Here is a 72,089-nt window from a genome sequence, read left to right on the forward strand (position 1 = left end):
TATTTTTTTCTGTCTAAGGAAGAGAGAGAAAGAAAGGTTCTAGGAAAGGGAGTTAGATGATCAGGGGGTAAAAAAAAAAAGCACTAGGGTATTAATTTGAGAAATATATGTTATAAATGTAGCAGAGGATAGAAAAAGTAATTTTTTCCAAAGCATTCATGATATGTGGTGAATATATATTTTTTGACCCTGGGTGGCATGTCTCTCTTTCCTCAATGGCAGTAGTAACTTTTTCTTATTACCAGGTCAGCTTATTTGGGGATCTCTTGCCTGAGGAGGATACAATATCTATCCTCTGCTACATTTATAACATATATTTCTCATCTTTCTTCCAATGGCTTTAGAGCAGTGCATCAAAATATATTAAGTCATTTCAGAAAATGTTCTAGCCTTGAATCTAACAATTCATTTTTCCTTTTTTATGTTCCTGAGGTTAGGCTGCCCACATCTTATTGTTTAATAATTCTTACTATATTGGTTGTACATATTTAGCTCTTTAGTGAAATAAATTCTTTTTATTTATGCATGTACACTTGCAGAACAAGATAAATCATGAATTATAATGGGAACTCTGTTTTCCATCTAGCAGAACATTACAAACACGAATCATGAGCTATTGCTGCTTAATTAGATATAAATAGCGCCATACACTCTACCAAAGTCATCTTGCAACACCCAATACAGTTTTGCAGGCATTTTTAGAACTGTATCTCCCAACAGAAAATATATTATTTTTCCATTTACTAAATTTGGAATGTCAACTGCACTTGGACATTACTTTTAATTCAATGCCATTTTTGTTTGACCAATTACTCCTTTGAAGAGCTAAGATCCTAATAATAATTTTGGATATGCTGGAAGTCATTTCTTATAACTTGTAGGAGAAAGAGGTAGCACAGCCTGAGGGTAGAGTCAAAAGATGGATGAACCTAGAGTCACTACAGAGTCACAAACAGACTAAGTCTAACCCCTCTTGAGTTCAATTGACCCTTATCCAGCACCAAAATAGTGCTAACCATTAGTTGAGTTGATTCCTGTGTATAGGCATGAGAAATAATAAATCAGTTTAATTGAAACTTTACATGTGATCCTGGTCTTTTGCGCCTGACAAATCTAGCTTTAACTGTGAACTATCTATATTGGAAAAGCGAAAAGTTAAATTGTTTGATTTTTGCAATGTTGCTTTCTAAGCACTGAGCAATGTCCAATGTAGCTATAGAGAGACCTCTGCTGGTTTATTTTTTATCACACTTTTAACAACAATCAGTATTTATTTATTTATTTATTTATTTGATTTGTCAATTGCTTACAAGATAACAGGTATAAGTATATACATAGTTATGAATACATGAAATGGGTACATATAAGAAAAATAAAAGAAACAATAGGACAGGGACATTGGTACGCTTATGCATGCCCCCTACAGACCTCTTAGGAAAGGAGTGAGGTCAATAGTAGACTGTCTAAGGTTGACATTTTTGGTGTTTGGGGAAGAAACTACAGAGTCAGGTAGAGTATGGTAGAAGTATGGCCAATTTTATAGGTGTGTTCTTAAAATTCAAATTCCAGCAGTCCTGTTCAAGGAGAGAAAATACGGAGGGGATAATTAGATAATTGCCAGGCAATAGTGAGGAAGACAGGACACTTTAAATACATGTGCCAATATTATATTTTGTATTTAAATCTCACATTTCTTATGAGTGGTCAAGGTAGGATACATGGTAGTCTCTCTGATATTATTTCTCTAATAACCCTATGAGATAGAGATGGAAGAGAATAATTGATCCAAACTCATCCAATGACCTGTGTGGTTAAGTCAGTACTTTGAGCTGAATCTCACTAGTCAAAGTCTACTATTCTAACTATATTATATTATTAAGAAGAGAAATAGACATAAGAAATCCAGTTTGCATATTTGGAGGTCCTTTATTAATTCCATGGGGGCGGGGGAGTGAATTACCACAAGTTTGGCTTAAATATACAACCACAATCGAGCCCCTAATTTCTATGGAGACATTTGTTAAGCGAGTTTTGCCCCATTTTACAACATTTCTTGCACAGTTGTTAAGTGAATCACTGCAGTGAAACAACTAACACAGTTGCATCTGGCTTCCCCATTGAATTTTGCTTCTCAGGTCACAAAAAGTGATCATATGACCCTGGGACATTGCTACTGTCCTGAGTCAGTTGCCAAGCATTTGAATTTTGATCATGTGACCATGGGGACATCGCAATGGTCATAAGTATGAAAAATGGTCATAAGTCATTTCAGTGCCATTGTAACTTTGGTCACTACATGAACTGTTGTAAAGTTGAGGACTACCTGTATGTAAGAATATAACTAGTACCCTGCTGGATCAGATCTCTGACCCATCGAGTCCAGCAATTTGTTCACACAGTGGCCAACCAACTTCACAGCTGCTCACAGCTCTCCCAGCATATGGCTCTCAGAGGCAGACACACTGACCTCAGAAGGCTAAAAGTCATTGATTCCCATGTTTTCCATGAAAGGGTCCAACACTTTTTCGAAGCCAACCCAATGGGTAGCCAGCACTACATCTCACAGTAGTGAATAGTAAAGTATTATTAGCAGGTTGATTCTTCCAGGATTCAATTTCATTGGGTGATCTCTGGTTCTGATCCTTTAGGAAAACGGTTCTCCTACTTCCATTTATGCCATTGGGTGTCCTAGCTTTTAACCTATGGACATATTTGCTTCTCGAGAGATTATCGTTAAAATATGATTTAATTTAGGCTCCTGCTGACTTATCTCTCCGCGGTTCAAAGCAAGGCAAAATTAGAGCTATCACGGATCACTGACACGGCATATGAAATATATGTTTCATATGCCGTGTCAGTTATTTTATAATGCATTTATTTTATAATTCATCTCTTCGTCTCGTAGATATCGAAAAAGGAGTCATTCTGCCGCAAGCAGCAACACGATGATATGCTGCGCCCTCCCACCTCCCGACTTAGTACGGCTTTCTCGTCTCACCAGGTATCGTTAGTTATAGCACGCATACCCACCCGTCACAAACCAACGGCTAAGAAGCTTTCTCTACCCACCAAACGGCCAATTCACCCTTTCCACCCTCAACTTTCCCTTCCCATCTCCGCCCTCTGGGAGACGATGACGATCGCCTAACTCCGCCCTCTTTCCCCTCTCTCTCTCTCTCTCTCTCTCTCTCCCCCGAACAGAGAATTGAGCCTCCTCGCGCCCCGTATCGCGCTTACTTCCGCTCCGGCTCCTCTAGGAAGCCGTCCGGTTTCCGGGGTTGGACTCTGAGGGAGCAGGATGGTGAGGAAAAAAGCGGGGTTGGGGATGGGGGTGGGGGGGCTGCGGGTGGTCTTCTTAAGGCCCGTTTGGAGCCTCTTCCAAGTGTCCGTTGGCTGAGACCGATTCCCTTAAGCCAGGGTATCCTTTTCTCCCGGCCTGGGTCCTTTCGGCGCTGTTATGCGATGTCATGATCGCATCGTTTCCATGGCTGAGAAGTGCGGGGAAATGGCATTTGGAGCGGGGAGGGCGGTTAAAGCCAAAGTAGCCTTGGGTACCGATTTTCTTACCGTCTTCGGGTGGCAGTCAGTAAAGAAAATCAGGCACTCTTCCCGTCACCACCATTTAAACTACTATTTTTCTTTCAACGGCTGGGCGGTTGTCCAGTGTGCAGGTCTTGTGTATATAGCCCTCTGTGTGGATATAGGTACTTTTCCCTATATATACACATACAGAGATAAACACGATATGCATTATATTTACAGATATCCTTGTGTGGCGTGGGAATGTTTACAGTTTCTCTTTCTACACCAGGGTTGCATGAGACACCAAAACAGAAAATTTTTGCTTATTACTCCTTGGGCCAGTCAACTTCAAGCTATATATATAGCAATTCAGTGATTCCAAAGAGTGTTTTTGCTATTTATTCCGTTAATTATGTCCAGTGTTATTTAGTGACCTTAAATGCACAGATATTCTTGACTGATTTTTTAACCAAAATAAACATAGTATTTGTAGAAATATAGTTGTTTAAATAAATTGCCATGAGGAAATCAGTGTTGTCTGTATGGGTTTTTCCTTGCACATCAAAAGCATTTTCTTATCTTTGTTGTGTAGCATTTGCCTGTTCTGGAGAGTTTTCTGGATTTTTTTTTTTAATAGTGTCAGAAGAATGAAGGGGAAATTACTTCTATCTTCATTCTTTTGACAGTTGTTTCAGAAGGAAAAACTGAATTTGAGTTTGTACATAGTTTATAGTTAAGTTGCCTCCCCCCTTTTCTGAGTTTCATTGATGTTTTGTCTCTTTGAATGTAGGGTCAGAGTCAGAGTGGTGGACATGGTCCTGGAGGTGGCAAGAAGGATGACAAAGTAAGAAAAAATAACTTTTACCTGGTGTGCTTTCTTAAGAGAATATTTGTAGAATACATCTTCCATGCTAACTAAGAAGCTAAAATATATATTTACCCTCAGTTATCCTTATTATATAAAAACTCAGAAAATCAAATATTGTGTTTTTTATATATTATGAACCGATATTACATTTTCATTGCAATGATCTCATTTTCAGAATTATGTAGTTGCTTTTATTGTAGTGTATATGGATAAGTAGTCAATTTAAATATGCCATGATTTATGTGCTTTTCTCTTTTATTTTTATTTATTATCGTTTGTTATTTAATCTGGACCCTATGATTTAATAGAAACTATGGGCCTGCTCAACATTTGAAACTGTCTTGTTTCTAATAACCATAGTTAAGTTAACTCATAGTTCATAATTCAATGTTGAAACCTTCCCTGTAGGCACACTGATAATAATTATAATTGATTATGCTGTATGCTGCCAGACTCCCAGTAACTCTGGCCACTTACAACTATAAAATTATTAAATAAAAATGGAATGTGGGGGAGACCACAAGGAATGAAACAAGTCCCAAAGAGATAGGTCTTCACACCTCTTCTAAACAGCAACAGATTGGAGGCCATCCTAATTTCAGAGGTCAGGCACTGCTACAAAGAAGATGTGTTTCTGTGGTCCCAATAGATGACATTTCAATCTGGAACATGCCAAGGTCGAATTGGCGTGAGCAGACACTATGGGAGAAGGACAATCCCTCAAGTAATCAGGCTCTACGCCGTGGAGAATTATGGAAGTGAAATCCCAAGTTATCTAGAAAGCAATATAATGACTTTATAATTTGGTTTAGATGATTTACAAAATATTGGGCAATTTAGAACTTTTGAAATATTTGACAAAACCTTTTGGAACTTGTGTTGGAATCTTAGATGCACAGTACTTTCTATAAATTACTTTTTAACTTGGTTTTTAAAATAAAAAGGACAAAAAGAAGAAATATGAACCCCCAGTTCCAACCCGAGTGGGGAAAAAGAAGAAGAAAACAAAGGGACCAGATGCTGCCAGCAAACTTCCGCTGGGTAAGCATGGTTTGTGCCATTTCCCTGAGTAGCTATAGTTAATATATAGGATAGTTTTTTCAGCATGCAAAAAGCCCCCATTTCATACTTGAGCAACTTAGTTTTTAAAGCTCTCAGCTTGAAACATTGAAGGGCTAAAGAATTACTGGGACTGAATTAGGTTACACAGTGGATTGTTCCAAAATAGAGCAAACACTTAGATATTTTCATCTTTAGGCTACTATATCATATGATCCAGAACATTATTTAATCATAGAGTTGGAAGAAACCACATTTTTAATTGATTTCAGGAATTGATTATAAACATAAAAACATGATTTATTGTTCCTTGGAATAAGAGGCAGCCCTCTCAAGAATTTATTTAAATCATGTCCTTGGATTTTGTTTAGACTCACATATTGCTACATCAGTTCCATGCAAAAAAGACAATTCTTCCATCAAAAAGCAGTGCCCAAAATAATAGGAACAAGAAGCATCCCAGACAAAAGATAGAAATTTCAAAATCATTTTAGTTCGTTGTCCCTTTTTTCAATTCACCTAAACAAGTTGAATGCATTATTCCAAACCCTACATTTAGAAACTCTTTTATTTAATTGTAGTCACTCCTCATACTCAGTGCAGACTCAAATTATTGAAGCTGGAAAGAATTAAGGATTATCTTCTGATGGAGGAAGAGTTCATTAGAAACCAGGAACAGATGAAACCTTTGGAAGAAAAGCAAGAGGTATGTATGCTTTGAATAGGAAGAAGAAACTGCTTAAATTTGTCAGGTTGTGGGATTTTTTGTTTGTTTGTTTGTTATCAACTTACTTATCCTCTATTTTGTATCTTCTAACTTCGCCCATATGAAAAAAAGACTATACGAAAAAGAATAAATGTTAAATCTCTAAAATGGCATGGTACTCTTTCATTCCAATTGATCTGAATTTTAAATAAAGGTAGACTGTAACTTGCAAGCACAATTGGGACAATAATTTCATTGCTAAGCAAGGTAGTTTTTGAGTTGTACCCAATTTTACAAAAGATTTAATAACCTTTTTGCCATGGTTGTTAATCAAATCACTGCAGTTAAGTGAGTCAAATAATTGTTAAGTGAACCAGCTGCTCCTATTGACTTTGCTTGTGAGAACTGGGAAGATTGTAAATGGTGACACATGACTCACTTTTTTTCAATGCTGTTGTATCTTTGAACAGTCATTGGATGGTTGTAAATTGAGGACTATTTGTACACTTTGATCTATTTGTTAAACTTTCTATTTAGCTAATGTATATAAACTAATTTTAGTAAGACAAAATATAGTTGTTTTTTAAAAAAATAGTGTTCAAAAACAAATTAAGATATATAGTCTTGGTGGTATTCAAAATTGCTAATAAACTCTCAGGATTTTGCAATGTTTTTGAACAGCTTTGCTTTATTATAAAATGAACAAATATTGCTTCTATGTTTTTAAAATAGAATGCTTGGTTTTTTTTTAGTTTACTCCATTAGCGGGAGCTACACATGTATAAATTTTAGGATTTTCCAGAGTAAGAGACTTGCTAATCTGCTATAAGTGAAGATAAATGGCATTTGTGTGGGGTCTTAATATTGAGATATTAGATGCTGAATACTTAGGTGTTAATAGTGAAATAGTTAATACTGAGAATACTAGGACAATTCTTCTTTTTGGGGATTGTTGAGGTTGCATAAAATTGTCATTTCTTAATTGTGTAATAGATATAGAAATTGTTGGGATGCCTGGCAGTATGTAATACATAATCATAGCCTCTTTTTGTGTACTTTGTTTGCAGGAAGAGAGGTCAAAGGTGGACGATCTGAGAGGGACTCCAATGTCTGTAGGGACCTTGGAGGAGATAATTGATGATAATCATGCTATTGTGTCCACATCCGTGGGATCAGAACACTATGTCAGTATTCTTTCTTTTGTAGACAAGGATTTGCTAGAGCCAGGATGTTCAGTTCTACTTAATCATAAGGTAATTCTAGCTTTTCCACTGTAATTGAAAGCACTAAAAGATAAATGTTATGAATATCTTAATATTCATTATCTAGATTAAAGCTGTTAAGATATAGAGTTTTACCTTAATGAAGACAGTGTGGTCTCTCTGTTCTGATTGTATATGACCAGTAACAATAGGAGATTCCCTTCTACAGAGATAAAAGAGAAAAAGAAACCACTCAGGCCTATAGCATTCTTACAGTATTCAGATTAAAAGGAAAAAATTAATGAAATTTGGTGGCCTGTTGGTTTATTGCCTCCCCTCCAAGCTGTATGCTGGGTTTACAGCTTACAAGGAGGGTGTTTTTTTTCTTTTGGTTATGATTTTTTTTTTAAAAGCTACAGACTTAGCAAAATTTAAACAACCTCAGTAACAGAGATGATAATGCCCTTCATCGAAAATGAAATGAAGCAAGTTAAGATGAAATTCTGATGTTTTGTTTATCAGAACCAACCAACCTGTCATTATATAGAGAATATAAGGCGTGATCTGGCTTATCCATGGTACTTGCTCATCCCTTCCCAAAAAGGTTGAGGTGTGTCCCCATAACCTTCAGATTTACCAGGAGGCCTTCTCTTTTTCTGGTGGTTTGGGAAAGAAACTGTCATCAACTGAACTACATTTAACCAGAAGCTACAGGGTGCCATTCTCTAAGAAGTAGATTTTAGGAGCTGAATTTGACCTTGTGAAATGTCCTATCAGTCTGCAATTTCTATTTTATGCTAAACCTGTAATAGGGCAACAACTTAAATGCTTTCCTATTATTGGATGCTTCTGCCCATTTCTTTTAACAGGTCCATGCTGTGATTGGTGTCTTGATGGATGACACGGATCCTTTAGTTACAGTGATGAAAGTGGAAAAAGCCCCACAGGAGACATATGCAGATATTGGAGGCCTGGATAACCAAATTCAAGAAATCAAGGTATTAATATTTCCTGCATTGTCCAATAGGGGGAAAATGCCAGAACATTTTATTACTAGATGATGCCTTAGAATTGCAATACTTCTATTTCTGTTCCATGTGACTTTTATTTAAATAGCTTTGGTATTTTGCTTATTTCAATAACTGGTTATTTGAAATAATAGTTTGATAATTGCCACTGCCACCATCTCTTCTTCAGGGAGATGCTTTTCTGTCCAAGGAATATATGCATATATTTTCCATTCATACAAGTCTTTGTAGATCCCATGCTGAGATATGTTCACTGACCCAGTACCTCAGAACTTTCCTAAAGGCTTCCCAGTTTAAGACCCTAAATACTTAGACCAGCTCTAATCTCTAGGTATGTCAATCAAAAGGGTACAGAGAAATATTTTTAAAGAATTTTCTGAGATGGAGTAACATGCAGTATGTAGCATAAAGATATATGATTAGATGAGTCAGTCCTTCTTTCCCTTCTTTGATAATGGATCAATCTCACCAAAAATAAATTTTATTGATTCCATCATTTGTAGCTCTGTAATTTCTTTTTTGAACACTATTTGCATTTTGAATTATCTTTTGTTTTCAAACATTTTGTGACTGAAATATGATACATGTATGGTGAAAGCCAGGCACAGCTTTTGAAGGAGTTGTGTTAAAAAAAAGGCAATGTAATTATTTGAAGTGCACCTAATTCAAATGAACAGTAGATTTGAGGAAGGAAACAGTTACTCCAGAATAGAGGAATTCAGGTTGAAAATTATTCATCTCCATGAATGGCAAGCACATTTATTTAGTAAATGTTAATATTGGCCATTAGAGCGGTGCCTTCATCTGTGATTTTCTAACCAGGAGAAGCCTTAGATTGATAAAAGGCTTGATCAACCTTTGAAGATATATGTAATTTCTTCCTTCTAGGAATCTGTGGAATTACCTTTGACTCATCCTGAGTATTATGAAGAAATGGGAATAAAGCCACCCAAAGGGGTCATTCTGTATGGGCCTCCTGGAACAGGTAATTTTTTCTTGTATTTTTATATCAGCATGTGGCAATACATTTATTACATAATATTATATTGAAGTGTTTATATCAATAAAGCCAATCATTCTGCCTTAGTACATGTCTCATTGTATTGGCTGAAAGCTATAATGAATGTATTGTTGCTGTTTTTGAAATTGGTCTTTATGATCTGATGGTCTTCAAACATGCTTGAAGAAGAGCTAAAGTGTAACATATTTACATCTAGCTTTTTTACCCCCATCAGAAAGAAATCAGATAGTTGCAAACAAAACATATGGTGTCTTCAGGATATGTGATGCAGAAACTAACAGATACTGGTATTTCTCAAACAGTGATATGAGTCACTAGTGACAGAAATGAAGAAAGTTTCCATGAGGGAAAAAGTATAGCAGGCAGGATCCAGTAGAGCATCCTGAGGTAAAGGGAAGAGAGCATTGTGGCAGAAATTCCTAAATTTGAGTTTAGGAGCCAAAGTCAGATCTCTTCCATTATTCGGATGTATTGTTTAGCTTAGACTTAGGACAAGACCAGTTCCTCAGTAAGTAATGCTACTTCAATGCAAATGACCGGCTATCTGCCAGCAGTATAAATCCTTCCATTCCCCACTATCCAGTCAGAGCTGAAGAAGCTTCTTGGATGAGAAGTGAAACATCTTCAAAGAAAAGCAAGAAATCCAGTTGCCTCTTGAAAAAACATCTTTGGGACAACCATGACCTGGATCATTGAGAATCTCCATAGACATAATGCTACATCAGTTCCTATAAACTTTTACTATCTTACAATTAAAAGAAAAAAATTATCAAAAATTATCAACTATTTATAGTAATTTTAATGACCTTAAAAATTATCATAACTAATAATACCAGAATAGCTATAAGAAAGCTTTTGATTTCTACCTTGATTTTTTGATGAAACAGTTGGTTAACTTAAAACATGGACGTTTAGAATCACTGGTAAATTTGGAATCTTAAGTGAATTGATATTGTTTAGTAAATCTATATGATGGTTTATTTTCATTTTGGCTTTCTGTCCAGTTTATACAAAGTGGTAATCAATTTGTGATTAACATCCGGGTACTTGTTTAGATCCATTCCACAGAGTTCTGAAAGCCAATCAGGCTTCATTCTTCAACTTTGGGGGAAAAGGGGGTGGGGGGTTGGTTTGGGGGCAAATTTTATCTAGCGAAACATGGTGTATCCATGGGGAACCAGAGGTCAGTTACCTTATCAAGCCAAATCAGATGTTATCTGTTTGGAAAAGGATAATGCTAGAGATGTGTATGCACATGCGCACTCATGCACATACACACATGGAGAAAGTAGATAGAAATATATGAACCAAAACGCTTCCCTTCATATTAAGTATGGAAAATTACAAGAAATGTTTTTGAAAATTAGGACATTATGGATGATTCTGCACCCCAAGTGAAACTATACTTCTCATATTAACTTGCATAGACATAGTGTGTGAGATCTGTTAGTTCTTTGATGCTGAAACTGCTGTCTTTTAAGGAAATATGGTTGATTTGATTAGTTCATTCTATTACTTTCTTTGCATGGATTCACCATGTAAGAATAAAATAATTTCCTACTCCAAATTTGAAAGCGACAAAGAGCACTTTCTGAGCATCTTGTTAAATTGACAGGAAATCAGTTTATCTGTTTTTACTTCTCCTTCTGCACTTCAGACAGTGAATTCAAATAGGAAAAATCTGTTTATGTGTCTCAAGCATGTAAACACTACTAGGGTATAATTCCATTGCTTATTGACTTAAAATGCCAAACTTGATCTATAGTAGATAACTTGCGGACTTTTGTCAATATTCAATTTGAGTGGTTGCCTTCATGCATGTATGTGTAACACAAGTTGGAGAATGTGCTAACTTTCTGGCATTTTATAATTAAACAGGTAAAACATTATTAGCCAAAGCAGTGGCAAATCAGACTTCTGCCACCTTCCTGAGAGTGGTTGGCTCTGAACTTATCCAGAAATATTTGGGAGATGGACCAAAGCTTGTTCGAGAACTTTTTCGAGTAGCTGAGGAGCATGCCCCGTCAATTGTCTTCATTGATGAAATTGATGCCATAGGTACCAAAAGGTAGGATGTCATAGTCATTCCCATGCTGAGCAACACATGCATATCTTTTAACACTCTTTCCTTTTTGTTAATTGGTTTTCAGAAGTAATAGTTTGGGTCACTAGAAGTGGCTTGTATGCTGCCATCTTCAGTTGTAAGACAATGGTCAACCCTTATACTTGTAGGGGCACATTAATGCTAGCATGCTTCAGACTAATATGTCTGAGCTATATTATTTCTTTAATTTATAAAATATTTTACTAAAACCTGACATTTTTTAAAAAACAAATGGAGCAGGGCTAATGTGGAATGGGTAGTGAGAAAGCATTTTTTCTTTTTAATGAATTCAGACTCAATAATTATTTGTCAAGTATTATACAGTTATTACTGTGTTTCATTCCTGTATATTTTGGGGGGGAGATTCAAAACTGGGAGCATTCCTTTGCTATTATCCTCACCATACCCTTACAAATTCGGGGGGGTGGGGAGGTGAATTTGGGTATTTTGCATCCTGTCCAACATGTTGATCACTTGGTGCACTGAAGGGGTGGAACATTATTTTATGTTTGCCACGAATAAAGTACTAGAGGCAAGAGATAGGCCTGAAAAGCAGATGGGTGAGAAATACTTTATTGGATATATTTCCTTAAAAGAAATAGTTGGAATGGAGGCGTCAGGAGAAAGGGAAATACCATTGTGATTATCTTTGTCAGTCAATTGAGTTAATGAGAGTATCACTCTGTCCTCCCCTTTGAATGTAGAAAGACTCTGGCTGGATTTCATAACATTTCTGGAAGATTAGAAATCCAAAACACCTTCCTAGGAGTACAGTACCAACCATTCACTTCAATAACGTTTACTACAGATTAAGTCTGCATAAGTTTTCATCTGCCATTTTTCTTCTCTTTCTTCCCATAGCCCATGTTCATTCTGTGTCCTCTCTCTCTCTCTTTTTTTTCTGCTGCTACAAGGAGGCAGAGTATGTGTGTATTTGCAGATGGAGGAATAGATTTAAGAACAAGCCTTTATTTTACAGTCAGTTAACTTTAATTTGTTATTGATTCATTTAATATTGACTTAATTTTTACAGCTTCATCCTTTTTTGGAGTGGCAAATATGTGCATAAATAAAAATACATCATGTATGTATGTTTGTTGAAGAAAGATAATCTTTAATATTGACTGAGTAAACATGGAGAGGAAAGGAGGTGATGAATTCTGTATGTGCTTATAATAATTTCTTATCTAATATTTAATTTTTGAAGGTTCATCCTTTAATAAGAATCACTTGGAACAGGCAAATAGCTACAAATACAAAACTGCTATAATGGATTAGTGTTATCTTAACTTGGAAATTAAAAAGTGCTGCTCATAGCATTCTTTCAGCTGCTGAACCTGTTGTACTCTAATCCAAGAGTTTTTAATTGACCTTCAGAAATGATGTCTTATCCTAGGCGAACACTGTTCTGTATATTCCTTGCTTCTACCAGAATGGTAGAATTGGATTACTATAGGTAAAGAAAAATATTGTTTTCTGTGGGTATTCTAAATTCAATGTAGGTATCTTTTGTCCTATGCCAAAGGTATGATTCTAACTCAGGGGGAGAAAGAGAAATCCAGAGAACAATGTTGGAGTTGCTGAACCAATTAGATGGGTTTGATTCACGTGGAGATGTAAAAGTGATAATGGCTACTAACAGAATAGAAACATTGGATCCAGCTTTAATCAGACCAGGTAAAACGTATGATGGTTATATTTAACTACTTAAAATCTTACTGCTTCTGATTATTAGTTTCATGTAGAACAATGTGGTCTGTCATGGTGTTTCCTAGAGCATTCTGTGTTTCTCATTAGAATGGCCAGTCTGAAAATAAGTTGAAAAAACTTGAGAATCAGATCACATTCAAAGCTTGAAATGTTTTGCTCTTTCAAAAGATTCACTTTTCACTCAATTTAGCCTGCTCAGGGAGAAACCAGTGTTGTAGAGAATGAAATTATAAGATACTTCATTTTCTATAAGTTTGATAGCTTTCTTCCTGAAGCTTTTATATATATATATATATATATATTATATACATATACATATACATATACATATACATATACATATACATATTATATATATATATATATATATGGATCTTTGGTTATTTGGGTTTCCTCCCGCGTAAAATTGGAAGTGTCTAGGCGACGTTTCGATGAAGTCTCATTCATCATCTTCAGGCTTGTGTCTTCAGCTCTGTGCTTCTCAGAGTAATGTGAGCTTGAAGCTGCTTCTTCCTTTTAACTGCTAGTGGGGGTGTGACTTGATTGGGTGGGGGTTTGGCTGTGTTCTGATTGAGTGGGGGGGTGTTCTCATTGGTTGGTGGTTTGGCTGTGTTCTGATTGGTTGGGGGGTTGGCTGTGTTCTGATTGGCTGGGGGTGTGTTCTGTTCAAGTGGGGGCTTAGTTGTGCTCAGGTTAGTCTTAGTTGCTGGGGGATTTGAGCTGGTGAGCTGTGATCCTGCTGTTTGGCTTCACGTTCGTGGTCATGCCGCATCTTCATGGTGGGCGTCAGTTCGCTTCATGTATGGGTCGGAGGGGTTTGAAGCGGGTAGTGATGCAGCTGCGATGCAGCTTCTGGTCTGTTAAAAGGAAGAAGCAGCTGCAAGCTCACATTACTCTGAGGAGCACAGAACCGAAGACAAGCCTGAAGATGAGACTTCATCGAAACGTCACCTAGATACTTCAAATTTTACGCGGGAGAAAACCCAATAACCAAAGATCCACATACAAATACCCGCAAGAACCTCAGAAAACAAATATATATATATATATATATATATATATATATATATATATATATATATATATATATATATATATATATATATATATATATTAGTGTGTGTGTGTGTTGGTTATCAATCACAAATATATGTGATTGGGTTTAAATTAGAAAGTTTCTGGAGTGCCTATTCATGTAACTTGATATTGAACAGTACGTGAAATAATGTAAAATATAAATATTTGAATGGCTTATGAAATTTGAGGGAAGAAGAAATGTTTTGATCCAACAATAAGGTGAAATAATTGTATGTGTGAAGTGGGGGGGAAATAAAAAAGAAATTCTACGCATCTAACAACTGTCCAAAGATGCACGAGTATTTTCTGAGATAGTATCAAGGCTAAATAATGGTATTATTTTCCAAGGAAAGCTTTCTATTTTTGATTCCACAGGCAAAAATCTGAAGCAGCTAATTGTTTTTTCTAAATCCTAGGACGTATTGACAGGAAGATAGAATTTCCTCTGCCAGATGAAAAAACAAAGAAACGCATCTTTCAGATTCACACCAGCAGAATGACTTTGGCAGATGATGTTACTCTAGATGAGTTGATAATGGCTAAAGATGATTTGTCTGGGGCAGATATAAAGGTAAAATCCTTGATAACAAATGATTTCCCCCACCCCACCCAATTGAATATGTGTGTCATGCAGTATCTTGCACCCCTTTCCAATGAAGGCTTTCCTACAAATATCCTTTGTTTCAGAAAGCCCCAGTCACTGCCTTTGTTTTCTCTTTTTCACCCATTTTGAAAAAGCACTGGATTCTCTACTTCCTGGTATAGGCAGTCCTCGACTTACAACAGTTAGTTTTCTAACCATTTGTTTATTGACTGTAAAAAGAGTGACTTATCCCTTTCATGCTGTCACATGATCAGAATTCAGATGCATGACAACTGGTTTATATTTATGATGGTTGCCATGTCCCTGGGTCCTGTGAACACCTTTTGCGACCTCCTAACAAGCAAAGTCAATGGGAAACCACTCAACAACCTTATTAGTAACTTAATAACAGCAATGATTCTATGGCAAGAAAAGTCGTTAAAGTGGGGCAAAATCTTCCTGAACAGCTGTCTTGCTCAGCAATAAAAAATTTGGGCTCAATTCTGGTCGTAAGTTGAGGACTACCTCAAATAGTAAATATTTCCTTGTTACGGCAATGTTTTCTGAATGAAGGGGGTATTTTCTCTCTTTTCTTCCCCATAAATACTTGGAAGGGCATTAATGGACATTGTTGGGAAGGGAAAAGTCATTAATGGAAGAGAAAATGAACATTTGGCCACCTGTATTGAGAGTTGCATGCTTGATGTAAAAAGCTAGTAAAGAATTGGTGGGGCTATTTTTACTAGGAATATTGGTGGCTACATCAATTAAATGTGATTGACCTCTGTTGTGACTAACATGTTACACTCTTTCAGGGGAATTACAATTAGGGAGGGAAAGTTGATCTAATATTAGTAATGTTTGCTGTGCATTAGTCAGATCGCATTAGTTTCTAATTAATGAATATTTAATGCTGTTTTTTTCAACCCAATGCTTTCTAGCATACATAAGGGCCACCAGCTTGTTTGAACATTACTGGTTCTTAGCACTTCCTGCAAATCAGACTCCTGATTTTCTAATCAAGTGCTTCCATTTCTAATAGGCCATTTGCACGGAAGCTGGTTTGATGGCTCTGCGTGAACGAAGGATGAAAGTAACAAATGAAGACTTCAAAAAATCAAAAGAAAATGTTCTTTATAAGAAACAGGAAGGCACTCCGGAAGGCCTGTACCTTTAACTTCCCCACCTTTGTTTTGGTCATAGGTTGGGGTTAATTCCGTGAACCTTTTTTTTCTTCAGAATGTGGAAAAAGGATTAGCGAGCAAGGTGTTAGTGAATACAAAAAGAAGCTTTTGCTGCTGAAAGTATGATCATTCACGTGCTGTGAATGTCTGTGTATTGTGGCATACATTCATTGTGAAATATTTTGTCATTAAACATTGATTTCCAAGTGAATTGGGATGATTGGATTAGAATTTAAGCAAAGAAGGGTTTTTAATGTGTGCCCCAAGTGTTCTTTAGCCTCTTAGTCTAAACATTAATCTTTTTAGCACACTCTGCAAATGTTCTGTAATTGGTTGTGACTCTAGTGCAGCTAAATGTACGTTCTTTGAATATCCAGAAAGGTACTGAAAAATATAGTGATGGAAATACTGCAAAAGGACCTGATTCATGGAAAATTCATGCAGTTATCAGAAAGAAAGTTCTGAAACAGAACTCTTTATCTGCAGTGAAAATGGTTTTGATGTCTGAAAAGATTCTTGTTTCATTTCATTTAGCTCTCAGTTCCTTTAGGCTATGGTTTGCCAAATCACACATACATAATAAGCAATGAGATTTCATTGCCAAAGTTATTTGGACAAATAAGGTAAATCATCTTTAAAAACCATGCCAATTCCTCCCTTGCACCTTTATAGTCAAATTGTGCTGATTCAATTCTTACAAGTAATGGTAATCACAATTTGTTCAAAGAAGTAGCCATTGTATATAAGAACTTTTTCCAAATTTGACAGGGAAATGTAAAATTATGGAAATAAATTTAATTATGGAAAACTAAACATCCATTCTATCTTTAAATGAGATATTCTGATTAAATTTGTGGCTCAATTCAGAAAGTTTTATTCACTCTAGTGCAGACCTGGGCATTTACCGCCCACAGGCTACATCCAGCCCATTAGCTCTTCCTGTCTGACCCATGTGAGGCCAATCAGAAATTAGAAATCAAATGTAAATATGTGCGCAGCAGAAAGCAGAAGCCAAATCAGGCCTGGCTCTGCATAGTCATCATGCGCTCCTTCAGCCAGGAGAAAGTGCTTTTCTGTGCTAGCACAGCACTCATCCTTTACTTGGTATGCTCCAAAAGACGCTTTATGGATTTCAAGTGAAAAATGAAAAATCCGTCCTTTTCTTAAAGATATAAATGGAATGTTGGAATCAATTCTACTCGTTCATTTTGGTATTAAAGATTTGATAGTAGTTAAGCAATGCATAACCTTTCCCAGGATACAGGGCTATATAATCTGATTTTTTTCATTGAAAGTACTCTTAAATACTGGGCTATATAATCTGATTTTTTCATTGAAAGTAGTCTTAAATCTATCTTTCCTACTTTACTATGCTTGCTCAGAATGGGTTTTTATAATACAACAGCTGAAATTCATCAGAGAATTAATGGATTCAGAATATTTCTGTCCCCAGCAACCTAAAACTAATAAGGATACCAGTGCATGCAAAATAGATGTTTGTGCAGGTAAGATTATCAACCTTGATGCCAACCAAAACCAAGCACTTAATAGTGAGTGTCATACCATGTGCATTAATCAAACAAGTGGCAAGAAAGTAGGGGCAGGCAGGCACAACACAGATTATGGAGACAGTAAACACAGTGTCAGACATAAAAATCTCAAGTGCCTATATACAAATGCACAAAGTCTGGGGAACAAACAGGGTGAACTCGAATTAAGAATACATGAAGGTAAATATATAGTAAATGATATAGTTGGAATAACAGAAACTTGGTGGGATGAAACCCATGACTGGAACATACTGGTAGAAGGATACAAACTATTTTTAAAAAAAAGATCCCATAAAAGAGGCGGTGGAGTTGCACTGTATGTAAAGGACCACTATAGCTACAGAAATGCATGAAACCAAAGGTGAAAACCACCTAGAATGCATATGGGTCGATATAAAAGAAAAAAAGAATGACATGGCCATAGGCGTATATTATAGGCCACCCAATCAAGCAGAAGAAATAGATGTCCTTTTTGCCAGCCAACTAACAAACATGTAGGAAACACAACAATAGTAATGGGAGACTTCAATTATCCTGATATCAATTGGAAAACTAATTCTGCACCAAGTTAGAAATCAAATAAGTTCCTTACCAACCTAGCTGACAACTTTGTTGTCCAAAAGGTAGACAGTGAAACTAGAGGGACAGCCATACTGGACTTAATTCTTACAAACAGAGAAGAAGTGATAGAGGGAATTGAAACTGCAGGAACTTTGGGTAAGAGTGACCAAGCCATACTAGAATTCAACATAACACAAACACAAGCAACAGAACATAATGACACCAGAGTCTTGGATTTTAAAAGAGCTGATTTCAATAAACTCAGAACTTGGGAAAGATTCCATGGATGAAAATCCTAAAGGGGAAAACAACAACTCATCTTGGGAAACTCTAAAAAGTATGATCATAGAAGTCCAGACCAGCACAATATCACTGAGAAAGAAAAACAAGAAATCCAAGAAGAAACCAGCATGGCTGCACAAAGAGCTCTCTGGCAAACTGAAAGAAAAAAAGGACAAGTACAAAAAACGGAAAGAAGGACATACAGCTAAGGCAGAATATCAGCAGATAGCCAGAATCTGCAAAGACGAAGTCAGGATAGCAAAGGCTCAGAATGAACAAAGACTTGCAACAAAAGTCAAAGATAATAAAAAAAAGTTTCTTCCAACATATAAATAACAAGAAAAAAGTCAAGGAAACAGTCGTTCTACTAAAGAGAGAAGATGGCAAGGAAGTAACAGGCAACAGAGAGAAAGCAGAACTGCTTAACTCATTCTTTGCATCCATCTTCACGCAAAAAGAAACCATAACTCAACCCACCAAAAACAGAACTGTAAAAGACAGACCAGAAATAAAAGTTAAAATAAGCAAAAAAATAGTAAGAGAACACCTGTCTGATCTTGATGAACACAAATCACCGGGGCCTGATGGATTACATCCCAGAGTTTTAAAGGAGCTGGCAGAGGTCATCTCAAAACCACTGCACCATATCTTTCAAAAATCCTGGAGCACTGGGGAACTACTAGAGGACTGGAAAAGAGCTGATATGGTTCCCATCTTCAAAAAAGGAAAATAAAACAGACCCAGGAAACTATAGACCAATCAGCCTAACATCAATACCCAGGAAGATACTGGAAAAGATAATAAACAAATCTGCCAACATCTAGAAACAAATAAAGTAATAACTAGCAGTCAGCAGGGGTTTGTTAAAAACAGATCATGCTAAACCAATCTTATTTCATTCTTCAACACAGTGACTAAATTAGTAGACCAGCAAAATATTGTGGACATAATATATTTAGATTTCAGTGAGGCATTCGAGAAAGTAGACCACAACCTACTTCTTAGTAAGCTAGAAAAAAGTGGAATAGATAGCACCACCTCTAGATGGATTCGCAACTGTCTGGCAAACCGTACTCAACGAGTAGTCCTTAATGGGTCTAAGTCTACATGGAGGAAAGTAAGCAGTGGGGTGCCACAAGATTCCGTCTTAGGCCCAGTACTCTTCAATATCTTCATTAATGACTTAGATGAGGGAATAGAAGGGGAACTTACCAAATTTGCAGATGATACTAAGCTGGCAGGAATAGCTAACACCCAAGAAGATAGGCTCAAGATCCAGATGGATCTTGACAGACTAGAACACTGGGCCATATCTAACAAAATGAAATTCAATGTAGAGAAAAGTCCTACACTTAGGCAAGAAAAACCAAAAGTACACATACAGACTGGGTGAAACCAGGCTCAATAGCAGTAGTTGTGAGAGGGATCTTGGAGTCTTAGTGGACAACCAGCTAAATATGAGCCAGCAGTATGCAGCAGCAGCCCAAAAAGCTAATGCAATCCTAAATTGTATTAACAGGGATACAATCAAGATCAAGTGAGGTATTAATACCACTCTGTAAAGCCTTAGTAAGACCACACCTAGAGTACTGCATCCAGTTTTGTCACCACATTGTAAAAAAGATGTTGAGACTAGAAAAAGTACAGAGAAGAGCAACCAGGATGATTAGGGGATTGGAGACTAAAACATATGAAGAACGGTTACAGGGACTGGGCATAGCCAGTCTAGTGAAGAGAAGGACCAGGGGAGACATGATAACATGTTCCAATATTTGAGGGGTTGCCACAGGGAGGAAGGGGTCAAACTATTTTCTAAAGCGCCTGTAGGCCAGACAAGGAATAATGGATGGAAACTGAACAAGGAGAGATTTAACCTGGAAACAAGGAGAAACTTTCTGACAGTGAGAACAATCAACAGTGGAACAGCTTGCCCTCAGGAAGTTGTGGGAGCACCATCACTTGAGACTTTCAAGAAAAGATTGGACTGCCATTTGTCAGAAATGGTGTAGGGCCTCCCGCTTGGGTAGGGGGGGTTGGACTAGATGACATACAAGGTCCCTTCCAACTCTGATTATCTGTTATCTATTATCTGTTACTCTGCTTTAGATGAATAGTAAATTTTTGGTAGTTTCCTTGCTACTGATGGTAAATAAGATAGTTTAATATCATTGACAAAGAGTCCCTCCCCCCCTTAGGAAATTTAAAAGCAGCTGAAACTAAAATGAAAGTGTAGCAGGCTGGTCAGTGCACCAATGTTTTGTGTGTATGTATTATTCAAAACAATTGAGGTTATATTCTTGCCCTTATCATACAGTAGATAAAAAATAACAGATGCCCTGTTTCTGAATGAAGAATGTTGTAAGCCTGAGGGGGAATTCTCACGGCTGAGATATATGATCGATGTTGCTTTCATACTATGTCAAGCTCAACAAGACAGCCTGTGTCAATATGGGACCTAGAAATAATGTTGCCAGTAGAATCATAAATATGTGCCCCTTTGCCAATTACTGGTAGATTTCAGATAAAATAGGATTGTGGGCTTCCTGGCCAGTTTTTTTTTTTTTTGTCCATTCTGCTAATACAAAGGTAGGTAAGCATGATGCCCATTGATTTCCACTTGGCTATTCCTAGAATCTCTGCTCAACCCACCTTTAGAGTCTCCATTTTTTCTAAAAGGAGACCCAGCCTGCTACAAATTTCCATCTCCTAGCTTTATCTTGTCAGGAAAATCTAGGTGTCCCATAACCATGATATAAAGACAGCAAATAATTGCAGGCCTGTGATTTATTTTAAAATAGTCTTTATCTTGGGGATACTGTGTCTGGGGTCATGATGGAAGCAATCTCAAATTTGCTTTCTAAAAAATTGCAGGGTAGGAGTATGGCAAATAGTTAAAAAAAATCTTGTTTGCATATATTGGTAGCAAACGCATAGGCTGATCTCCACATTGCAAGTTTAAACCAGCGTAACTGGGTCAAATGCCAGAGATTTCTTCAGTGCTCAAATTTCTTTGGCTGTGAATACAGCTGAACAGATTGAACTGTTTAACTTTGGCAATATCATTATTAAGTGTAGCCCAAATTATTTATAAGTGCCAAATGCATTTCTGAACTTGAGTTTAACTTGAATGTAGGTGTTTGATTGGTTTTATGAATTATTAACAAGTCAAAATACCAGATAATATATCATGCAAGCATTTTTCCAAGCCGATAAAATGCTCATAAGCAAGTGCACTTTCTAGAGCTGTCTTTAAAAAAAAAACAGTGGGTGAAGCAAACTCCCTTTCACACAAAAGAACTCTGGGAAGACTATTTTGGCTTTTCTATGGCCCCGTTAGGGTTTTATGACCAGATCTCATAACACACTAACTGAATATTTTCACCAGATCAACTATCAACAGCATGCAAATTAGTTTTAATTGTACCTTGCAGAGATTGTTTCCCAGGATAATGAATAATTAACCAAAAATTTAGTTTGTTCCTCTTTTCAATATGGTGAACAATCACTGTATTTTATTATGGTTATAAATCTAAAATATACTCAGATGTTTTAGCAGGTTCAAAGCAGATGGTTATTTCAGTGCCTTGGTATATGAAATGACTGCTGTAACTCCAATAGCATGTGAATGTTTACCATTGCACTTGAGTGAGGTATGACTTAAAAAATAAGAAGAGTTCACAGGCTTCTTATTGAAGGGGCCAGAGCCTCTATACAAAATAAGGGAAGACTTGGCATTACTCACCATTCATGTATCGGACAACCACCTGTACAGTGGTAAAATAGGCTGGCTGGAGCTGCCCTCAATTATTCTCTGAGCTGAAAGCTGTAATGGAGGATTAACTTCAAATTGTTATTTTTGGATTTCCCTAGCATTGAACACCTGGTGTTTCTCTCATCTACCAGGAAACAAGAAAATAGCTCAAAAATATTTCCTTCTTCTAGAAAACTTAAGACTTTTAAATTTGGAGAGAGAGGGAGGGAGGTGTGTGTGTGTGTGTGTGTGTGTGTGTGCGTGCGCGCGCTGGTCCCGCATTGGGAATTAAGCCTTGGGTCGATCACTCAGCCCTAGGAAGGAGGCAATGGCAAAATCTTTTGATTTCTCTCCATCTACTAACTAATATGGTGACTTTTTGTTCAACCTCAAGCCTATCTGTATGAGACATCCACGCTGCATTTGTATCAGAACAAGTATGGCTTATCAGCCCTACCATCTCTAAATACATCGGATGCTGCTCTAAATTAAAAACGGTCTCTGACTAGGCTGAATCTGTACATTTAATTTAGATCAAGCCACTGAAAGCCACTGCTGATGTGAGTAAATAGCATTTAAACTTATATCGGCCTATAGTGCTTTACAGCATTCTCTGAGCAGTTTACAAATGTGAGCCTCTTGCCCCCAACAATCAGGGTCCTCATTTTACCGACCTCAGAAGGATTAATCAATCTTGAATCTGTCAGGATTAAACTCTTGGCTGTGGGCAGTGTTGAGATGCAATAGTACGTTTTAACCACTGTGCCACCATAGCTCCACGCCACCACAGCCAAACATTGTTTTAATATAAACTAGGATCTACTCACGTCAGCAGTGTACAGAAACACTGAATGAAAGCCCTGATCAGTGCAATTCTAGGTGACTATATTCCAAGTATCCTGCCCTGCAAACTTTTAGAGTTTTCCCCCATTGTGATTAGCTTTGCTCATTTCTAGTTTTTTTAAACTTATAAACATTAACTAAAGAAGACAGATATATAATTCTAAAAGGGTAAAGCTTTAAATTTTAGAATCCATATGCATGCATTGTTTTAATTTTTGTTACCTATTTCAGCAGCATCCTATATAAGCTAATTGCAACATTTCCACACAGTATTATTGGAAAATCCATATTTTCTTCTTGCAAGTCAATGAACAATACATTTCAATACAGTAATGAAGGACAAATCAAAACACAAAACATTTTTAGAAGATTCCACATTCCAATAGAACTTTTATATATAATTATGTTTACAAAGATATTTACATTTCACCTGCCCTTGGTCACAATAAACTGATAAAAATTCAGTTACGGGTGCCTTCATTAATTAAAGATCTCTTCTAAACTCTCAAATTGCTGTATATTTCCACAAGTTTAAACTCAACCCAGGTGTTTCAATCTTGAATAAACAGCCAACCATAAAATCGGAATCAACTGGAAGCAAACAACTTCCCATTCAACTGTACTTTATCCTAGATATATTTGGCTTATATATCTGGACTAGTATTTTTAGCAATGAGGCAGTGAACGAGTATTACTTAAAAGCCTTACCCATATCTGCACTTAATAGAACACGTTTGGATTTTTTAAAAAAACTTTTATTCTGTACATTTTTACAGATGCTAAATTAGTCACAAACGTTTTCTCCCTAGCTATATTGAAGGCTCATTAAACCAACATGCTGATCATTTGTCTTCGTATCTTTCTTCAGACTTCAAGCAGCAGCTCCAATTCTTCTATTGGTACCCGTACTCGCAGTTCTTTCTCAGCCATTAGATCAAGGATCTCTTGCAGCTCATCTGGAAAATATTCTATGGCATCCATATACAATACCTATAAATACAGAGGACAATAAAGAATTATCAGTTCACCACAGTGCTATGATAAATCAGACCTGGTTTTCACTTAATAAAAGAACAAATATAGAGCAGTAATTTGTCAAACTTGTATGTTCCCCTGACTCAAAAATTCTGGGTTGTCACAACGAAGAACTTAAAACCAATGAAACATAAAAATGACCGGAGGTGTGTGTGTTTATTATTATTACAAAGTAATGAAACTTACTTTTGCCCAGGGGCAGTTTTGAAGCGCTCTGTAAAACATGCCTTTACTTTTGGCTTTATCTCCCAAAGAAACCTGCAAAGGGAAAAGAAAAGCTGCATTTTAAAAGGGCAAGCGTTTAGAAAAGATACAAAATACAGTATCTATTTTTTAATTTAGACATTTAAAAAAAAAGAAATGAATAAACATAACGTTGTGGTCAACAAAAGGGAAGTGAAACTTTTGAAAATGCTTCTGTGCAGCTGGTCCAGAAAAAGGGCAAGGAAACACTTTGCTAAGGCTCATTCGTATCGTAATGAGTTGTACTTAACAGCCTTCTCTGGCCTGATAGCAGTTGCGGTAAAGGATGCAATTTAACTTCCTCACCTCCCAAATGGATGCAGCAGGAGATAATCCCACAATTTCATCAGTTCAGGAACCAGAGTGAACTATTATGGTGTCCCCCCACCCAGGATTTTAAGTGTGGATTAGGAAATCTCTGGTAGAAAGTAAAATATCCACAGAACCACTTTTAAAATTGCCCTAATCCCACTCCTCAAAAGACAGAACTAAAGACAGGTGGGATTCAGCCGGTTCTCACTAGTTCACCCGACTGCCTCATTTTTGTAGGAGCCCCTCAAATTTCCTGACAGAACAATTAACAACTTGCCTGCAGAAGTTGTGAATGCGCCAACACTGAAAGTTTCAGAGAAAATATTGGATAGACATTTGTCTGAAGTGGTGTAGGGGGTTGGACTAGAAGACCTCCAAGGTCCTTTCCAACTCTGTTATTCTATTCTATTCTTGAAATTGGAATAGTGCTATTTTATTGTGAGTTGGACTAAAGAGAAATTTCCTAAGGGTGAGACCAATCGAGTTGGACACACCCACCCAGTCACATGACTAACCAGCCATGCCCACCCAGTCATTAGGGCAGAGAACCGGTTGTTAAAGTTGAATCCACCACTGGAACTAAATCGTTATTTTGAGAATCTCAGAAAGTTCTAAGAGGTTGGGATAGTTTGTCCTACCCTAACTTAAAACAATTTAAGGCTGAAATTGGGCCACAAAATAGGTACATTTGGGGATATAAAGAAAGAAAATGAGAGCAAAAGGCCACATCCTCATTTCTACACTTAAATTGAAACCAAATACTGCACAGCTGGAATTGTGATTTGGGCAACCCAATTTTGGGCTACTGAGAAAGGCTGCACATGGCCCACAGGCTACCCATCCCTGATCTATCAATTACTGGAATTGTAATTGGTGGAAGAATGAACAAATCTCACTACTATATAAGTACATAAATAAAATGACAGTCCAATATTTGCTTTCACAGATGAGGAAGCATTTTATTTTTCTTTTACAATTAACTGCTTCCTCTTGACAATCTGCTTTAGATCTAGGAACAATATGGGAAATTAATGGAAAATTACAGTCATTTCTGACTTTAAGGGGGTGGTGCTCATCTGTTTCTTAGCTGAAGGAACTAGCAATATCCAAAGACATTTTCCATGGTCATGTAGGCAGCATGACTATAGGCCAAGGTATACAGAATGCTGTAACCTTCCCACCAAGTGGTACCTTATTTATCTACTCGCATTTGCATGCTTTCAAACTGCTGAGTTGGCAGAAGCTGGGAGGAGGACAGGAGCTCACTCGATCCCGGGGCGCTTGGGTCTTGAACCTGGGCTGTCAGCTTTCTAACTGACAAGCTTAGTGTCCCTTACCTTATTTTAATAAAGAAAAGGCAAAATATCAAAGCAAATATATTTAATACATAATTTTCTACAATTCATATACTTCTACTACCCTCATAGGCATAAAACCAATTGTAAAATGTACCGTTCTAAAAGCTTTCAATCAATAACATACAATTCAGAGGTTACCTACAGGATTAGACAACGTAAGGCAAATAAATGATGGTGCACTCACCATGAAGCATATATACAACCTCCAGAGCAATGGACAATGAGCACCGTTTTCAGTCTGAATTGCATGTTCAAATAAAGCTTTGATTCGATGTGCTAACCCAATTTCAGGAATGGTTGCATACACATCTCCAGTTGGCTCCCTGAAGAAAAGCAAAAACGGAATGGTCACAGGAGAATCAAAAGTCTTCATAAGTGGACATGAAAAACTAGGCAGCATGATTCCATGTGACTAAGGTTACTCCTGAGGGCTCCAAGATAAACTGCACAAGATATCTCACTTTATTTTAACATTTTTTTTCATATGAATATGAATTTCATGTTCATACTTTCATTTTGTATTTATAATAACTTTTGGGGGGCAATGTCTGCAGTGGGGAAAGCTCATAAGGGGAAGAAAGACAACTAAACAACAAAGGTTAAGAACAGAACTTCTGGCTGGATCAGTTAGATAAACCGTGCCAATTGGATATGCGAAAGCAGCGGTGGGTAACCTTTTCAGCACTGAGTGCTGGAAACTGGAAGCTTAGCTTCCTGGCACATCCATGCGCGCCAGCCACCTGATCTTCTGTTTCCAACATGCATGCATGCACAAAGGCCAGCTGGCCTGCGCAAGCATGCATGTCGGGGAACTGCTCTTCTGGTTTCTGCTGCTCCCATGCATGCAAAGACCAACTGGCCAGTGCGAACCTGGAAGAGCAATGGGTGACAGCTAGAATGCCCTGAGATGGCTCTGTGTGCCATTTCTGGCATGGAGGGCATAGGTTCACGGTGCTAGAGTCAATATATGCCATCCTCTCCCATGCTTGCCCATACATTGCTCATCTCCCTTAGGTGCCACTGCATTGGATTCAAGTGGGGGATATCCAACACGACTGACCATCACAAGGCTAGGTGAATGGATAGGTTCTACTTGAATTCAAGGATGGCAGTGGTGGCAAAGCAGAAAGGCAGAGAGTAGGCTCAACAGCATCACTCTTTTCACTGGTAAAAATTTTCCAGAATTTGTCTTGGCAGAAACTGAGAGCAAGCAAAATGCTATGGTTGCTTAAATTCAGTCATCCTATCTGGAATGGACAGAATGCGGTTGTTTCAGGTTCAAAACAAAACACCTTTTCTATTTCATGCATAGCTTTTCTCCAGCTCGCCTGACCGTTGTTATAGAGATGACATTACCTTTGGACCCTTTCAATCAGTTTTTTCCTCATTTGCTCCAGTTGGACAGCAAACAGCCAAGGCTCCAGCGATTGTGTAGTTCTTGTTATAGCATCAAAAAAACGTCGGGCTTTGCTAGCATTGTGAGACTTGCTATGGATCTGGACGTATGATCTCCAAAAAGACTGGTTGCTGGGGTATCTCTTCAAAACCTCCAACAGTACTTCACGAAGAGGAGTCAAAGGATACACACTGATTTTCATGTGGAACCTGAGCAAGCTGACACGCATGAGAGAGAGGGCTTCAAGAGGTGTAGTGAAATGTTGACCACTAAGCCTTTCTCCAGGATCCTTGTCTTTCAGCTTTTGAGCAACCTGACAGTATACTGACATTGCAGAGTCAATCCCAAGAGTTAAATATTGGAAAAGAGTGTAACAACCAACCAAGCCAATCAGATGGCTGGAACCACTAGCATGTTCTTGATTAGAAGTGAGGTTTTCAGTTAAACAATCTTGAACTAGATGCTCATATGTTTTCCGAGCTTTCAAAACATTCACTGATGATACCTGTCCATGATAAGGAACATAATGTCCCCTTTCAGCCAGTTTGGTCAATATGTACGTTGCACGCGATTCTACAGCTCCTTCCAGATTTATTAGCAATTCTGCTTCCAATTTAGCATAAAGAAGGCTAAGATGACAGAATTGAGGGTTTTGGATTCCACTAATTCCAGCCATCCCCAAAGATGTATCAAAAACTTTTCTAGCATCTTCTATATTGCCAAGTAGCCACTCCAGGAAAGCATATAGTTGCCAAAGCGAAACATTGTTTCTGTTGTCAGGTGCCTTAAGAAGATTTTTAGCTAATTTTTTGCCTTTCTTGCCTTGCAATTTTACTTTTTTTTTCTTTCCCATTTTCAAATACTGAGTGACCTACAAAATCAACACAATCAAATGAAGAAACAATTTAAAAATGTAATGTACTTGTATACAATACAACCATCTTATTTATTTCTATGCATTCTAGCTAAGTCCACCAATCAACAACCATATATCTTTTATATTTATATATGCGTGTGTGTGTGTGTGTGTGTATGTGTGTGTGTACAAATGTTTTACACCACGGTTCCCCAACCTATGGGCTGTGGCCCACTCCCGGGAGGTGTACTATTCGCAGCTGAGCCATGTGAGTGATAGGCCGGCATGCATGAGTACAGCCCCACTCACACGAGCACCAGTGCTCACAGCCCCGCTTGCCTGAGCAGCGCCCCAAAGGCTTCTCTCTTGCATGAGTTGAGCTGTGCATGTGCGCCAGCCCTCTGCTCGCCTGGCCCAGTTCCCCTCTCCCCCACTCAGACGAGCCATCAAGACACCTGCTCCCAAAGCTCTAAAACCAGAACAATGAGAGCAGAGGCTGAATGGGTTGAGCGTAACCTGCTCAGCTTCGCTGACTCACCAAGGCTGCCTATACTGGACACCCCATCTGCTTTTGGAGCGGCGGGCAGCCTTGGTGAGTTTGAAGGAGCACAAGGCTGTGCCCCTAAAGGCTTCTCTTCTCCATGCCAAAAGCTTTTGCAAACGAACAATAGGCTTGGGGGAGCAATTTTGTGCTGCTTCAGGCCTTCCCTGCCTTTGCAAAAGGTTTGGGTGTGACAAGCCAAGACCGGGCCTCGAAGGCTTCTCTTCTTTCCTGCGTGAGTAGAGCTGTGCAAACACACCAGCTGGCCACTCGTGTGGTTCGGTTCTCCTCCTCTCCCTCCGGCCAGGCCGCCAATCCACAAAGATTGGGGACCACTGTTCTACATAACCTCTGCATTCCTCACTACTCTAAACCCACATCCAGAACATCACATTCACACCCACCATAGCATATGCTATGCCACAGGCTGAGATGTTGAATATTAAGTTATATTGGACATTCTTTTTCTATCCAGAACTGTCAACTTTAAAAACAGATTTGTAGATATAATGTATACATTTGTTTTCTTAAGTTTTTTTTGTCTTGAAACAATGTTGCCAGCCAATCAAGACAGAAAAAAGCTACAAAACAGACAGAAGATATTAGAAACACCAATCAAGCAGAACACAGCAAACTCCAAGACCAATAAACACAGACCAAGACTCCCAATCAATCAGGATGAAGAAAAAAACATTCTAACACAGCAGTAGGCTAGCACCAAATTTAAAACAAAAACGGCTGTGAAAGCCTGAATCACAGGCGAACATAATACAGAAGCCTGATGATGGCAGATGAGATTCTTCCAAAATGTCGCTACAACTTTAAAAGCACAACTATAATGACGTGGGAAAATACCCGAACAAAGCTGAATGCCAATGTATACATCTGATCTACCATCTGTATAAAGACAAGAGAAAGAACATTACCTTAGTGATTTCATACTGAAGCCAAAAAATGCATAGGTTAGATCTATCTTTGCCTGAAAATAAGGGCAGCATCATATGAAAAAGATTCTGAATAAATAGCTCTTCTTCCTTAGTGTGAGTCACATGCTTCTCTCCTTGGACCATTGAGTCCATATGACCAATATTACTGACTCCAAAAAGAGGCATATCCAGAGAAGTCAGAATTCCTTGGTTGTTATACTCATTGTCAACTGAGTTATTTTCATCCATCGCTATATAGAAAGAAGAAGGCAAAAGTCTACAGCCGCATGGAACTCCTAAGAATTGCAAAAATGAGGACAGTAGTTGAAACTGAAGTTCAGGGCTGGAAAGTCTTATCAATGATGGTCCAAGGTCATCAAATAAGACCTATGAAATATATAAAAGGGCCGTTATTGTAAGGAATAAATTTTAAACAAAAAAGATACACAAGACACACAATCCTTCCAAAATCATCACTAGATACACAATCCTTCCAAAATCTGGATGTATGCTGATCAGCCAAAAACACATGAGTGAGGCGTTATAGAAAGAATGGAGCAGATACATTGTATTTTTTTACTTTGAAATACAGGAGCTGATACCGCCACATTTTCCATGAAAGGCACGTGTTTTTGAAGATTTGCCCAGCCCACATCTTCCTAGAAGCAGATGGAAGTAGTCATTCAATATCAGCTTCCATCTTTGACTCAAGTGTGTCTACCAGCGCCATAAAAAAAGCTTCTCTTAAAATAAACATGGGTCATATTGCATCGTACCAACCTGCCTCTCTGGATCTTCACAATCTTCTAATGACGGTTTCTTGTTTTTTTCTGGACACCAGGGTAACCAGTGCCTTGCTTCCCGGGAACGTTCCATATGAAGCCAGTTTCGCCACTTTGGTAGAGATCTATCCTTTATTTCTTCTTCATCCTCTACATCTTCTTCATCTTCATCTATTTAAAAATCGTATTTGTGAATTTTTCAAAATTGCAGCTGGATATGTAAGTTCTAAAAAGTTTATTTCAAATTAAAAAACACCCGTTAAGATGGCCACACCTGCTCATAATAACTAAGACTGAGAAGGATGTGGGTGCATACAAATTCAATCTTCAACATCCCTGTCCTTGAATTTATCCATAGAATGACCACCTTTTAAAAACAGGATGCCAAAGGGACAATGAGAATGATAAGATCAGGCCAGGGCAAACAAGTTACCTAAATAAGAAGAGCATTCTTAGAGAAGAATAATATGTTTTGAATTATTTCACAAGAAAGGCAAGAAAAAGCAAAAATACTGTATTTCTACAGTAATTTTTAAACAATGGGAAGTAATTCAGGATTTTAAAAAGAAGCCAGGTTTCTCTAGTGGTTAAGGCACCAGGTTAGAAACCAGGAGGCTGTGAGTTCTAGTCTTGCCTGAGACACAAAACCAGTCCTCTCTCTTGGCCCTAGGAAGCAGGAAATAGCAAACCTCTTCTGAAATCTTGCCAAGAAAATTGCAGTAATTTGTCCAGGCAGTTGCCAGGAGTCAACACTGACTTGAAGGAACAAAAAAAAAATCGAGATCACAATAAAACAAATGATCAATGTTCATAACCAGTGAGTACCTTGTCCTTCACCAAATCAATGACAAAAAGCAAAGAAACTTAGTCCTCCAACTCACTACATGTTCATATACCCGTCATTCACGGGCTGAATAAATGTTACTGCTAAAAGGGTTTAACTGTCCCAGAACCTTTATGTTGACTTTAATCATCTAAGGGCTTCTGCCTATCCGAAGCAATTTACATAACTGAATCGTCACCAAAATCAGAAGTATACCAAACAACAAAGAAATGTGGGCAACTCTTCTGTTCTTCAAACCATCCTTTGGGACTGAAAACATTTTTTTCCCCTTAGGCTCCACAATATGATTGCAGATGGCTATTTTCTAGCTTAGCCTAACTTAATTAGCGCCTTCAAAAATATTGACATATAATTCTCATTTTTCTGCAGTTAGCCAGACACTGTCTATACTGGCTGATGTAAAATGGGATTTATAATTCCATAAATCCAGAAAGAAAAGAACTGGAGAACACTGTTCTAACTTGTGGACATAAGAAATCATATCAGTGTGACTGAAGCAGTACAGACATTTCATAAATTATCTATTTCTTTTGGGGAAACCAGAACCAATGGGAGAGTGTGACTTTATCATGTGCCCTATAGCTCCTCTCAGATCTGAAATGTCCTTAAGGTATTTACCAGGTGGGTTGATGAGCACCCAGCCCCCCTTCTCTTGTTGATGCATCCAGGCCTTCCAACCTTTAGCTCCTTTTTCTCCAACTCGAGGCTCTCCGCTGTCCCAAAAGGGCTCAAAGAATTCCCTCTGGAGTTGGGGGTGGAAAATGAATAAATACACGAAATTACAATTGCAATACTGACTCCAAAATTCACGAATTGCTTCAAACCGTTTTTATAATATCTCCCATTAAATATTCCATGCAATGGCTGGGATTTTTTAATATAAATTTTTAGAGCAAGTTATTAAAAAAGTTAGGAAAAATGTCTTCCAACAATTATTAATGCTGCCACACATGTTCTTATTACTTTTTAAAAAAAAACACTTTTCTTCTTCAAAATTGCCCAAGTCATATACAGACTATATACTATATAGTCTTAAACAATTGACAAATTGCATAAAAATTGAATGAGTGGCTAAAGTAATATTTAACTGATTAATATCTGCACATATTTTTTTTTTCTTTCGCCATAAATGCAGCCAGCTTTTTTGTTACCAAAGCCTAACTTGTCCAAAGTCATTCAAACTCACTATCATGAGACTAGAACTCACAATCTCCTGCTTTCTAGTCCAGTGCCTTAACCACTGAACCATATAGGTTCTCAACTCTTTATAATAACTTAAATATAAATAAAAGGAAAGGTCACACAAACAAGAATAAATAGAATAAAAGTGGGAAATAAACATAATATATATATATATATATATATATATATATATATATATATATATATATATATATATATGTGTGGATCTTTGGTTGTTCGGGTTTTCTCCCGCGTAAGATTCGAAGTATCTAGGCAACGTTTCGATGAAGTCTCATTCATCATCTTCAGGCTTCTGTCTCCGGCTCTGTGCTTCTCAGAGTAATGTGAGATTGCAGCTGCTTCCTCCTTTTAACTGCCAGTGGGGGTGGGACTTGATTCGGTGGGGCTTGGCTGTGTTCTGATTGGGTGGGGGTGTGTTCTCATTGGTAGGGGTTTGGCTGTGTTCTGATTGGTTGGGGGGTTAGCCGTGTTCTGATTGGTTGGAGGTGTGTTCTGTTCAGGTGGGGGCTTGGTTGTGCTCAGGTTAGTCTTAGTTGCTGGGGGATTTGAGCTGGTGAGTTGTGATCTTGCTGTTTGGCTTCTAGTTCGTGGTCCTGCTGCATCTTCATAGTGGGTGTCGGTTTGCTTCATGTATGGCTCGGAGGGGTTTAAAGTGGGTAGTGATGCAGCTGCAGTGCAGCTTCTGGTCCATGGTCGTGTCTCATCTTCTGGGTGGGTGGGAGTCTGTTTTCTACATGGAAGTGTGGTGGTGGCATCTTGTGTGGCTCTCATGGGTGTGGGTCTGGTGTCCTTCTTCATGTTAGGTACTCGTCTGTTCATGAGGGCGGGTTTCCAAATGGCTGGAAGGCGGGAGGTGTCATCTCGTTTGTTCATGCTGTGTGGGCGTTTTTCTATCTCTATGGCTTCTCTGATTATTCTGCTGTTGAAGTGTTCGGTTTTGGCGATGGTTCTGGTATTTTTAAAATCAATTTCATGTCCTGTGGCTTTGAGGTGTTGGACCAGGGAAGAGGTCGTTTCTTCTTTTTTGATTGAGTTCTTATGTTCTTCAATGCGTGCACTTATTCTTCTGTTAGTTTGTCCAATGTATGTGGTAGGGCAGGCAGTGCAGGGGATTTCGTATACTCCTTGGTTTTCTAATTCAGCAACTAAGACTAACCTGAGCACAACCAAGCCCCCACCTGAACAGAACACGCCTCCAACCAATCAGAACACGGCTAACCCCCCAACCAATCAGAACACAGCCAAACCCCCTACCAATGAGAACACACCCCCACCCAATCAGAACACAGCCAAGCCCCCACCGAATCAAGTCCCACCCCCACTGGCAGTTAAAAGGAGGAAGCAGCTGCAATCTCACATTACTCTGAGAAGCACAGAGCCGGAGACAGAAGCCTGAAGATGATGAATGAGACTTCATCGAAACGTTGCCTAGATACTTCGAATCTTACGCGGGAGAAAACCCGAACAACCAAAGATCCACATATAAATACCCGCGAGAACCTCAGAAAACAAATATATATATAAAAATATAAATATAAATATAAATATAAATATATAAATAAATACCTTCTCTAACTTAAGGATCACTATTTATCCTAGAGTCAGAATTATTAGTTAGTGTGGCCAAGGTTGGAGTAATGGAAAGGGAGAATGACAGCATAGCATCATTCTTTAAAGAATTTGATGGCCTAAGACAGGATATTTTAAAGACTGATGGCTTCTCTATCAGTCTTATCCAATTTAGGTGCCCTCCAGATTTGGGGCTTGAACATACAGAATTCCCCAGCCAGCATGCATTTCATCTCAGTTGTTGGCAAAATGAAGGCTCTTTATTTTGAAGGAAGTGAAATACTGGCCAATTTATTTTTTGACACAAAGCCGTTTTTAACCAGAGCTGAGTAAACCAAAAGAGAGGGGTAATGGTAGAAAAGGACAATGCTTAACAAGAAAAGGTAGGTTTTTAAGGTTTTTAAGATGATTCAAATATCAATTTTAAAATGAAAATGAAAACTCTAGTTGTCAGGCTGCTTATAGTCATCCAGTATACTCAATTAAACCATAAAAAGTGATACATAACTAGAACAATGGGCCAAGTATTCCAAAATTACTCCTGCTTTTTTCATCCACAATGCAGTCCTGAGAAAGGAACCAGAATTTGGAAGCACTCACATTCTGAATTAAAGTGATCAAATGCACCTTTTATGTCTGCACTGAGATTCCTGATAAATTTATCCAACAGATTTATAGGATTAAGCCAACCACTGATCCTGGAATGTTTTAATAAACAAATAGCTTGCCATTTCTGGATGTAAAGATAAATCATGATGTGGCCAAAACAAAAAACCAACCCACCAGATGTTTCCAATTCCAACCCTTATCCTCTGTGGATGGCAAGCCCAAGCCTTGTCATATAATAGTAAACAACTGCTTAGTTGTTCAACAAACCAAGTTACTGAGTTTATGGTTAAGACAAGATATAGACTTGGGACATCTCAGCTCATCATTACTACTTATGCTCTTCATATAAAAGAAACAGTTCCAAGACATATAGAGAAATTTGTATTAACTGTGTTATCTACATTGGTATTCTGGTTAGAAGCCACTTTAAGGTTTGAATCCATTCCTGATTGAAAAATGATTTTAGAATTGCTTAGCTTATATAATCTTTCAATCTTTCCAGTTTTGGAGTTATCATGACAATAAAGCACTGTAATCACCTCCCTTACCTCAAGCAATAAAAACCAATAAAGAAACCAAAGGATTAATACAGTTAATAATGCATCCTTGTGGCATTTTTTGTTTGGTCTTTATTTCATTGTTCTACGTTGGCGATGACAACACAAAACCCAACCATTAATATATTTGAAACTCAGCCTTGTGGGCATTTTAACTATAAACAACTATAAAGCAACCTTAAAATGCATAAAAGATCATTGCAAAACTGCGTTCACTTATTACACTATTTATTGCTAAGTAAAGCCTCCATCTTCCAAGCTGGTGAGGCACAGATTCTCATTACAGCCCAAATCCATGAGCTGTAGGGCACAACCCATTTGCAAGGTGCAAGTCCATTTGGTCTAGGCTTGTCAAGTTGCAGAAATACTCACTGATCTATTCATGATCATACAGTTTGGGGCATACAGTCTAAAGTATTTTCAACATTAACATGTTTTCTAGTTCAAGAAGCAAATCAGAGTTAATATATCCCTCAAGGATATCCAGCAAGATCATTAGTTTACTACACAAAGCATGCATTCCTATATATATAATTGTGGAACAAAAAGCAATAGCATGACCTCTGGGTATTAGAAATCATCACCTGTGTTCATATATTTGTCAGGTTATTAGCTTGTTTTAAATATGTTAGTTAGAAAAGAGAAATCGGAAGGAATGAGAGAGACTGGTTTTTACCTGTCCTCTTGTTGGCAGGTCCTTGACATTATCTGGTTTAAAAAAAGTAAAATCAAGCAGGGCTTGGAACAGGGACACAGCCTTTTCTGAATGGCCAGCCTGCCTAAGGAAATGGCACTGCTGAAGAAAAATGTCTTGGGAGAAAAAGAAACAACATTTCATGTAACTGCTATTCAAATACAGATGGCAATTTCCCTTTTCGTTATTTATGACTGCATCTCTATTAGCAAGTCCCAGAGTTTGAATTACAACAACCTTATTTTAAAAATGTAGACATATAACCACTTTGTGTAATGTTTTTTTTAAAGAAATCAAGATTGTCAACCAAGATTAATCATTTTCTTTCAGTTCAGTCAAACTTAAATACTCCAAGATTTTACAAAACTACAAATAGAAGTAACTTTTGAGAGCGGAAGTCAAATTAATGAATGCAACCAAGAATATTTTGGAATTCAGTAGGTGTATAGCCAATTGCACATTATGCATATTTTCTATTTCAATTTTTTTAAATCTTGTCACTTACTTGGAAACATAAAAAACTTTTATCTGATATGTTAGAAATGGAGAAAAAAATGGCTGAATTAAACTTAGGGAAGAAGAAGCCACCTCCTTCCATATGAGGTGATTTTTGTCACTCATTCAAAGTTGTAGCAGCTCATCATAGGTCCCAAAGATAAATGTTGTTTCAGTCAGATGACACAATGAGTGGGATTGCACTCATGGTCATGTGCATACAAGGCAATTGTCAAGTCATGGAGTTATTGAGACAGTGAATCTTGTCTTCTGACAATAAAGCCAAGTAGACGCATTTGGATCAACTCAGAGTGACCCCATCTAAACCACTTCTTAAAGCATCCAAACTCCACTGTGTTCCTTTCTGACAGGTTGTCACTATGACTGGCAATAAAAGAAATAACCACTAAGTGGCAGAAGCCTTCAGTGTACCTTTCTTCATCATTCCCTGTTCAAAGACTCTCATTTAAAGTCTGATGTATCTCAACAAGATTTTTTTAAAAACCTGTATAAATGATTGACAACTGCTCAATATTCTTAATCAATAAATGAGACTGTCAGGCAAGATCTACTCATTAGAGGCAAAATTTAAAAAGGAGCCCTCATTAATTCTGACACCAAATAGTGTTTTTTCTAACACTTTCCCATCTGGGAATGTCTACCAACTTTAATACTCCAGTCCTGGCAAATACTGCTGAGATTGAGCGCAATATAGTTCTCAAAAAGAAATAAAATTCACAGAAGAAAGGATTCCGTTAGGTACCTGGAAGTATTTTTAAATACTGTTGCTAACCTAACAACAAGCTCATCTTTCAACTATGTTCACTGATATCAAAAATAGCCAGCCCAGCTTCCCTGATCTGAGGCCTCCAGGAACTATTACACCATAACTCTTGTAAACCCCAGCCAGCTAGTACCGCACCAGGAATATCGAGGGTGATTGGAACTGTAGTCCAACACTCTAGTCCAAGGTCAACAAACTCCAACAAAGGGGCCCCTGGCTTCTAGTGGGTTCATGTTTTAAATATATAAGCATAATCTTCCCCAACATATACAAAGAACAAATTCTCACAACTACTAACCAGCTTGGCAAATAGTGATGCTGTGAAGAATTATGAGTCTTACAGCCCAAATGCCAAACTGGAAGACTAGAACAGGATTCAGGGGGACAACCCTTTCGGCTGAACAGGCAGGCTTATTTCGGCTGAACAGGCAGGCAGGATCATTATTAATGATCCCATAATACAGCAGAGGACTGCCATAAATTAAAATCTCTCTAAAGAAATTACTTTAGATCTGTATGGAAAAAGCAACCGCAGGGGACTTTTAGATAGAAAGGACCATTTGGCTATGATTCGAAACATGGTTTTTTATTTAAGTTTTTTCACATTTTCTCCCACCACCCCTCATATTAAAAAATACGTTTTTGATTGAATTTCATAGGTTTCTGTCAGCTGTAGCATTGTCTACAAAAACACTTTGACTTATAAAAGGGTCACAAATCAAGAAAAAAAGAAAAGGGGAAATTGGGCCCCCAAAACAGCCAATGAGAACCAACCATGATCTATGCAAACCAAAAACTGAGATGAGATCTGTTCATTATCATCATCATCATCATCATGCCCCATAAGCAAACACAAGCAAACATAAGCAAACCCAAAGACCCAAACGTGTCCTGACAGAAGAGGGGACTGGTCTTTTAAAAGGCCAAAGAAGCTCAGATGCCCTCTTACCTAGCATGGCTTCCTCTGTGCCTGGTAGTGCAGGATGGGATACCATACTGCCATCATACACTGCTGATAACGTGCTCAGGCATTTTCCGTAACAGCCGTGTGTTTTGGAGACAGTGAAGGTGCTGAACTGACTTTGGCAGAATAAGAGATATTTCTGCCACAGGGCTGGGTTGTTTGGATGCAAAAAAATCAACTTTTGCCATTCCTTCACCACAGCAGATGGCTCCCAAAACTCTATGCAAAGTTTTAGCCGTGCTAGTTTCAGGTCCACTTCATTTGGGTTGTTTTCTATTGCTCTTTCCAAAATAGCCAGCTTCTTCTCTAGTATTAGCTTCGATGATTTCTTTCTCGTTTCCCGTTCTCCCTCACTGATGGCATAACAGCTAGGGTGTCTCATGAGCTCATCCTTAAAAATAAAAGGAACAAAAAAAGAATCTAAGACATTTTAAGTAAAATTGAAATGGAATTGAATGCCCTTTGGAAAAACCCACAGCCAATCCAACTGCTGGCTTTGAATTGGGTACTGGAGAAAGTGAAATCAACAGCCAAGGCACATGCACAGTCCTGTTTAATCCCCTCCTTCCAAACTGTGCAAGCCAATCCTATCTGGTTCCCTTACTTACATTCCAAAAGGCCATTTGACTTTTAAAGAAAAATATATGAAGTTTATTCATTTTACATTTCTTCATACAGGAAGTTCTTGGGTTACAATGACAATTGGGTGTGGAATTACTGTCGCTGAGCGATGCGGTTCTTAAACATGTCGTGTCATGTCACGCATCCCTTAGCAACAACAATCCTTGCAATCCGAGTTGCTATCATAAACCCAAGACAAGTGGGTTGTTAAGCAGGAAGCGGTGGGAGTCTCAGGAAAGGAGCACAGGGGTGTTGCAGAGTATTTCAGGGGAGTGGGAGGGGCCCATTGTAGGAGTGAGCGCAGGAAAGGCAGGGAAGAGTTAGCCTGGGCTGTGGTGATGTGAGTACAGGAAGGCTGACGATGGACAGTACAGAAACTGTGAGTGCACGATGGCTGGGAGCTCTTACCAGAATGACTTGCAACCTTCTCTGCCGCCTCTCCAGTGACTTTGTTTCTGGAAACCCGGCAGGGAAGGTCTCAAATGGCAATCATGTGACTGTGGGACATTGCAGCTCTCATAAATGCAAGCTGGTTGCCAGGTATCTAAATCACAGTCATGTGACTATGGAGATGCAGTGATGGGTGAGAAACTTTGAATACCACTGGTTCAGCACCATCACAACTTTGAACAGTTACTGAAGTGATGACTACTTCTACCTAGATTCTAGAGAGATTCTCAGTCATCCAGGTCATGGTTGTTCCAAAGGTGCTTTTTCAAGAAGCAACTGGACTTTTTCTTTGAAGACATTTCGCTTGTCATCCAAGAAGCTTCTTCAGTTCTGACTGAACGGACTGGATTCTCTACTTCCAATCCTTCAATTCCCCACCATCCAGTCAAAGCTGAAGAAGCTTCTTGGATGAGAAGCGAAACGTCTTCAAAGGAAAACCAGAAAGTCCAGTGGCCTCTTGAAAAAGCACCTTTGGGACTACTTGTATCCTCTTCTTTCCACAAAACATAGTGTGGCAAACCAGTGCAGGAATTGGTAGAAAATTGCACTGACAATGTACTAAGCATCTGTCAATTTCTGAGACCTGAATAGAGTGCAAATCTGCAGAATTACGGGGAAAGGGGCATTTCATTCAAGTATGCAGAGAATATTCCAAAATCCAATCTGCTCCTTTAAAATAATCACCTTTGGACATAACTTTACATTACAACCTTATACGTTAATACATGCATGCCTACCTGAAAAGAAACCAAATCCATCCATGCTTTGACATCCCTGGGATTCTCTCTGACTTTGCAGTTATATTCTTCCACCTTTGCCATTAAGGGGGAGTCTACATTCTGGTGGTTCTCTTGAGGGTCTTGCTTATTTGGTAAGCTGTGTTCAGCAAAAGGCCCTTTTCCTTGTAGCCACAGCGTGGTCTGCAGATCATAAACCCCAAGAGGGTTTACCCAGCTGGTAGAAGGAGCCTCTGCTGGATCTAGTTGCAAAATTGGTATCCAGGAGGCTGAGCCAGATGAGGAATCCTGATTTTTACCACTGACATGAATGCCTTCTTCATTCAGGAGTTTCCGACCACCTTTTGTGAAGTAGCGTTCTGGTCGCTTATAGGAAGATGTTTTTTCTGCTGTTGAGCTCTCCCAAATAATATGTTGCCCCTTAGGTTGAAGGCCAAGGCAGAAGTTGCTTCGTCTCTTATACCTTTAAAAGTAATAATTAAAACTGACTATTCCTAAGGCCATGGAGAGAGAAAAAACTTTCTCAGACCCTGATTGTTGTAGTTTTAACATTTTTTTCTTGAATTTCGCCCCCCTCTCCCAAAATCTTTGAGTCTCCCTCAGAGACTACTGACCTGAAAGACATTAGACATTCACCATAACCAAACTATGAAGTGGGAAAGCAACTCCTACAAATTCTGCATTGCTCCTCAAATGGCAAACATCAGCAGGACTGCCACCTCAGAAAGCAAAATTTAATCAGCTCCTTAATTTTTTCAATTATCTTGGATCCCTTATTAAAATGAATTGATCAATTATTTCAATTATGCCTTGCCTTTTCTACTTAGAAGCAGGAAATCTCACTTATTTTTACCTTTAAAAAAGTAAGTTCGTTATGTACGGAAAGTACCAAAAGTACAAGAAGCAAGGCAATGTATATGGGCTCTTTTTAACGTAGTGCAGAATAGCAGCATTATTTTCAAACTCCAACATTATTTTTAAAATATTACAAATGGATATTATATCTATAAACTGAACAATCTCTTGTCAGGCGCAAGACAAGACACTGAGATTTAAATGAGCTCAATCCTATATTTGCTTATATATAATGGTCAGAATCTTGCCAAACTAATGTTAAAACTTTTTAATCTACTGGACGATGAGGATACATCTGAGAGATTCTAGGGGATCACTATTCTGAACCTCTTATCCCTCCTGGTCAGGACTGCAGAGTCTCTTAATTCAAGCTTCTTTGGGGGGGGGAAAATAACTCTGTGTTGCCAACTCTCCCCCACTGCTTGTACGAATGCACATTCCAGCACATTGCCAGGTTTATTGCCTGGTCACAAACTGGAAGTCTAATGACCAAACTGTTCAGGGCAATTTTCTTGTCCACTATGCATCTTCTCACTATTAAAAAGCAGGAATCCTATTCTGCTGCACATTAGGAAGGGCAGGGAGAACAGGACTAGGCCAGGCTAGAAAGTTGCAGAAGGAAATGCTGCTGAACAATCAACAACAGAGGATGCAAAACTGACTCCCTCCGATGTGAGACTTAGGCAATCATTGCTGGTCTCTGACTGTAATAAAGTGTGTCATTATTTAGCCTTAGGCAAGTCAACTGTGTTGCGAGAATTGCCGGGTGCAAGACCATTCGACTGTTGGCTCCGCAGAGTCAGCACTTACTAAATTAGAATTAAAACAGGACTCAGGTGGTCATTAGTAAACAAACTCACTGGGCGGAATTACAGTACCAGAGAGCAAATGTCTTTTCCTGTGACAACAGGCTTCAAAACATTTTTTTAGGACATATTATGAAACTGGAAAGATTCTCAGGGGATTCTGCTATGTGCAAGACGAGTTGCCCATTAAAAGAAAAGATGTACGTTTTTTTATAAAGGACAATCCTTTTTAAAACATCCACATGCTCAGCAGCTTAGCTTTGGTTTTTAATTCTGCAGTCAGTTAAATATCAATACCAACCAGGACAATGCACCTAAAGATATTACAGTCAAGGACCCAATTGTGACTACACAGCAAATTCCCAAGTCCTAACTTCCCCTCTCACTTCCAAATCATGGATCTGCTTTGCTTCACAAAATTGAGCAGGGCCACAGGCTGTTTATTCTCACATCTAGCCAAAATAAAGGAGGGAGGGACTAAAGGAAGAGACTATCGCTCAGACTTCTACAAATTGAAGATGCTCCGAGTTCTTCCCAAACAACCAGAGAGGATTAGTATTCTTACTCTCAACAATATTATCTCAACTGTTACTGCTACCAGATTACCTTGCAATGTTGCCTCGATATAATGACTTATATTGCCAATTTGCAGGGTCTGGCTTCTTATCTGTTCTGAAGACTTCCGTTGTCAAGCCCTGAACGTCATCAAGCCAAGTAGAGGAATAGGCCACATTTGTGTTTTTTTCTTCTAAGCTGCAAAAATAAATGTAAAAATGAGGGAAGGGGGAAACAAATACAGGTAGTCCTTGACTTACAACCATTCGTTTAATGACCATTCAAAATTACAACGGCACTGAAAGGAGTGGCACGACCAGTTTTCACACTTACGAACCTTCAAACAATCCCATGGTCACATGATTAAAATTCAGATGCTTGGCAGCTGGCCTGTATTTATGATGAATGCAGTGTCCCAGGGTCATGAGATCACATTTTGCCATCTTCTGACAAGCAAAAGACAATGGCAAAACTAGATTTGTTTAATAACCGTGCCACTAATTTAACAACTGCAGTGATTCACTTAACAACCATTGCAAGAACGATTGTAAAATGGGGCAAAAACTCACTTAACATTTAACTAGTCCAGCAACAGAAATTTGGGGCTTAATTGTGGTCGTAAGTCAAGGACTACCTCTAGTACCAATCAAATAAAATCTAAAACAAAAATGTAAGCCAACAAAATATTTTATTTTAAATATTAAATTTAAATATTTAAATTTAAATAAATTTAAATTTAAATATTTTAAACCAACTAAAATTTAGGCTTTCTCTTATCCCTCAAAACTGATGAAAAAGAGAAAGAAAAGCCAAACTACTGAATGAAGTGAAAATTTTACACGTCATGTCATCACTAGGATTTATTGGTATCTGCTCAGAAAAAAAGCCACATCAGCTTCAGTGGAGTATTCCACAAGTTAATAGAGATAGGATCCTGAACCAATTCATTCGATATATAAAGTATTTTCTTTCCTACTTCTGTATTTCCTCTTTCAGAATTAGGTGGATTTGCATTGAGGTGTTGCAAACATAATTACCTTCCCACTGTTATTTAGAACAGTACTTTGGCTCAGCATTTTAAGGCACCTTATGCTTTCTTTATGAGTTATATTTCTAGAGCTATCAGTATATATTATTTTTGGGAGGGAAGCATCTAACTGCAGAAGGACAATATGTACCACAGTATCTTTTCTGATATTTATAATCAGTCACTAACAAAAGCTAACAAATACAAAACACAATTCAATGTGGTATTACAAAAGGATCACAAAACTTAAAGACAGAAATATTAAACATGAGATATTACCTTGATATCTACATTTATTTAACATGTGAATAAAATGACTGATGGAAAGGTAGCCTTTGTTTTATATTGAAATCATGCTGTGTATTATGCCAAAAGCTATTTCAAAATATTCAAAAAGTACATTTACAGGAAAAGAAAGGCAGGTTAACATCCACATTACTGAAATTCTAAAATGCATGCTAAATTAATACATCAAGGAGTCCAAAATTATCTGTTCAGAAGCTTTCCCTGCTCCAGTTCATATTAATCTGAACAGTTTGCAAAGGAATTTAAGACACGCTAATAGACACTTGCATAAAACTGTTTCTTAAAATTCCAACCTGGAATTCACATTCTGAAGGCGATAAAGGTTGTTATATTTAGTTCTATTGCTTATGACAATGGAGAATTTTTGCCCAATTTGAATAACCACAAAAATGTGAATAACCCAAAATTGTTATTCACAGAATATAATTTAGTATAACAGTGCCTCATCCCAAAGACTGAATGATTAACTAACATTAGTCAAATTACAGCTTCTCAAAAATTTACAGCCAATTATTCATTGATTTCAGTGGTATGGAGACTGGCTACCAGTTATTCTAAACATTAATAATACAGCACACTTACTTTAGATGGCTATCATTACAGCTTGATCTTGACAGTCAAGTCAGTTTATAATAATGTATTGTGTCTATTTTTTATTCATACCACAATGGCAAATAGGACAAATAGGCTGAAAAACAGTTTCTATCCCAGGGCAGTAACTGTATTGAATTCAACTGTATAGTACACTGAAGATGATATCTAATTCCGTTGTACGATGTGCAATCACAATAAATAAACTAAACAATGAGAAAGGGAGAAATAACTCCAAGCTCCACGTTTTGAACAAAGGACAGACATTACCAGCATCTCCAAATATTGAAAAGAGTGTATTGACTTCATTTAAACCCACATTCTTTCTTTCCCATTCTAATAATTCCAAACTCCAACAGGACTTGTATCTCTACATAAAAGTATTATGGATTAGGGAGACTACCTTGACTATTGAGCTCACAACCTGGCTTCAGGCCAGTTCACTCTCTCTCAGCCTATCTTACTTTACAAAGCTGTTATTTTGGTGACAAAAAGCAATAGATTGCCCGTAAGTGTTATGCCTCGAATTCCCAGATGAAAGAGTTGGTATAGATGTAATAACAAAACAAACCGCCCTTTTACTTTGACTCCATTACAATCCCTGTTCATTTCCCTGCTCATCAATCCAACAAACCACTGCTTTTTTTATTTACTTCTCAGAGACACTTCCAATATGATGACCATACAAATTACACTGTAGTCTATTTGTGTCTTTTTGTCCCTAAAAGAAAGGAGACATCCTAATTTTAATGCATGCTTTGTTGATAATTCTCACTGATTTGAAGTACAATCCTATACACATTTACTTGGAAATAAGTTGCCCCAGACTCCAAAAAGCAAAAATATGCATGAATTATTTTATTCTCATACCTGAATTTTGTCACTAATATTATTCAGAAAAAGGAAGAAATGATTAGATCTACGAGAAGTGCAAGTTCAGAAATGAAACGTACTTACGTACTTCAATTCTGTTCCTCTTTTTTCATTATTTCTATCCTCTCTCCCATCTTCAGATTCAGACCCACTAGGGGTCCATTCTTTTCTTTTCTTTTTCTTTTTCTTGTGGTCTCGTTGCTTTTTCTTTTTCTTTCTTTTTGTAGGTGACGCTTGAAAACTTTTGTTGGCTTCATTTTCTCCAGGGAGTTCAAAACTGGCGGCTGTATTGCTTATAAACAGACAAGTCACATGATCAATGATATTCCTATACCTATTGGAAAACAGAAACATCTAGAAGGTATTCTACAAAATATGTATCTAAATGAAAGTTGAAATCTAAAGAAGGCACAGATTACACAGCATATTTTAAAGTTCTGTTTTTCCAAACACAAAACAAATTAAATATGAAAATTTAGGCTGCAATTATAAAGCTCACAGCTAGTTTACATATTACATTTTTCTTACAAATCATGAATTTGCCTGTCTTGGACAAACAGTTACATTGTACTTTGAGGGATCTGAAATCCAATTATCCCAACCACCAATTTTCCAAAATGTCTCACCTCTGGAACAAAGATACAAAGATTTTCTATCGAAAAAATGAAATTAAGTAGAAAATGAAATTAAGAGGTAATTTTAAGAGTAAAAAAACACTAATTTAAGCAGCAATGACAAATGACCATACTGTTCCATCTTCACCAAAGAATTAGAACTTATCATCTTATTTAAAGGAAGGAGAGAATTTTAAACAATAGTCTTTGTGATTTAGTGTGCATAAATACAGGATATAGCAATCATATAAGCATGGGCATCCTCGGGCTCCTGCCACTGTCATCTGTCACAATCCTGCTTTTGTCAGACTGACCCACATGATGTGCAACCCGCCCCTCCCCCACAGATGCTGCTATTAATATATAAGAAACCAAACTAAAAGGTAAAACTGCCTATATTTTTCTGTTTTAAAAGTACATTATGAACAACAAAGCTAAAGGTATTATACTACCTTTGGAGCGGAGGAGCACAGTGGGTAATTTCTAAAACATTTTGATGCAATCTCAGTGCATCTTCATTGCAGAAGCTTTGGTTTGTGAGCCAGTTCAAATCTAAAGATTCAGAAGAAAGACTGTTAACACAACAATTAAACTGTCATTGGTTTTTTTTTTAAACAGTTATGGATGAATCTTTTTTTATTTTTCCTTGCCTCTTAAATAAATGCTAATTTGTTTCAGCACAGATTGATAGGTTATGGATGTGAAGCTACAATTTACCAAAAATAGGAAGCAATTCTAAACATGCTTTTCAGTCGGCAATAAGATCGTGTCCACTTATGCCCATTCATGAGTTCAGGTAGTGGGGCTGCCGTATCCAGACAACCAGAAGAGAGCACCTTTCACCTAAGTTTGCACAGTTCAGATACAGTAAGAAGCCCAAAATCTGTGGAGAAAAATTGATGCTGCTCTGCACAGTACTGCTCCTTGCTTACAACACACATCTACCTGCAAATCCCTTGCACTCTCAATGTCAATATGCTTGGCCTGTATTACATGAGACCTGACTGGGCAAAGGCAACAAGGATATCTTCCTCCTTGGTCAACAAGGATTTCTTAAAGGAACGTGTAGGATGTCCTCTGCAACTTATGAACTGGAACCCTGTCCAGCTGGGATGGGGAGATAGTTTTCTGAAATCTGTAAGATGTTCTTGCCTCATTGAAAGAGGAAATGCAACCAGCAATCTTTAAGGAAGCCCCCACTTCTCAAAAGCCCTCTCTGAATCCAAAAGTATGTGGAAATTGGCCATCTGGATTTTTCAGAATTCTTACTATGTGACCCTTTTATAAGACTAATCACAAGACTGTGGAATATAAAGTGTCCAATGCATGTTTTCTGTTTAGTCAGATCTCCTCTGTCACTTTAACAGGGAAGGACTATCTGCCCTAGTTTACGGGCAGCTTTGTTAACAGATCCAGTTAATTGTAACTTTGGGCTGCTGCAACAGCAGCAAGGGCCTTTCAATATGTCAATAAGCTGTACTGCCAATGAATGGTTTCAGAACTTTTTTGCGCACATCAAGCACTACCAGGTATAGATTAGACGGCTCCAGAATCGCTGGGACTACAGCTCCCAAAAATCCTGGCCAGCGCACCGTAGCCTGGCTCAGCGGGGAGGAATTCTGGGAGTTGTATTTCCATCCATTCGGAAGACTTCGGCTTGGAGAACGCAAAGGGCATCTATAGGAACAAGCGTTCACCAAAACCTGGTTTCAACGAAGAGGGGCTTCTTTGTCCGCTTGCTACTGAGGCACATAAATAAGAACAACGTCATTACCTCTGTTCGAGTCTTCGCTTGTTTGTACGTCCTCGGCATTAGCAGCATCGGCAAAAGCAGGAAAAAGAGCCATGACGGCAGGCCGCGAAAATCCTCCAGAACAATTATTTCCGCTGCCGCCTCCAGCAATAGGGCAAGGAGGGCGACAAAATGGCGCGAACCCTTTTCCCGAGCATGCTGGGAAATGTAGTTTTGCTGAGCGGTGAGCTCAAAATGGCGCTGCTCCATTCATTCGTGGGGAGATTCTTCGTATTCCTTCCATGCAACGTGGCCTTAACAGATTCTAAAACTCCTAATCAGGAAATTCGTGTTTTCAGATTATTGGATGGAACCTTATTTTTTTTAAAGAGAATGGAAATCGGTACATATTTAAGCAGAACATCTTAACTTTTGAGTATTAAAAAGAAGGTTGTACCTTACTGGGGTTACAAAACTTTAGACAACCTTTTGCTATAATTTATAATTGGTGTGTGTTGAAGGACATGGATTTATCAAAAGGGCATTATTGAATAAATTTCGGGGGTTTTCTTTTAAAGGCAATATTAAATTTCCAGAATTTTTAAACAACCTCAAATGAAAGTGTACATTATATTTGCATTCTGCAAGAGGAGAGTTTAACAGAAGATGGCATCCAGCTGAAATATTTTGAGAGAATGAGTTTCTATATAAAAATATGCTCAGGAAGGTGTTACTTTTAGAGCGTTAATAATGTATACTGTAGTGTGATAACAAATCACAGGTGTTGAGAAAATGGGAAATTATCTGCAAGAATCAACACCTTTCTTTTAAAACTGAAATACATATGTTTGTTTTTTTTAACCAGAAGAGCTTAGAACAACAAAACTGATTTAGGTCAGGCCTTTATGATTTCCAGTGCTTTTTCTAGTTGCTATTCAGTCAGTGCATTAATATTTCTATTGGATATAAATTAAGCAGCTGTCTTTTCCTTCACTTTGTATAGATTTTTTTTTTAAAGGAGGCTATATTATGCAAATACAAAACCCAGAATCTGCTGCTGCTCCTTTCTCCTGTTTTAGAAATTTTGTCTTTTTATAGAACAAACTATTTAGACTTCCTGTGTGTATTTTATTATGGGTATTACCATGATTAAATGAGTTCTGCTTCTGACATCTGCCACTCTAAGCCGCTTCACTTTCCCTAAAGGAATAGTCAGCTGAAAATTGCTTTTATTGGTGAACAACATGTTCAGATTACCAGGTGTCTGAACCAGGGTTTTCTAACACTGCATATTATATAAATTTCTCTATTCTCTGCAGTGTGAAAACTACACAATGAAGTGTGAGCTATAGAATGGAGCACTGGACGCAGATCAGAAAAGTGGCCACAGAACATGTAAAGCATATGCATCACGACTGATGAGAGATATGCTTTGCCATACATTTTTCTCATTTAAAAAATGTAGAGTTGGCAAGTAGCCAGGCATGTACAATAGCAGATGCTCTTTTTATTAATTCTGCTTATGAATCTATTATCCTTTTCTACAACAAAGTAATCTCCTTTTCCACAAAACAGTGTAAATGTGTTTAAGGGTCAGAGCAGCAGACACAATTCCCCCCTTTTTTCTACTAGGGATTATAATAATGATGCCATAATTAAGGGGATTTTAAAATGAGAAACAATATGCCTAGGATTTTTTTTTCATCACTGATGGGAAGTAGGTGTTTTGATTTGGTTATAAAACATGGATTGGCAAGGAAAGGGGAGAATTATGTTAATTGGGTATTTCACATTTGAAATAATACACATGATTATGTAAAGAGGGCCTAGTGAAGCTATTAACTCAAAGTCTAAAAATTTGGTGGCTGTTTTAGTACTACTATATGATTTCATAAATTACTTCATTTACAAAATACTAATCTTTATTGCAGATTTCAGATTTTGCCTTCAATGTAAAAGTGTATTTTTCCTCAAAATTCCATTCTTATTTTGTTCTATTTAACATTGACATTGCTCTTACTTCACTCTGAAAGTTTAATTTGCTTTTCTTTTTATTGTTTTCTACCCAAATACAGTATTTTCTTTGTATATGGCATGTAATTCATTGCATATATAATCCCTCTACCCCCAAAATAGATTTGAACTTTAATTTTGTTTCAGAGTCTTAAGTTATTTTTTCCTTCATTCCTTTTGTAAACTTGCAATCATTGATTCCCAAGTATTCAGTTATATGTAACTTATTATATATGCATATCCATAAAGCTGTTGTTATTTTGGAAGCTAAATAATGTTATGCTGTAGGAAGTTAGCACCCACCCCTCTCCTAGAAAATTGAAATATCCTAGGAAATATTAAAAAGACAGAATATTTCCCCTAAAGAGTAGAAACTCAGAAGCAAAAACTCACTTCAGAAGTAGAAGGTCACCCCCACCTTTGTTAATGGGTGGGCCATTAAGGCCTGGGCCAGAATACTTTACATAACAAAGATCTCCAGGTAAAGCTATAGCAATTGCCCTTTCAGTGCATCATCATCCAGCAAGGCTCAACCAAGCCTGGAACTCAGGACAGCCTACAGAGTTGCCCCTGTATGGCCTCATGGGAGTCTGACAACCAATTAGAAACAAGCTTCAATTCAAATCCCAACAAAGGTTATAAAACCCAGGCACTCTCAGCATATCAGCCCTTTTTTCTTGATCTCTTCCTTCACCTTGAAGCATGTGATCATCCTTCCTTTTCACTCTGGAGCTCCAGGCCATGTGATCCTGTCCACCATTAAACCTTCAAAATAGTCTCCATGTTTCCAGTGTGTTTTCCCCACTTGGAACTGAACCCAGAAGGATATTTCTTCCAACAGTGCAAAGCATAGAGAAAGAAAGAAATTGTAGGAAATAAAGCCATATATGAGGGCAAGAGGAAGAAGTGTAACAATCTAGTTTATATCAACTGCACACTCCATATTTCTCTATACTTTTTAATTCTTTCACAAACCATCCGGGCTTCCACTACATCCACAAACATCATCATAAGATTTAACTGCTAGTTTGGCAATAGAGCTCCAAAGGTGATGATTGCCCCAAGAAATGCAGACACTGGAGCTTTGCCTCCAGATTAGCATTATGTGTTTACCATCAGAAAACAGCTGCTGACCTTCCCAGATCAACTGTTTCTCAGGAAAACTGAAACCTGCATGTCAGGCATTGTGGATGTTTGAGCACTCATACATCTGCATTTCCTGCCTTTCAGCTTGGCAATTGATGCAGTCCTGAAGGTTTGGAAGAGAGCCCATGCATTTACTGCAATCACTAAATTGCTGAGTTTATTTTTTAAAACTGCAATGCTGTGTGACACTTGACTAAATCTCCTTATCAGCTATTTCCAAATACAGTTTTAAAGTAATGATCTCAAAAGCATTTTACGCATATTGGCATAATTCAAATTTATGACACATTCTGTCTCAAACTATAAGAATAAAACTCTTATTCTGCTCTGATCAGTAACACCAAAATCCAGAGATATGTTTTGCACTTCAAAAGATAGGGAATTGGTGTCAGTTTTTAGTAGCTGTAGTATAATGGAAGAAATAACACCTTACACCTCTTTTGTCATTTCTTTTCACCCCATAATAAGAAACTTGCTTGCTTAGCTAGTTTTCTGCTCAATTTATGGAATCCTTTTCCTCCTTTTCCTTTTGTAGGCAAATTTTATGAGAAAATAGCAATAGCACTTACATTTATATATCACCCCATAATGTTTTACAGCACTCCCTGGGTGGTTTACAATATCAGCATATTGCCCCCCAAAATCTGGATCCTCATTTTACCAACCTCGGAAAGATGGAAAGCCGAATCAAGATATCCAGATCACCTCTTAATGATCTTTTCAGCTTAGGAGGTCTAGCCACTTAAAACTTTTCATCAGTTTTCATCTTTATTGCTTTTCTTTTGGCATTTTCTGGTCTGTCAATAGGCCTCTTCAAAAAGGACATTTGTGACTTATACCTGCTATCATGAATTAAACATTTCATAACACTTATCGAGTGGTGGTATTCAGCCGGTTCGCACCAGATTGGGCGAACCGGTCGCAAGAATTTGGTGTGGGTCACTGAACTGGTAGTAAGTTCTGGCTGGCCATGCCCCGCCCCCACCCGGTCGCCCTCCTGCCCAATGCTCGCTCATCCCACCCACCTGCCTGACATTCGCCTAAGGTATTTCTTTTTTTTCTCTCCCAATAATCAACTTTAGATAAGATCAGCTGTGCCCGGATTCCCCATGCTGAGGCCCAAGAAGGCAAAAAATGGCGGGAGGAGCTCAGCCTCCCCTCCATTTTTTGCCTTCCAGAGCCCCAGAAAAGCCTTAGGGGAGCAAAAACGCCCCCCAGAGGCTTCTCTGAGGCTAGGAAGCTCCCAAAACGGAGCTTGGAGGGGTGCTGTGCTCCCATGCTCTGTTCCTTTTCTTCCAGAGCCCCAGAGGAGCCTTAGGGGAGCAAAAACACCCTCCCCAGAGGCTCCTCTGTGGCTAAGAAGCTCCTCAAAACAGGTGGGAGCTGCAAAAAAAGCCATGCCCACCCAGTCACATGACCATGCCCACCAAGCCATGCCCACAAAACCGGCAGTAAAAGTTTTGAATCCCACCACTGCACTTGTCCCTCAAATCATTGACAAGTCCTCTCCATGCAACAGCACGTTAATACCATAAAAGCTATGGGCATTTGATCATTGTTTATCGCAGTGTTTTTCAACCTGCTCTGCTTTAAGATTTGAGGATGTCAACTTCCAAAATTCCCCAGCCAGCCTTTTTACCTCTTAAAAACACTGCTGTTGCTCCTAGGTATTTTCCCTTGAAGGAGACTTCTGGAGGTAGGGAGAGGAGGCTGCAGACCAATCATGATTCCTGGAAGGTAGACATGAATATTTATACATGTTTAATAAATAGCTTGCTTCTTCTCAAAATATGCCCAAACACCCACAGTTTTGGAAGTTGGCACACCCAATTTTCATTTAAAAGGAATGTTTAAAAAGAGGGAAAGGACAGAAGTAATACTTCTATCCTTGAAAACATCTAGCAAATTAGGAATGCTGTGCCTGTATGGAACTTTTATGCTGGATTCAAATTTAAGCCCTCAAGAGGATTACTTTCAAATTCTTTGAAAGGCAGTCATACTGTGTGTGCCTGCCCTCGCAGTCCTTCCTGCCTAATAAGCATGCCTAAAATGCTTGCATATCTTTGCACCTCAGTTCCTCAATGGATAAGTAATTTGAGGGCTGCTCAGGCTTTTGATTCTTTGCAGTATGATCACAAAAGACTACATTCTTCTTGTAATATGGTTGAGGCTGTATGGAATTCTATATGCTTTTATTTGTGCCTATATTATATCTATGGGTGAGAAAATAAAAAAATATTTACTGTTAGCTCCATCTTTGTTTAAGAATACAAATTTTAAGGGGGAAATTTTCTTAAGATCCTTTTGTTTCCTTTGGGGTTAGCTAATGCTCAGTGCATAGTATTGTTTAAATTAATGCTTTATTAAAATAAAGCTGTTTGTATGTCACAGAAATGGTGTGATGCAGCTGCCAAAAAACCCCAATGCAATCCCTAGGCTGCATTAACAGAGAGATATAATCAAGATCACATGAAGTTTTAGTACCGCTTTATAAGAGCACACTTGGAATATTTCATCCAGTTTTGATCGCCATAATATAGAAAAGATGTTGAGATTCTACCAAGAGTGCAGAAAAGTGCAATAAATAATTGCAGGAGTTGGATATGTCTTAATAAAACGAAGAGAAAGAATAGGGGTCACATGATAGCAGCTTTATCTAAATATCTAAAGGGATGCCACAAAGAAGAAGGAGTCCACCTACTCTCCAAAGCACCTGAAGGCAGAACAAGAAGCAATGGATGGAAATTAATCAAGATGAGAACCAACTTAGAAATGAGAAATTTCCTGATGATTACAACAATTAATCAGTGGAATGGCTTGCCTTCAGAAGTTGTGGGTGCTCCATCAATGGAGGTTTTTAAGAAGAGATTAGTCTGAAATGGTATACAGGGTTCTGCCTGAGCATGGGTTTGGACTAGAAGACCACTGAGGTCACTTCCAACTCTGTTACTCTATTAAATGCAAAAAAAAAAGAGTCCTGGTGGGATTGATATAATAAAATTACTGCTCTTTCCAATAAAGAAGAATGTGTATAGCTCAGAGTTGACATGAGGGGTCCTTGGTGCGTGATTGTTTTCTTGCAAATGTTTTATTACCCAAACTAGATAAATCATTAGGGGTAGTCAATAAAGTTACTGTTTTTTGTAACCTGTCTACCTTTGTAAATACAATTTTGCACTAGCTATTGTGCTCAACAAATTCCTATCTAACAGTACAAATTAACAATTATAAAGATGTATTTATTATGTAGGGTGCTACTGATTACATTTTAATTTTTCCCCACTGTACACTTGGTTTATTTAAATGAATTGTAGTACATATTTTTCTGGTATAAATTTGTAATACAGAGAAAAAATTCATTTGAATATTACTGTGGATCTACAACGGACTCCTAAAAGCTTTTTGAAAGTTTCAGTGAATTTTTCCCCCACGCTATTTTATTAAACAGTTTTAATGCTTCAGATCTTAACTGAGTCAACAGTTGAATGCATTGGCCAACTGGATACATTTCAAATATATGCGTATGAAATAAAATAGAAATTACCTTTAAAATGATTCACGTAAAGCTGTAATCAATGGTATATTCATACACATATCTATCTATCTATCTATCTATCTATCTATCTATCTATCTATCTATCTATCTATCTACAATTATTGTTGCTATTTTGTTACTGTTACTTATATTTCTTTACCAAATTTCCAACTAAATGTAAATATTTTGGCTTTGGATATCCATTTGCAATATATCATCCCTATTTATTAATAATTCATCTTTTATATTGGTTAAACTTCCTTCTTTGAGGCTAGAAGTTGCTTCACATAACTGACCTTAGTGGGTTCCACATTGCTTCACCATATATCTATCGGTATTAGAAGGTTTTTTTCTTAGGTTTGCAGTATAAAAATGTTATTATAAGACAAATGTTTCCTACCTAGACCCTTTTTGACCAATCCAATGACTAGGATAAGGAGACTGTGGGTGGAAATGTTCACTTAATTACTATCCTGGGAAGTTAATTTGGGGAGATACATAGTTGGGGAGCAAATTATTAGAAACGTTGAGCTAACTGCCCTTCCCCTCAAAAAACTCCCATAAAAGGCTGCACTATTGAAAATTTACAATCTCAGTCAGAATCTCTTCAATTTTGCTTTCTCAGTGTTTGCATTTATTTTTTGTTTTGCTGGATTAGTTAAAAGATAATTATATACAGCAGAGAGGATACCAAAAGGGTCAGAAAGTCTCCCATGGATTAAGCTTGAAGCAAGGTGACTTTACAAATGCATATTGAGCTCTGCCAGAGAGCAGCAGTTTTTGTTTTAAACCTCCAAGTATTCATTGCTCAGCTATGCACCTAGCTATGAAATGGTTGATATGGAATGCTTGCTCAGGGAGCAAGAAAATACATTGCTTTATTGCGTGTTTGCTTATTGGTGATATTTATTTGGCATTGGTCACCATTACTTGGTTTTGATTTCCCTCCTGTATCCATTTCACATTTAATTCTAAAATAGTTTTCAATATGGCTATATGAATTTTTATTACCATACTGTCCTTCATGTATTTGTAGGAGTTTAATTTTCATATATCCATTCTTTACCAGCTGCACATAATTTTTTCAACACAATTTCAATATATGTTCTTAGTATTTTTTCCATTCCTATCTGTATTGATGGGGAACTGACCTTTTCCCCTTTTATCCTAATCTGTTAACCTCTTGTCCTGACTTGTATTACCTGCCTTATTAATTGTTCATTATTTACTGGCAGATTTCCAGATTGTTTTAAGCATGTTTTTCTTCAGCCTTTGTGGAAGAAAACTTCTCTGGATCCCTCTTAATGTTCAAGATACTGGCATATGTCCATGATTCCTTTTTTAAAAATCTAAAGTCCTTGAGACAATTACTCGTATAAAACTGATTCCTCATTTATCTTCCTGTGATCTTCTAATCTATATCAATCAGGTCTGTGGCAGGCCGTTCAATTGAGACAGCACTATTTCTAATCCCAGATAATACTCTGGAAACGAAATCTCAACACTTTCTATTGCTGCTGTTGTTTTAGACTTGATGACACTTTTGATATACAGTATTTGACCATCAAATATTGATTGATTAAATTCTTAGACCAACATAATCTTCTCATAATGGGTAGCTTACAGAAATAAAACATTCACCATACTGTACAACCAAATTAACTGAGATAGTAAAACCATTAAAAACCATTATCATTAATTTAAAATGAAACTTCCCAATAATAATTAGCAATTTTAATGGGACTATATTAATGAATTGATTAATTAAAAACCTTCAGAACCCTCAGCTCCAGAAAGGCAGCTGCAGTAGGACAAAAAAACTTCCCAAAGAAAGGACAAACATGTTGATCAGTAGCCACCTCAATTTTTTAGGCCCTCCCCTGCAGATTCTCTTTTAGGTATTATTGATTGTACTGTTGGTTTATTCAAGCATTTCTTGTCTTCCCATTATTTGATTAGTAAGTTAGTACAGATTTTTTTTTAATTCACTTTATTCAGCTTGGCATTTTTTAGAGTAATATGTTTAATATGGATGTACAGCACTTGGCTATATTACAGGGAGCTATTAAAATGCATGGCTGTATGGTTTGAGTTTCTTGTAAATATATTTTCAGTTGTTCTGATTAATAAATTGTGAAATATTTTTATTGGACATTTTTTGTAGTTATGTTTCCATGCCTTGATAGGGGGACAAAATTAGCTATCTTCATCTTCATAATCAGCCTGAGTGGAGACAGAAATTGAGGCAGAGTTTTAATTTCCATGATAAGAATGGTGTTCTCCATCTTTCCTGCTGAACCTTGAAATATGAAGGGGAGCTAAGGATTAAGGATCAGAAATTAGTTATACTGTGTTTGAGAGTAACTGAAAACATGCCCATAATGTTCATTGCCACCCTAACACCAGAAGAGCAGAGTTTAAAATAGTGTAGCCTTTCCTTTTTGAGAAGCAGGCGAGAATGGCCTCTGCTATTGCATGAACCTTCTGAGGCCCTTGAAAATCCAGCATTGCTCTATGGACAGCTCCACCAATTACAAAGCTTAGAAGAGTTAATGTTGTTTCAGTTAAAAGAATTTTGGTTGTAAAGTTATCTCTAAGGATCCATGTACTAGGAGTTATTCCTATATGTCAGGTGGGATTCAAATATTGTTGTCACTGGTTCGGTGGGCGTGGTTTGGTGGGCGCGTTTTGCCCACGTACACACACTTCGCATGCACGCGTGTGCTAAACGCCCACCTTGCGCAGGTGCAGAGGCATTTCCGCACAGAGGCGTTCTAACTTGCCTCTTGCAAGCCTGCACGGTCCCAGTTGTTTCAGCAGCTGCCACTTGGTGCTATTCTATGTCGCGCAAAGCAGCTGCGCTTCAAATTCAGCGGATAAAGGTGAGTATGGGAACCCCGGGCAGGCAGGTGGGCCCAACAGCAGAGCCAGCAGAGGGAAACGGTTCGGTCTCCACTGCTCATCGCTCCCACTGACTCTCCAGAACCGGGCAGAACCGGTTGAATACCACCACTGATGTCAGGGGTGTCAAACTCCATTTCTTTGAGAGCCGCATCAGGGTTGTGCTTGACCTCAGGGGACCAGGGTCGGTGCGGTCAGGGTGGGCGTGGCCAGCTTCATGTCGGGAGGGCCTGTGGTGGCCTGAGCACTGTGCCAGCAAAAGTGGTTTCTTGAGCTCCGTTTTCAGCTGTGATGGCCTCCTGCAACCCTCTGCCAGCAAAAATGGAGCTGGGGGGGGGGGGCTGTGCATGGCCCTCATGAGCTCTGTTTTCAGCTGGGATGGCCTCCTGAAACCTTCTGCCAGCAAAAACAGAGTTTGCAAAGTCCGCTGCATGCTCCCTCTTGACAACACAGTATTTTATTATGTTGGCAGTTCTTTCTGTCACCATAGCAAGTGCTGGGTTCTGATAAAGGTCACTAGTAAACAAATGTTGCTGGTGGGAAAAACAGGCCAAAAGTAGCTTTTCCATATTGTAGTATACTCTTCCAAGATGGTTGCAGTGCAACTAGAGGGAAGAAGAAAAGTGCCAAAAAATTTCTGGGCCATAGAAACTAGAATCGAGTACAGACTCAGAAAATTATTTTTGTACCCATTGGATAGAATTTCAGAAGAGTTTGCTTTTTTACATGTACATTGGTAGCTTATTTGATCTTTGTTTCATAACTGATTAAATTGTTTTATTCAATTGAAAATATGAAATATTTTGCTAGAATTACACATGGGATGAGTGGATACAATGACTATTTTCTGGAAAATCCTGGCTTATTATAAACAAGCTGTGTCCATTGCAAATGTGTTTTCACTTGACTTTTTCTAACAATAGCAGCAAGTAAACTGGGAGAAAAATAACATACTTAGTAGATCATCCAAGTGGGATTTCTGGTTTAGTTTCCAAACAGCTTGGAATTTGTACATAAATAAGCCTGATTAATAACTCTGACTTTGAAGGGCAAGAAGAAGCTAGAAACCTCAAGTTTCTGAAACACTAAGTTTATTACTGCAGGTTAATTTTAGCTACTACTGCTTGTGAGAAGAACCAAGTGAATACATTTGCCATTTGTCTTGCTTTGCAAAGGACAACTGTATTTTTATAATGTTGGAGGCCTGTAACCTTGTAGTTTTCAGAGAGAAAGAGCTGTTACTGCAGAAACAGCTACTGTAAGGATTTACTTTTTAAAATATGTAAGGATCTACTTTATCAGATGCATGATGTAGTTTTATTATATCAGACAAGTCTTTTTGCTACCAAATATCTAAAGCTACAGGTAAGATTTAACCAAAAATTTAAGAAGCATATACTGGCCCTAGCAAATAAAAGGCCATGAATGAAACATGTAAATGGGGAGAAATGTAATGGTTAGAGTTAAAAGGCAATGCAATTTTAAAACAATGATCTATGATAATTCAATTAAAACTTAAATGTATCAAAATGACAATTACAGCAATGATTGATATTACTGCAATCATCTTGATATAGCTATTGTAAATTAATAACTATTATGAGACAATAAAGTATTATATCAAGTCATACCCTTCCAAAATAGAATTTTTAATAAGGTACAAATGTGATGATTCTATTGGATGATTTCATTTTTTTTACTCCTATTGTTGCATGTTATTGTGGTAACAATAATTTTCACGTTTTTTTCTATTTTTGATTATCAGTGAGATTTGTGGTTTTTCTTTTTCTTTTTAAAACTTTCCATAGTTGTTTGCTGAGAAGCATACATAAGTGGAAAGATGTGGCTTGTTTTTGAAAAGCACAATCTTTGTTTTTGCAGAACAAATATTTTCTCCAGAATTGTAATCTGCTAATATCAGAAAAACTGCTTTATGTTGTTAGATGAAATATTTTAAAATAAATTGGCTAGTGCTTAATATCCTCTCCAGCAAGAAAACAAAAGACATTTTATTTATTCAGCTCTTTGGGATATATTGCCAATATTATTCAGTGACATCAAATTTTCAAAACTGTGAGTCAAACAATTGGCAGTTGAACTCATAAGAATGAGACTAAGTTCTTACTTCAGCATTTTGAAATGGCAACCTTCCGCAACCCGCTGGTATTGTTCATCAAAATAATATCTCATACCTACTGGCATGAAGCTCTTCTTTTATTACAAAAATGTTTCTTACTGTGAAAATTTAAATATTCTATACCAATTATTTTTGAAGAACTGTAGTCTTCTGATATACAACAGAATAAACAACAATATTGTATTTAAACAAAGATGTTCAAACATATAAAACATTCATGCTAAAATCTCAAACTTGAGTCAACTTTCTGAAAAAAAAAATATAAATGGGGGGAAAGTTCCAGTAATAATCCCAATGACAATCTAACATTATAAGAATTATAAATGGAATAGTTCTATACCCGTGCTTTGCTACAAAACTTATGTGATTGGGCTTAGTTTTGGGGGAGGAAAATAAGGGGAAAAAATTGTGCCTCTGCCTACCAGCATCCATCGGTATTCATCTGGCTAGCGACCTATCAGTGTGTGTGAGTTGAGGGCTATTTGGAAACTGAAATATTTGCTGTGTGACCAAGGAGACAGCAAGGAGCCTGGGGGTGGCTTAGCTCAACTGTTCTGTACTAAAGCTATTTGGTGCTCTGAAACTCAAACTCCTCTGCTTATGTTTTGCATTTGGAACAGATTTCTTTTCAGGTGGGAAGGGGGAGTAGAACTCCTTAGCATCAGAACGTGTTAATAATAATATACGAAATACTAATGCTCTGATGGTCATTTTGAAAAATCCTTTCTTAGTGAGCACCTGGAAGCCAAGAACATACATGCCAAATTTCAAGTTTGTAGGCTTTATGGTTCTGGAGATTTTGTGATGATGCGTGAGTGGTATTTCTTTTATATAAATAATCATAATATTAATTACTGCGTTACATTTTCTGTTTTGATAGTGCCAAACAGGCTCCATAAAATGGCAGAGCTACATGTATCTAATAAATTTCAACGGTGCCATCTTAAAATATACTTGTATATTTTACCATGAATTTTGTTTGATCAATCAATTATCTTTTTCCCTGTAGAACAAATTGAAGCTAATCTGCAGATTCTAAATTGTGACAACTTTAATATACAAGCATAAATTAAATTGGATAATTCCATGTTTTTCTGGAGGCATATGCTTTTGAAGTGGTGGGATTCAATATTTTTTAATACTGGTTCTGTGAGCCTAGCTTGGTGGGCGTGGCAGGAGAGGGATACTGTAAAATCTCCAGTTAGAGGTGGTATTTGCTGGTTCTCCAAACTACTCAAAATTTCCAGTTCTCCAGAACTGGTCAGAACCTGCTGAATACCACCTCTGCTTTTGAATATATAAACGATTAAATATCAACTTGCAAACTACATAGCTGAACATCTTCATTGCAAAATTTTATTGCAAGTTCCACTTATATATTGTTCCAACGTGAAAGTTCCTGCTATTATCATCATTCCCTTTTTGTTAGTGACTGGAAAGGAGAGCATTGTTCCTTCGTCTTTAATATTCTGTTGAAGAGCCTATTTGGCAGAGATGGGAACATCTTTTGGAAATCTCCATGGTACCCAATGTTAAAGATGCCAAGAGACCCATTTTCCCCTGCAGTTGGTCCTCTGAAAAACAGCAGATTACATTCTCAACAGGTACTTCAGTCTTTCAGGAATCTCCTGTATATCTCATATTTCATTTGAAAAAAAAAACCAATATAGAAAAGCATCTGTGGTTTTAATGTCATTTGTACCAGTAAAATAATTTGATACCACGATCACTTTTCATTTAAATTTTTTAAACCTTATATTGATAAAATGATACCACAGTCCTAGGTGACATTACTAAGTAAATTGGGGGGAGGGAGGAGAGAGACTGCAGAAAAGCAACTACGAAACCGTTTGTTTTCCGACTAAGACCAAATCGTAAATACTGAAAATAAGAAAGGAAATAAATCTGTTGAGTCTGATTTATATTCAAGTTATGCATATGTACACGGAGCATTTAAGGTATCAATCCAACACTTACAATCTGGTTTAGGATTTACATGAAAACACTTCTGCTTGTGTTGTGTTTTACATACATATTCAGTCACAAAACCCGTTGAAAATCTTACATTGACGGGCTGATTGCTGACCCGCCCTTACCCCCCAACCTGAGATTCTTTGTGTTTGTGTATGCAACGAGACAAGCAGAACTCCTTTCTTTTTTATTAAGTTGCAGAACGAAAAGGACAGTAAAGAATAGTTCCTGGTCTCTGTTCAAAACTTGCTCTGTCCGGTCTTATTCCCAGCCGGCTCCAGCTTGGAGGCTGCACGACATCCACCCACCCACCTCCACCAGCCTCCCTCGGCCAGAAGGCCACAGGAACGCGTCGTCCGGCCAACAGAGCCTTTCCAAGCTGAGGCGTTTCTGAGTTGGCGCTGTGCAGATGGGAGCGCGGGAGAGAAACGGGCCGTTCCCCGAAACCGCCTCTCTTCTCAAGGCGAAGCCGTTTTTCTCCGCGGGAAAAACACGTGGCGACCCACGGTCGGCCACGCAGATCTGATGGGTCTGTCTCTCGTCTGCAATCGCCGTCCCAGCTCTCAAGCCCAGGGGCTGCTGTTCGAAACGCCCACCTCGGGAACGAGGCAAGAAGGGGCTGCTGGTGGTTGCTGGGCACAAACGCCCTTCCCTTCCCTGTCGGGGAGGCAGCCTGGTCCCGAACTCCCTTGGGGAAGGGAGGTCTTTCCCGTGCCTCTCCGTGCAGCCGCAGAGAGGCTCTGCAGTCACATTTGCCCTTTTTGGCCCAACCCGCCTCGTCACCCGCCGTTTCCTAAGGCCCGCAGCCTCCCTAGTTTCCTCTCGCTCCTTCCTTCCTTCCTTCTCCAGCCATTCATACAAAACTCTCTCCAGCACATTCATGCCAGCATCGTTACTTGACGCATTGCAGGTGCAATGCCACCAATCCAGGACCCCGACTCTTCTGTGCCAACCATTGCAGAGTCCCGCCGACCAATCAGAAAGCTCTTCACAAAATGCCAGAGAAGACGCCTCGGCAATCGGATGCTTTATGGGTTGGTCCACTGATTGAAAAATCGGGTAACCCTCCGCGAGGAGATGTAATCCCTTCCCTTAAATTAATTGATCACGCAAAAGGTTCGCTTCTTTGGCGCGGACGCTGCTTCTTTTTTGGATTCACACCACGGCTGTTGAGAGAATATTTATCTTGACAGTCCAGGCTAGCTTCAGCTCGGGCTCTGTCGCGTGACATAGGTCTGGTTTATATGAAATGTGTGTTTACTAAATATAATGAGCATCTGGAGTTTACATGCAGCTTTATTATAGATTGCTACAGAAAAAAAGCAAAGAAAATCGAGTGAAAACGATCCTCTAGATTATGTTTTTGGACAGAACTTACTTATCCCTATAAAACTCCTGGCGGGTCTCCCTGTTGGATAAACTAAACAAAATGTCCTTCAGCACAGTAACTTTTTCTCCTGATTGCCCAAGCTTGGGGACAGGCATTTTTAAAAGTAGCAGAGATAAACAAGAAGTGCATCCCAGTGGCTGTATTTCCCACCAGAAACGTATAACACTCACAGCCGCACAACACAATAAATATAATGGATAAGAAGCTCCCTTATTCTGGAGTGTTGGTGAGGAATAGCCAGGTTTTCCTCTATTTCCAGCCTTTTAAACAGCAATAAAATCTGATCCCATGACCAGAAAACTCTATTTGAAAAGGTATCATAGTGCAGATTGAAGAGGTACCCCCAGGGGTGGGATTCAAATTTTTAAACAACTGGTTCTGTGTGCATGGCTTAGTTGGTGGGTGTGGCTTGGTGGTCATGTTATTGGCTGGGCGTGGCCAACTCAATATCACTCACATTGAGGCACACATCTCCTCGCCTGGCCTCTCATGACTGTGGGGATGCTGCAACAGTCATAAGTGTGAAAAATGATCGTAAGTTACTTTTTTCAGTGCCATTGTAACTTTGAATGGTCACTCCACACAAGCAAAGTACCAGCAAAGGAGGGGAAAAAACTCCAAAGAAGTTCCTGAGACAGGAAGTCTAGTCCTGCTGAGAATGTAATAAGGGTTAACGGAGAGGCAGTTTCTGTAAGCAACACCAGAATGTTTCCTTCCTGCCTTCCTTACAGGATTAGGCCAGTAATTTCTTCTAACAACCGGTTCTCCGAACTGCTTAGAATGTTAACAACCGGTTCTAGCGAATAGGTGCAAACTGGTAGAATCCCACCACTGGGTACTCCCTGTTAATAGATTATGATTTTATCTGTTTATTTGTGAAGCAAAACCTCAATAAAATCAAATGGCTTACCAATAACTCACCTGCGATAGTAGAAGGGAATTTTGAATGTTAACATCAGCCAAATCAATTAGTAATAGTATTTGTCCATAAATTCCATTTCCCTTTGATTCTTATAAATAATGGGGTTGGTTTAAAAGTGGCACAAGTCAAATTCGATACTTCTATCCAATCTAAGACCAGCCCATGTTCAGCTCTCATTTTATTTTTGAATGACTTGTTTTTGTTTCATTTTTCCCCCAGATGAAGAATTCTAGAGAACTAGAAAGGTCATACAATAGTTTGTGGCCTTGTATTAATCAGATGAGGGGTGTGATGGCTAGGGAGTTAAGGCACTTGTGGGCTGGAAAGTCGACAGCCCAGGTTTCATACCCAAGTGTTGTGGGACAGGTGAGCTCCCGTTACTGGCCCCTGTTCCTAGCAGTTTGAAAGCATGCAAATGCAAGTAGATAAATAGGTATCGCCTTGTTGGGAAGGTAACAGTGTTCCATGTGCCTTGGCATATAGTCATACTGGTCACACGACCATGAAAATGTCTTCAGGCAATGCTGGTTCTCTCTGCTAAGAAACAGAGATAAGCACCACCCCCTAGACTTGTAAACAACTGGAAAAGGGAAACCTTTATTTTTAGGTTTATTCAACAGATATAAATTTTACTTTTTCAGGATGTTCATAAAATGAAGTGCAATTGCTCAGCAAAGCAAATACAGCACCTGATCTTATCAGTGTTGGCTATGAATTCCCCTCCCAAACTTAAAATCTTCAGAATTGGTTTGTCATATTTGTAAACAAGTCTTCTCTGTGTGTTTAACAATAAGGTCAATCCCATAAATAATAGGTAAATGTCTTGGCTCCAACAATCAGACATTAAATAAAGAATCTCTAGTACTTGTCAACCAGCCTTCTCTTGTTAAGTCTTTGGTATTATCATGGTCCATCAGTACTTCTCAGAGCACAAATGGGAAACCAGCTTCTTAGTCATTTAAACAAAGCTTTTGTTCAGTAAACCAAAGAAATGTGGGTGCATTCAAGTTTTCTTATTTGATAAACATATGAATGAAATCCAAAGAGATAATGGGAAAAAAACAAACTGGCTACACTTTTTGTTACTTTTCATCAAGCAAATAAGTACCATAATAGGTACAAGTAGGTACTGCAACAAAACCTTAGTAAGTGAGTGTATGTATGTATGTATGTATGTATGTATGTATGTATGTGTATATACAGTGTGTGTGTGTATATATACATACATACTGTATATACACAGACACAGACACACACACACACTATACCATTATCAACTTTTGACTTGTTGAGCAATATTATTTGCAGCATACCAGATTTAACAGATAATCAGAGTTGGAAGGGACCTTGGAGGTCATCTAGTCCAACCCCCCACCCAAGTGGGAGACCCTACACCATTTCTGACAAATGGCAGTCCAGTCTCTTCTTGAGTCTCAAGTGAGGGCGCTCCCACAACTTCCAAGGGCAAGCTGTTCTATTGGTTGATTGTTCTCACTGTCAGAAAGTTTCTCCTTATTTCCAGGTTAAACCTCTCCTGGATGTAGTACTCCAGGTGTGGTCTTACTAAGGCTTTATAGAGTGGAATAAGTTCCTCCCTTGATCTTGATTGTATCCCTCTGTTAATACAATTTAGGATTGCATTAGCTTTTTTGGCTGCTGCTGCACACTGCTGGCTCATATTTAGCTGGTTGTCCACTAAGACTCTAAGATCCCACTCACAGTTACTGCTATTGAGTCTGGTTTCACCCAGTCTATATGTGTATTTTTGGTTTTTCTTGCCTAAGTGTAGGACTTTTCTCTACATTGAATTTCATTTTGTTAGATATGGCCCAGTGTTCTAGTCCAGTGGTCGCCAACCAGTGGGCTGCGGCCCACTGGTGGGCCATGAGAAAATTTTGGTGGGCCACAGAGAAATCTCACCCACAGAGCACCCCCCATAAAGCAATTAATCCAGGCTGCGCAGAAACACAAGGCTGTGCCACCCACATGGCCTGCAGGAACCCTCCCCACCCACTTACTCCTTACCTGGTAAACTTGCCTGCTAAATTTCTGTTTTTCCATCTTCTGTTCTGCTGTGCCGGGAGATTTAGATTAACTTGGAAGCAGGAAATGGTTGGATTTCTTGCTTTCTAGCTAGTCTTTAGATCTTCAGCTCTGCTTTTAAGCACAGCCAAACCTCCCTTAGGACTGAAGGTTTGCTTGCAAGCAAATTTAGTGCAGACTCACGGCAAGCAAATTTGAGAGACTGAACTAGCCAATGACAGATAAATAGATCACTGAATGATTCTGTGAGCAACTCAATCTGCCTGCTTTGCCTGATTTTGGGGTAAAAGTTGCTCTTTTTTATAAAAAATTCAATATTTACATACATGGTGTGTTGTGAGTTAATTTTGTGAGTTTTCTTGCAAGCAAATGTTATGTGACAGACTGAGCTAGCCGATGGCAGATAGATAGATCTCTGAATGAATCTGTGATTCTGTGAGCAGCTCAATCTGCCTGCCTGCTTTGCCTGGTTTTGGGTAAAAGTTGCTCTTTTTTATAAAAAAAACCCAATATTTATATAAATATTTATAATATTTACATGCAAGCCATGTCCAGCCAGTCACATGATCACCAAGCCACACCCACAAATTAGGCCACATCCACAGAACCAGTTAGTGGTCCCTGGGATCTAAAATTATGAGTTTGGTGGTCCCTGAGGTCCAAAAGGTTGGCAACCCCTGTTCTAGTCTGTCAAGATCCATCTGGATCTTGAGCCTATCTTCTTGGGTGTTAGCTATTCCTGCCAGCTTAGTATCATCTGCAAATTTGGTAAGTTCCCCTTCTATTCCCTCATCTAAGTCGTTAACGAAGATATTAAAGAGTATTGGGCCTAAGACGGAACCTTGTGGCACCCCACTGCTTACTTCCCTCCATGTAGACTTAGACCCATTAAGGACTACTCGTTGAGTACGGTTTGCCAGACAGTTGCGAGTCCATCTAGAGGTGGTGCTATCTATTCCACATTTTTCTAGCTTACTATAAGAAGTAGGTTGTGGTCTACTTTGTCGAATGCTTCACTGAAATCTAAATATATTATGTCCACAGTATTTTGCTGGTCTACTAATTTAGTCACTTTGTTGAAGAATGAAATAAGATTGGTTTGGCATGATCTGTTTTTAACAAACCCGTGCTGACTGCTAGTTATTACTTTACGTGTTTCTAGATGTTGGCAGATTTGTTTATTATCTTTTCCAGTATCTTCCCAGGTATTGATGTTAGGCTGATTGATCTATAGTTTCCTGGGTCTGGTTTTTTTTCCTTTTTTGAAGATGGGAACCACATCAGCTCTTTTCCAGTCCTCTGGTGCTCCAGGATTTTTGAAAGATATGGTGCAGTGGTTCTGAGATGACCTCTGCCAGCTCCTTTAAAACTCTGGGATGTAATCCATCAGGCCCCGGTGATTTGTGTTCATCAAGATCAGACAGGTGTTCTCTTACTATTTTTTTTGCTTATTTTAGCTTTTATTTCTGGTCTGACTTTTACAGCTATGTTTTTGGTGGGTTGAGCTATAGTTTCTTTTTGCGTGAAGACAGAGGCAAAGAATGAGTTAAGCAGTTCTGCTTTCTCTCTGTTGCCTGTTACTTCCTTGCCATCTTCTCTCTTTAGTGGACTGACTGTTCCTTGATATTTTCTTGTTATTTATACTGTATATTGGAAGAAACTTTTTTTATTATCTTTGAGTTTTGTTGCAAGTCTTTGTTCATTCTGAGCCTTTGCTATCCTGACTTCGTCTTTGCAGATTCTGGCTATCTGCTGATATTCTGCCTTAGTTGTATGTCCTTTCCATTTTTTGTACTTGTCATTTTTTTCTTTCAATTTGCCAGAGAGATCTTTGTGCAGCCATGCTGGTTTCTTCTTGGATTTTTTGTTTTTCTTTCTCAGTGGTATTATGCTGGTCTGGGCTTCTATGGTCATACTTTTTAGAGTTTTCCAAGATTCTTGAGTTGTTTTCCCCTTTAGGATTTTCATCCATGGAAATCATGGAACTTTCCCAAGTTCTCTCTGAGTTTATTGAAATCAGCTCTTTTAAAATCCAAGACTCTGGTGTCATTATGTTCTGTTGCTTGTATTTGTGTTATGTTGAATTCTAGTATGGCATGGTCACTCTCACCCAAGGTTCCTGCAGTTTCAACTTCCTCTATCACTTCTTCTCTGTTTGTAAGAATTAAGTCCAGTATGGCTGTCCCTCTAGTTTCATCCTCTACCTTTTGGACAACAAAGTTGTCAGCTAGGTTGGTAAGGAACTTATTTGATTTCTCACTTGGTGCATGTTATGTCCTGAGAACTCTAGGAGTTCTCACTCAGGTCCACTCACTTTGAGTGGGCGTTCTTCCCCCTTTCCTCATTGGCTGGTTCTCCCCAGCAGCCAGCTATAAAAGCAGGCTGCGGGGTCCAACCAGTCGCTGATTGCTGCGAGCCAGTTCCAGGCGTGGCAAGCACGGTCAGCCCTTTATTGTTATAATAAAGTATTGTTGCACTCATGCTCTGGTTCAGCCTCTCATTGCTCAAACTTAACACTGGCGACGAAGGTGGGATGGCTACCAGAAGCACCATGCAACCGCTGAGTCACTAGCCGCCGATCCGCAGCCCAGAGAGCGATCGGCCGGCGATAAGAAACGCTGATCCGCAGCCAGAGAGAGCGGTCAGCCAACAAAAAGAGCAAACAAAAGAGCAAACGCTGATCCGCTGACAGAGAAAGCGGCCAGCAAGCGATAAGAAGCGAACGCTGATCCGCAGCCAGAGAGAGCGGTCAGAATCGAGAGTTAGAAGCGTCTGTAGCCGCTTGTTAGCCCAGCTACAGGGAAAGTGAAGCGCTGCGAGCCGCAGCCGCTCAGTATCAGGCGCAAATTCAAGCGGTTGTCATTTGAATTTCAAACCTAAAGGTACAGCACAGCGCTGTAGCCAGTCACTGGCGCCCACTCAGGCGCGAATCCAAACGCCATCAACGGCTAACAGCCTAACGTGGTTAACCCAGAGAGAAAGAGAGGATTGCAAACAGCCTCTCCTGAGCTGAAATCACTTGCCCACCACGGGCACTAAAACATTGTCTGCTGCCCCAGAGAGATTTTTCCTCAGGTTGTTCAACCGGTCCCAGCACCATGAGTTCCAATCCAGTCTTCCCGGCGTTCAAGCCAGACGAGGAGAAGTGGGATTCGTAAGAACCGCTTTAATCATTATATCGATGCTGTTGGCCTGGCGGATGCGGGGAGCATCGGAAAAATCGTATTTCCTAATCTACTGCGGAGCCACCGTCTACGATACTGCCGCAGCGCTCGTGGCTCCTCGTGAGTTGAAAAACGTTCCGTGGTCTGAGTTACTTGAAATTCTCACTAACCACTATTCCCCCAGGCCCTCACAGATTGCCAGGAGATTCACCTTCCGTATGAGGAAGCAATCGAGCAAGGAGACCATCAATCAATATATGGCCGCTCTCAGAACAGCAGCACTGCATTGTGGGTTTGGAACCTACCTGGAGGACATGCTCCTCGATCAATTAGTCTGCGGGGTCAAGGACCTCCACCTGCAAAGGCGCCTTCTCGCAAAAAAGACCTCAACCTCGCACAAGCAGTCGAGGAAGCCTTGGCAGCTGAGCTGGCAACAAACTCAGCCACCGAAATTCAGGGCCCAAGTGCCAAGCTGACATCACTTCCAGTCCACTCCGAGGAGGTGGTAGCAGAGGAAACCATCAGTGATGAAAACAGAAGTCCACCGCCTATCCAACGACAGACGGCCACAGGTAGGAGCCAAACAAGAAAACATCGGTCCACCCAAGCACATCACCCTGTGCCTAGCCTGTGGGGATCTCATCAGAGGCCACCTGCAAGTTTAAAGGAGCCACCTGCAATAACTGCCATAAAAGGGGACACATCGCGAGAGTCTGCCAAGCCCCCAAAGCGCAGCACAAAGGCACCCTCCCTCGCACTCGGGACCACAGAGGCAAGTATTGAACTGTCGCACGCATCACCTTGCCAAGCACACTTGCCACACTGTTAGTAAAATTTCTCTCTCCGTCTCCCTAGAAGGTAAACCGTGCCGCATGGAGGTTGACACAGGGTCAGCGCTCTCAATTATCTCGTGGAACACCCTTAAGAGGCTCCAACCAAGCCTATCCACTAGCCGGCTCCAGAGATGCCAGTTTGGCCTGAAGGACTACCAGGGGAAGACCATTCCTGTAATCGGCAGAGGCAAGTTTCTTGTCAGTTTTAAAGCTTTTAAAGGTCACCTACCTCTAGTGGTAGTTAACGGCAATCTACCCACCTTATTGGGGCTCGATTGGTTTCCCCATCTCGGCCTAGGGCTAACAGGAGTCCATGCTGTCTCAACCTCAGACACTGACTCCTTATTCGCTGATTACTCAGATGTATTCAGCGAAGAGCTGGGGTGTTATAACAGTACCCCCATCTCATTCTCAGTTGACCCCCAAGCAGTCCCAATCAGGCTAAAACCGCGTAGGGCCCCATTTGCTATTTGGCCAAAACTAGATGCAGAATTGGATAAACTATTAAAACAAGGGGTCATTGAGCCAACAGATTTCGCCAAGTGGGAGACGCCCATTGTCACACCCCTCAAAAAAGACGGTAGCCTGAGAATTTGCTCGGACTACAAGGCGACAATCAATAAATTTCTACAAGTTAGCGCTTATCCTGTGCCCGTCATCCAGCACTTATTACACACATTCGAACCAGGCAGCATTTTTGCTAAATTGGACATGTCTCAAGCATATCAACAGTTCCCTGTAGATAACCAAACAGCGGAACTCCAGACAATTGTCACTCACAGGGGTGCCTTCCGATGCAAGCGTCTCCAATTTGGCGTAAGTGTTGCCCGGGTATTTTTCAATCCCTCATGGGCGGATTTTGCAGGGCCTCCCTGGTGTAGTACCCTACTTGATGACATCTTAGTCTCGGCCAGGGACAGACCCCAACTCTTCCAAAGAGTTCGAGCTGTGTTAGAGAGGTTCAGACAGCATGGCCTCAAGTTGAAAAAAGAAAAATGTGCCATTGCCACTAGACAGGTGGACTTTCTGGGTTATAAAATTGACGCCTCTGGCATTCACCCCCTGGAGTCAAGGTTAAGGCAATCCACGAGGCACCCACTCCAACCTCCAAAACTGAACTACAGGCGTTCTTGGGGCTATTGAACTTTTACGCATCCTTTCTGCCCCATAAAGCATCAGTAGCTGAACCCCTACACAGATTACTGGATAAAAAGTCACCATGGCACTGGGGGCACAAGGAAGACCATGCCTTTAACGCCGTCAAATCACTACTCACGTCAGAGGCGGTACTTATTCAATTCGACCCTAACCTCCCTTTAGTACTGGCAGCAGACGCCTCCCCTTTTGGAATTGGGGCGGTACTAAGTCACAGGCTTCCCAATGGCGCCGAGGCTCCCATCGCCTTTTTCTCAAGGACGCTCTCTGCTACGGAGCGCAACTACAGCCAGATCGATAAGGAAGCCCTAGCAGCTGTTGCAGCCGTGAAAAATTTCACGAATTCCTTTTTGGCCATTTTTCGAGCTGGTCACGGACCACAAACCCCTCCTGGGCCTCCTAGCCGGGACAAGCAGACCCCTCAAGTCCTCTCCCCTAGGATGACAAGGTGGACTCTCTTTCTAGCAGCCTACTCCTACAGACTTATACACCGCCCGGGTAAAACACTGTCCCACGCTGACGCCCTCAGTCGCTGCCCCTTGCCTGCCCCGGCTGAAGACCCTGCTCCTGTCCACGCTATTTTCGAGATCACCCAGTTGGACCTACCCATCACTGCCCTGGACATTGCTACTAAAACCAAGACAGACCGAACACTCGCCCAGGTGCTCGACTGGGTGAGGAGGGGGTGGCCGGGTGGCAATGTTGATAACAAATTCACACCTTTTAAGACTCGCATGCAGGAATTGTCAAGTCTGCAGGGCTGTCTACTATGGGGCACTCGAGTGGTCATCCCGGCCTCACTGCGTACCCGAGTTCTGGAAGCATTGCACGAGGGACATCCTGGCATCGTGAGAATGAAGGCGTTAGCACGCAGCTACGTGTGGTGGCCAGGTCTAGGCGAGGACATTGTCAATTGGGTAAGTTCCTGCAACATTTGCCAGGAATCCTGTCCTGCTCCCCCATTGCCACCCCTACTAGATGGGAAAACGCCAGCGCTCCTTGGTCCAGAATTCACATCGACCTAGCGGGCCCTCTGCATGGGAAGATGTTCCTAGTGGTCATGGACGCCTATTCCAAATGGATTGACGTAGCACAGCTATCCACGACCACCACACTAGCAATCACCAACGTGTTAACACGCCTGTTAGTTACGCACGGGCTACCGAACTCCATTGTCTCCGATAATGGCCCACAGTTCGCATCGACTGAGTTCAGCCGCCCGCTGCCAACCTGGGTATCCGCCACATTTTCACAGCCCCATTTCACCCTGCCAGTAACGGGTTGGCTGAAAGGGCCGTCAGGACCACTAAGGAAGCCCTGGCAAGGTTCAACAAGGATGACTGGCACCACAAACTCTCGCGGTTCCTGATGAGCCAGCACTCAACTCCTTGTTCAGTCACCAATAAGTCCCCAGCTGAGCTCCTGATGGGCAGGCGTCTGAGGACTGTATTGGACAGACTACACCCACAATACTGCCCTGACTCGCCCCTCGC

At 39.1% G+C, this 72,089-nt stretch overlaps 2 protein-coding genes across 2 annotated transcripts; one reads left to right on the forward strand and one right to left on the reverse strand.

The window, feature by feature from the left end:
- The first annotated feature begins 3,173 nt into the window (after positions 1-3,173).
- On the forward strand, positions 3,174-16,275 carry PSMC1 (proteasome 26S subunit, ATPase 1). Its single transcript, XM_026712958.2, has 11 exons — positions 3,174-3,301; positions 4,313-4,366; positions 5,335-5,431; positions 6,031-6,155; positions 7,223-7,408; positions 8,227-8,355; positions 9,274-9,370; positions 11,285-11,474; positions 13,036-13,187; positions 14,714-14,868; positions 15,923-16,275. Exons 1-11 carry the CDS (start codon positions 3,299-3,301, stop codon positions 16,055-16,057), a joined length of 1,323 nt encoding a protein of 440 aa, XP_026568743.1. The 5' UTR covers positions 3,174-3,298; the 3' UTR covers positions 16,058-16,275.
- A 7,135-nt stretch (positions 16,276-23,410) lies between these two features.
- Positions 23,411-47,760, reverse strand: NRDE2 (NRDE-2, necessary for RNA interference, domain containing). The gene is made up of 14 exons (XM_026712971.2): positions 47,429-47,760; positions 46,107-46,206; positions 45,129-45,332; positions 42,295-42,441; positions 40,028-40,490; positions 38,205-38,610; positions 35,959-36,092; positions 31,963-32,086; positions 30,499-30,671; positions 29,719-30,105; positions 27,356-28,266; positions 26,184-26,322; positions 24,273-24,344; positions 23,411-24,041 (listed from the first exon to the last, which is right to left on the reverse strand). Exons 1-14 carry the CDS (start codon positions 47,499-47,501, stop codon positions 23,916-23,918), a joined length of 3,459 nt encoding a protein of 1,152 aa, XP_026568756.2. The 5' UTR covers positions 47,502-47,760; the 3' UTR covers positions 23,411-23,915.
- Positions 47,761-72,089: the final 24,329 nt, after the last annotated feature.

This window comes from Pseudonaja textilis, chromosome 1 (genome assembly GCF_049901715.1).
Source record: "Pseudonaja textilis isolate UNSWEBS1 chromosome 1, rPseTex1.2, whole genome shotgun sequence".
Classification (NCBI taxonomy): domain Eukaryota; kingdom Metazoa; phylum Chordata; class Lepidosauria; order Squamata; family Elapidae; genus Pseudonaja; species Pseudonaja textilis.

Bases quoted from the DNA above. Each gene is read 5' to 3' on its own strand.
- PSMC1 (XM_026712958.2), top strand. The intron at 13,188-14,713 runs GTAAAACGTATG...TCTAAATCCTAG, and splicing joins TCCAGCTTTAATCAGACCAG to GACGTATTGACAGGAAGATA. The intron at 14,869-15,922 runs GTAAAATCCTTG...CATTTCTAATAG, and splicing joins TGTCTGGGGCAGATATAAAG to GCCATTTGCACGGAAGCTGG.
- NRDE2 (XM_026712971.2), bottom strand. From the start codon at position 47,501: ATGGCTCTTTTTCCTGCTTTTGCCGATGCTGCTAATGCCGAGGACGTA. The intron at 40,491-42,294 runs GTAATCTGGTAG...TTACTTTTAAAG, and splicing joins TATCGAGGCAACATTGCAAG to GTATAAGAGACGAAGCAACT. The intron at 24,345-26,183 runs GTGAGTGCACCA...TTCCCTTTGCAG, and splicing joins GGTTGTATATATGCTTCATG to GTTTCTTTGGGAGATAAAGC.